This window comes from Phyllostomus discolor, chromosome 3, assembly GCF_004126475.2.
Source record: "Phyllostomus discolor isolate MPI-MPIP mPhyDis1 chromosome 3, mPhyDis1.pri.v3, whole genome shotgun sequence".
In the NCBI taxonomy this organism is placed as follows: domain Eukaryota; kingdom Metazoa; phylum Chordata; class Mammalia; order Chiroptera; family Phyllostomidae; genus Phyllostomus; species Phyllostomus discolor.
The window spans coordinates 213,640,641-213,701,588 of NC_040905.2; the positions used below are offsets into that span (position 1 = coordinate 213,640,641).

The 60,948-nt window shown below is 67.8% G+C and overlaps 2 protein-coding genes and 1 non-coding gene across 6 annotated transcripts; 2 read left to right on the forward strand and 1 right to left on the reverse strand.

Moving 5' to 3' along the window:
- Positions 1-8,311: 8,311 nt before the first annotated feature.
- On the forward strand, positions 8,312-8,437 carry LOC114514642. The gene has a single exon (XR_003686093.1). It is a non-coding gene; the product is annotated as a U6atac minor spliceosomal RNA (small nuclear RNA).
- Positions 8,438-11,666: 3,229 nt separating this feature from the next.
- On the reverse strand, positions 11,667-23,454 carry WDR5 (WD repeat domain 5). The gene is made up of 14 exons (XM_028519661.2): positions 23,336-23,454; positions 20,884-21,061; positions 20,184-20,292; positions 19,813-19,886; positions 19,305-19,394; positions 19,136-19,225; positions 18,952-19,035; positions 16,000-16,055; positions 15,335-15,381; positions 14,950-15,025; positions 14,272-14,305; positions 13,855-13,929; positions 12,826-12,913; positions 11,667-12,090 (listed from the first exon to the last, which is right to left on the reverse strand). The coding sequence occupies exons 2-14, from the start codon at positions 20,962-20,964 to the stop codon at positions 11,990-11,992; spliced, it is 1,005 nt and encodes a 334-aa protein (XP_028375462.1). The 5' UTR covers positions 20,965-21,061; positions 23,336-23,454; the 3' UTR covers positions 11,667-11,989.
- A 12,276-nt stretch (positions 23,455-35,730) lies between these two features.
- BRD3 (bromodomain containing 3) lies at positions 35,731-60,300 on the forward strand. 4 transcript variants are annotated; one of them, XM_036022448.1, is made up of 12 exons: positions 35,731-35,872; positions 44,244-44,568; positions 45,156-45,293; positions 46,265-46,412; positions 47,221-47,435; positions 49,000-49,371; positions 51,040-51,168; positions 53,200-53,391; positions 54,168-54,403; positions 57,346-57,638; positions 58,242-58,385; positions 60,031-60,300. In XM_036022448.1, exons 2-12 carry the CDS (start codon positions 44,356-44,358, stop codon positions 60,144-60,146), a joined length of 2,196 nt encoding a protein of 731 aa, XP_035878341.1. In that variant the 5' UTR covers positions 35,731-35,872; positions 44,244-44,355; the 3' UTR covers positions 60,147-60,300. The 4 variants fall into 4 exon arrangements, with proteins under 4 accessions (XP_035878341.1, XP_035878343.1, XP_028372971.1 ...); XM_036022450.1 differs by having other exon boundaries at positions 46,319-46,412; XM_028517170.2 differs by having other exon boundaries at positions 35,732-35,872; positions 58,260-58,385.
- Positions 60,301-60,948: the final 648 nt, after the last annotated feature.

Consider the following 60,948-nt stretch of genomic DNA (forward strand, 5'->3'; position numbering starts at 1 on the left):
GGGGACCTGGCCCGCAACCCAGGCCTGTGCCGTGACCGCAGATGGAACCAGCGATCCTTTGGTTCTCAGGCTGGCGCTCAATGCACTGAGCCACAGCAGCAGGGGCTGATCTTGGGGACATGTACACACACACACACACACACACACACACACACACACGGGGAAGCGGCTCGCAGACGACTCTGAAATGCTGGCACAAGTGGTCTCTGGGGGCCGGGGACGACTGGTTTCCTCCTTCGTCGCTCTTCTGTTCTTCCTGTTGGTTGTCTAACGAGTGTTCGATTCCCTTTTCATGAAAACCAAACTCGGGACTCAGCACTTTCCCAAAGCTCCCCAGGGAGCGCCCAGGGAGAGGGGCCACGGAGAGACCCCGGCTGTGACCAGCTGTGACCTCCAGCGGGCAGGTTCCCAACACACAGAGCAGGAGGCCCGGACGCCCAGCTGCAGGCTGGAGAGAGCAGGGCACAGTCTGCCGCCCGGGACGCTGAGGACAGGAGGGCAGCCCGGAGATGGAGGGGCTCTGGGGCAGGGTCCTGGATGCACCGTGAAGGAGGAGTGAAGGAAGGGGGCCTGCACCCCGGCTGCCACCACACAGAGGGCGCCGGGGCCATTAGGAGGACCTGGTCTGACGGGGGTCCCCTGCAAACAGGGACAGGGCAGGGGCGGTGGTGCCCGCCACGCTGAGTCCGGGTTTGCAGCTGCTGCGGTCTCCGGACAGGTCCCTTGGGCCCGCCCTGGACACCAGCCTGGAAGGGAAGAGGGGCTGGCAGACCAGGGTCCCAAGGTCAAGGGGCTGAGTGTGGAGGCCGCTGGCTGCCAACAGAGCAGAGGCTGCAGCTGGGGTTACTCCGGGCCAAACAAATAGGAGAACCGGGCAGGAAGAGAGGAGGGGACGCCCGTCCCTTAGCCAGTCCGTGAGTCAGCCCTCGGGGAGCCCGGGCAGCCCCTCGGGGGTGGTTGCTGGCAGGGGCGGGGGGTCTATTGCTGGCTGTGGGGGTGCTGCTGGCCTGTTCCCTAAAAAGAGGGGCCCACAGCAACCCCTTGAGGCCGGGGGACTTTCTCAGACCTAGTCCAGAATCCGGAGCTCACTGCTGGCTCCCCCAGCCTGAAGCTCAGAGGGCAGGGCCAGGCGCCTGTGGGGGATGTGCTTCTTGCCGGGAGCTGGTGCAGGGCACCGCACACAGTAGGTCTGCAGCACACACAGGTCCCTGAGTAGTGTCGACATCACTCTTCCTGTGCCCCTCTAACAGCCCTGCTGGGAGGCTGTCACTGCCCCCACTTTACAGCTGAGGGGCCCAGGGAGGGGCAGGGCCCCGAGCCCCAGAATGGGGCCTGGTGGTCCAGGCTAACTGCCGGGCAGTCCCAGCTCGACGCCTGCCCTCCTGGGGCCCGTCCCGGGCCTGCCCAGGATGCACCGTGCGGGCAGAAGTGGGGAGCACAGGCTCCCTGCTGGGGCTCCCATCCCGCCTGCCCCGCCTCCCCAGGGCCATCTTCTCAGAGTGGTGTCCAAGGAGCCTCGCTCCACAGCGTGGGGATGTCATCGACACTGCCCGGAGGGGACGGGAGTTTGCGAGAGGCTGGGGGCAGCACTTGCCTGCGGTCCCAGAGCCATTGCACTCGGAGCGCCGGCCCTGGGGCAGGGTGCCGTGCACCGGAGTTCCCAAAATGTTTGGCCCCTGGTGGGAGGGAGCTCAGGACACAAGCCTGTGGGAGTCGGGACTGGCCTGGGCTTCGGAGTCACCCAGGGCCGCCTTCAAACCCCTCCCTGTGCCCTTCTGGCTGGGGTCCCCACTGAACCCCCGCTCTCTCCTCTGTCCCGTGGAGAGAGTGAGGCCCAGGTCCCAGGAGCAGACACGAGGTGTGAGGCCTGGCTCCAGCCTGGGCACAGCAGGCCCTCCGATGGCGGGGAGGTGGGGGGACAGGGGCGGCGACAGGGGCCGGTGCCTCCCCCTTCCCCCAGGGCCGGCCACACTCTGTCCAGCAGGCAGCATGTTTGAAACTGCATTCCCCTGGACAGAGGGGAGGGTGGGGCTCGGGTTATCTGGGGGGGGGAGGGGCCCCTGGAATGCAGTTTGTGAAGGGGGGGTCTGGGCGCCCCACACAAAATACGTGGGAATGTGTTGACATTTCGCGTCCCCTGCCACCTCAGGGCCAGAAGTGGGGGTGGGGGGCTGTGTTCCCTCCAGGGCCCCACTTCTGGGGGGGCTCCATGGGGCAAGCTGCTGCGACATGGGCAGGGACAAGGGCACTTATTGGGATGACAACAGATGACCTGGGGCGGCCTCGCACCTCCCTCCAGCAGGCGGGTCCCCACCTGGGGGACCAGAGCCCCTGGACGCCCAGCCAGGGGACCCCCACCACTCCTTGCCGGCCGCATGGCCCATAGGGAGCCGTCTGGGCCTCGGTGTCTCCCGTGGGACGTGGGCAGCAGGCTGTGCGGGGACACATGAAAGAGGCGCCCCCTGGTGGGCCAACCTGCCCCTGCAGTGACTTGTTCAACAGTCTGCCCGCCTGAGGCAGGGAGAGGGCTGCCCACGCGGCCGGAGCATGCTGGCCACACGCGCCGGGTGCCGCCCTGGGCATGTCCTCCCTGGCTCTGCAGCTGCAGGCGGGGCTCCTGGAAGGTGGGCAGCCGCCGTGTGCTCTGCTGTCCGGGGCCACAGCCACGAGCTGGATGTGCAGAGTGAACAGCAGGGAGCTGGGCCCCCGCCACCTCTGGGGCCCAAGCACAGCGGGCAGCCGGAGACAGTTCTGGAGTGACAGGGAGCTGGCTGGGGGGCCCCTCCCCCCCCAGACAACCTGAGCCCCGCCCTCCCTCCAGCCCTCAGGCCGCTCGCAGGGGAGCCGGCCTGGATATTTATATCCTGAAGGAAGGGCAGCCCCGTGCATGGCCCTCCGGGGCTTCCGGCCCCCTGGGGCCACGGGGCCACGGGGCCAGGGCAGAGCCAGAGCTCTGGAGGCCGGCCAGTCACGCAAGAGAGGCCTCCGGCCAAACGTCCACCCTGGGAACGCTCCGTCCCCTCCTCCCTCTGCACGTCCGGGGTCAGCGGTCACTTTATTAATAGCAGCCCCTGACGAGAGGCCTCTCCCCCGGGCGGTCATTGCCCTCCCTGCAGCCTGGGCCAAGCGGCCTGGGGATATTCCTGGAGGGACCCCTGGGAGTGACGGCCGGCAGGGGACATCACCACCAGCCTGTAGGACGCGTGGGGTGGGAGGGGGGACAAGTGTCAAGCACAGCATGTCCTCCTTCCCACCCTCAACAGTGTCCACTTCCAAACGGCTCTTGGGGCAAAAAGAAACCACACTTTGTACCCCGACCCGTGCCCCGTCCTCAGCGGCACGGGGACCAGAGGGGAGGATGTCGGTGTCCCCGGAGTGTCCTGTTTTAGACCATCCGAGCCCATGAATGCAGAGAAAAATCTGGAAAGTCATTCACCAAAAAGGCCTTCACTGAACCTTCCCTCCCTCCCGATGGACTCGGCTGCTACCTGGAAAAGCCGGGAGGGACTCTGAAAGGGACCGCCTGGGAGCCCCGCCTGGGGACCCTGCGGGTCCTCACACAGCCACGGAGGCACAGCCACGTCAGGACTCCGTGACTCGAGGGAGACAGACACGGACAGCGGGGCGAGTGCCTGCAGGCTGCAGAAACTCGAGGCCCCGCCCGCCCGGGGTGCTGGGGAAGGGGAGGGTCGCAGAGCTGATGCGTGGGTTTAAGTGCTCGAGGTGAGCAGGCGTGGCACGGGGAACAGAGAAGGGGCCGACTTAGAAAGAACAGGTGCCTGGGGATGCTGCCCGTGGAGCGCACGGCAGGACCCCTCCCCTGCCCCAGGGCCCCCAGCCCTTGTCATGTCCTGTGCCTCAGTTTCTCTGTCTGGAAAACGGGACAGCAGGAGCCATCCTGTACGGAGCTGAGTCCCAGTGCCAGTGGGGGTGGGGACTGAGGCACAGGGCCATTAGGTGACCTTGCCGAGGCCACGGAGAGGCCAGACCGGGAGCCGGGCTGGCTTTGCTCCAGGGCTGAGTCTTAGAGGTGAGATGTGGCCTGTCCTTGACCCAGGCAGGGCCTGGCGCCCAAGCTGGATCCTCTGCCGCTGTGGCCGAGACCTTGAGAGGTGCGGCCCTGCCCCCTGGTGGATGCTTCTGGAACTGCCCAGTGTGATGGACGCCTGGCCCCTCCAACCAGATGGCCCCGTGTTCCCCACCCACCCAGCACTGCACCCTGGGGGGAGCCGCCAGCTGGGGTGGGCACCCAGGCCTTCCCACAGAGAACAGAATGCAGGCGAGGGGCAGGCACCCTGGCCCTTCCAGGACAGCAGGACAGGGGCTGGCGCACAGGAACATCCACAGCCAGGGTGGCCCAGTTCCAAAGGCCCTGGTCTTCGTGCTGGGCTTTGGGAGGGGCCTGGAGCTGGCCCTCTGGACCCCAGCAGTCCCTCTGAAAGGCTCATGACTACCCAGGGAGGGTCCTAGGTCACCGAGGCCTTCCGTGCCAAGAAGGTGGTGAGTCCCCACGAGGCCTGCCCCTGTTCCTGGGAACGTCACTTCTCTCCCCTCCCGGGACCTGGAGAGGCCCTGGGGGCGCGGGAGGCAGGCAGGTCTGTGACCTGGAGGTGAGCAGGGCGGGGCCCCCACCGCTGCCTCCGCCCCACCCCCCACGCAGCCTCAGGCGTAGCCAGCAGAAGCTCCCGGAGCCAGGATGCGGCCGTAACCCTGCCACCGAACCCCAAATCCTGCTGGATCGCGCCGCTCCCGCCCGGCTCGGCCCTTCCTCGCTGTTGCGAGAACGCCGCGGTGTGGAGAGAAGGCCGGCCGACCCGGCCCATCCACGTGGCTGGGGCACGAGGACCCAGACTTCCTGTGGCCTGACCCAGGCGGGCGCCCCGAGCCAGCACGGTACCTTCATCAGGGTCTAGAAAGCCCCCAGAAGCGATGAGACGGACCAGGAGGACACAGGCTTCCTGCTCTGGGGGGCGGGGTCACGCTCGCGCGCCTGGCGGGGTCAGAAGAGATGGGGCTCTGGGCCTGCAAATCCAGAGGCTGCCGCCAGGGGGTGCCCAGCGAGCGGGCTGCCTGCCACGCTGCTTTCCTAGGGGTCTTTGACCTCCCCCCTTTCTCAGCCCTGGACCCTGTCTTCCCTCCCGCGTGTTCTTCCTTTCGAGATCCCGGACCTCGCCCCAGCAGTCCAGCGGCCAAGAGAGACCCTCAATGCCACTTGCCCCCAGGGCAAATTCTCACAACGGGCTGCACCTGGGGCCCGGGGACGACTCCACGGTTTTAACACAGACCTTCCCAGACAAGTGTCTCCCTTTCGTCCTTGGAGCATCTCCAGGGACCGCTCTGGGAAAGTGACAGGGGCCCTCCCATTGCCGAGGTCGCCGAATTGAGCTAATTATTATCTGGGACATTCGGTTCGATTTGAGTTTCAGATAAACGGTGAATACACTTTAGTAGATGCACGTTCCATACAATAGTAAGGACGATCTGAGATTCCAGCGAGATGGGGCCTGGTGTTTGTTTCATCGGGCAGCGCCACCAGGGACGCTCGCGGGGAGAGGCCATGGCTTTGCCAGGGCTGCACGGGAGCTCCACCAGCCCCGCCTCCACCACCTGGGAGTCGGGGGCTGGGCTGCACCTCACACACTCGACCGTCAGCTGGCCGGCTGCCTGTGGTCCAGTCCTCCCCCCGTTTCTGCCTGTGCAGAATGATTGCCTTTTCTCTTGCCTCTGGAACTTTCTCTGGGTGTAGCCCCTGATTTCATGCCAGGGCCTCTGGGGACAGACCCTGGGGAAGGATACTCAGCGTCCATCCACCCTCGAGTGCCTCTCCTGGTGAAGTCCCTGCAGGGGGTCGGCCTCCTGCCCAGGATGCCAGGAGCATGGCAGACACTCCACTGGCCCGGGGCCCCCAGGGATGGAGGTGGGAACATGCCAGACGGGGCTGACAGCCAGGGTCTCCCTGGTGGCAATCACAGGCCTACAAAAGCTTGCACGCAGGCGCCAGCTGAACTGGTGCAGGTCGCTGAAGAAGTAGCAAGGCTCCGCCTGCACCCCTGTCCCGGGTCACAGCAGATGGGGGGCGGGGGGAGCAGCCTCAGTGAATGCAGCCCCTGAACCCAGGCCAGTGTGGCGCCCAGGCCACAGAGAGCGGCAGCTAGCCTCTGGGTCCTTCCCACCAGGTCCTCTGGTGCCACCAGGGCTGACCCTCTGCCACCTTCCCTTGCGACACCGCTGTTTGCCTTATTCCACAAATGCTTCCCATGTCCTGTGTCATGACTGCTAAGTCCCCAGAGCAAAAGCAGGCTGCCAAGACTGGGGGGGGGGGGGGGGGGTGCAAACAGGGCTTGTGAATGCAGACTCCCAGGCCTGGTTCCAGGCCCCAGTTCAGACTGGGGGGAGCCTGGAACCAGCATTTTAACCCCAGGCAGTTCCTCTTCATCCTCAAGCTTGAGAGCCTGGCCTGGGGTTCCTGAGGGGCCAGCTGCCCCTTCTTTCCACGCCCGTGGGGACCAGGAGTTGTCCATCCAAGGGAAGGGGGAGGCCCCACGCACCCTGGCGGTGGGCAGAAGACAGCACTCGGACTCCGCCATCTCACACACAGCCCCGTGTGACCAGACCCGAGGGGCCCAGGCGGCCGGAGGCAGGGGGCTGGGTGGTGGAGGGCAGGGGCCCAGCTGTGAGCACGCAAGTCTGGCTCAAGTGGCAGAGAGACAGCGCAGACCCCCTGACCTCACGTCTGTTGTGCCACTGGAGGTGTGACTTCGCACTAGTTACCCAACCCCCCGGCCTGTCTGTGTCTTCGTCTATACATGGGGGGTGCTGCTGGCTTCTTCTGGGATGTGGGAGTGAACTACGTACGGCACACTTGCACAGGGCCATCCAGGCCTCGGCACACAGTAGGTGCTCGGGAAGGACTCCCGTGTGCAGCGCTGCGCTGGGAGCTGTCCCAGCCTCAACGTTGCTCCACACCTGCCCTGGCAAGCACCCTGGGCTCACGCTGTGGCGGGGAGTGGAAACGCCAGGCAGAAAGGACTTGCCTGGGCCAGGCGGCCCACACACTGCCAGCTGACGCCGCTGCCCTCCCCCAACCCCCATGCCTCTGGATGCCCGCCTGTCCCCTGGCGACGCCCTCCACCCTTCGCTCCACGCGCGCTCTGCAAAGGTGGGCAGAGACCTTCCATACGACTCCTGCGGAGCTGCGAGCTGGAGCTAACCCGCTTGCCCGACACTTCTCAGCAGAGGGCCGGCTGCAGGCGAGGGCTGCCCCCTGCAGGCAGCGGGGCCCCAGCCCGCCCGCCCGCCACCCCTTCGGTTCGCGGCTCTTCCGTGTGTCTGTCGGTGCACGCGGGCGTGGTGGGCGTGAGCGTGCGTGGACCCACAGGCGTGCACGGACACCGCGGACTCCGCACACGTGGGCGCGTCCGCACGTGCGCACTCGTACTTGCAACCACAGGCTCGCCCGCGTGCACACACGTGCACGCACGCAAGGCTCGCAAACACCAGTCTCCCGCAGCCCACGTGGTTCCTCCGAGGGGCGCCCAGACCCGCACGCACCCCCGGGTCCGCCCAGCGACACCCGCCCGCTGCCGTGGGGAGGACCCAATTCGCCGCCAGGCGATGGGCCGCGGCGCGCGTGAAAAAGGCAGACGGGGGCCGCAGCGACCCACGGTCTGCACTGCGGGGCCGGCCAGCGCTCGAAGCGTCGGGTTTAAACCTTACAACCCTGCCGAAAGGTGGACGGGAGCGGCGGAGACCAGTCCGCCAAGAGTGGGCCGCGGTCGGGGATCGAACCGGCGGTCGGCAGACACGGCCGGGCATGCGCAAAGACAGGGGGCGGGGCGCGGGCACGGGGGCCAAGGCGGGCGACGTCGACGTGTCCCAGGGCCCCAAGCACCCACAGTTCCAAGCGCAGAGCCGCGTCCGGAAGCCCAGGAAGCCGATCTTCTTCCCTCGTCCTCTGATTCGCTACAAACCACTTTCATTTCCGCAGAAAGATCCGAGCCATTTCCCCACCTTCGGTGAGGCTTATTGCTGTTTTGTTTCCGGGGGAATCCAGCTGGCCGAAGGACGCCGAGCACTTCCGGGTGCTCCTCGCAGCGTCTGATTGGCCAGATTTATGAATATATTAGAGCACGAAAAATAGAGGTTTCTCACTCGCCTAAATCAAAATGTAGGTGATTTAGGGTAGCTGCGGCGGTCCATAAAAGGCGTGAACACTCTCACGCGTGTGTCTGAGACGCGCAAGAAAAGTCACCCTAGCCGTGAGGTGGCGCACAACTGGGGCTTTAAATAGCCAGCTCGCGGAAATTCGGCTGTGTTGTATGAAAGGAGAGAAGGTTAGCACTCCCCTTGACAAGGATGGAAGAGGCCCTCGGGCCTGACAACACGCATACGGTTAAGGCATTGCCACCTACTTCGTGGCATCTAACCACTGTTTTTTTTTCTTTTTCCCCCAACCCTGCACCGCGCACCTGCGAGCCCGACCGCGGGGCCCACGGAGGCCTCCCGGGTCTCGCGGCATCGGCATCGGGCTCCTCTGATCCACACCAGGCTCCCGCACCGACCCGAGGGAGACCGTGGGCAAGCGCGCCTCTCACGGGCCGCGTCGGGATGCTAGGATTCTACCTTCCCACGGTTTCTGGCGCCCCCACCCCACTCCTGCCCGCGTCCACGTCGTGGGCGGTGAGGCCCGGGCACGGCGTGGGCGTCCCGGTGCGCCCCCGAAGCCGCCTGCAGGGGACAGCTCGCGCCCCCGGGCCGTCCTCCCAGGCCAAAGAGCGGGAAAGGATGTGCATTTCCACTCGGGAACCCCCGCCCCCGAAAGGCAGCCCCGAGGGCTGGCGGGGCGGTTCCCCCCGTGTCCGGAGCACATGCTGCGGGGGCCTGAATGGAGCGCTCGGACCTGCACCTGGACCTGGATGACGTGTACCTGACGGATGCAGGGGCATCAGACCGGCCCGACGGAGGACGCCGCTGGGGGAGAGAGCGCCCAGCGCCACCCACGAGCTTCTGGCCGAACCCGGAGCAGGGCGGCAGGGGCCACCCCGGCCCGGCCCGCAGACCCGGGGGAGGGAGGCCCGGAGCTGGACATCCCCCGACCCCGCGCCGTTCAGACCAGCCCTGTGCTTGGGGACGTGGGTGCACACGTGTGTGCACACTGAATACACGTGTGTGCGTACTCTTTAGAAGACACGAAGACGCCTGGGGGAGTCTGGGTATCAGATACTTCGTTACAGAGCATTCTAGGTGTGACTGGGGTGTTGTGGGCATGGACGCTCTTGAAGAAGCTCCGTTTACAGGTGCTGCGTGCTCGCCGCTGAGGAGCAACAGGTGGAGGGAAACGTGCGGCGCGCGAAGCAGGGGGAGCTGGGGAGGCCCGAGCCGTCGCCTGGGAGACGCAGAGCAGCCGCGGGACCGTGAGCTGGAGTCGGCCCCGCGGGTCCGCCGGCACTCCCGGCCTAGGCGGGCCCCTTCCGCGACAAAGGCCAGCCTGTACCTGGGCCCGGCTGTCTCTGTGCGTCTGCAGCTACACGGTTCTGGGTGGTCCGAGTCGCTCCCTTTCCTCTGGGCCCCTCGCAGCACAGCCACCTCCAGAGACCACAAGCCCCTCCTGGTATCCGCTCCGTGGTCAAACAAGTTGGTGGCTGCCATAGCACCTCATTTCTATCCAATCCGGGGTTCTCCCTGCACCCCCCACCCCGCCTCACTCCCTCCCACGGCCCTCATCTGTCACCCACGGCTTTCACGGAGTCCCTGGGTTTCCCCCTTGAGACTCATGTGTAAAATGAGCTGCAGAACGGACGTTGTCCAGACTGTCTTCTCAACCCACTGGGATTCTGCTTCTCAATTGTCAGTGTGGCTCAAAACACTCGTAAAAAAATTCCAGTTCCTACAGGTTTCAACATTTCGTACGTTGACAAAACTTCTGGGCTCTATTCTACCAGGGGAGGGGCACATACACCGTGCCTGGGACGTGAGGGTTTCTCCTGGAAATTTTCTGTCACCGAGTTTTGGTTTTAGCGAATATATGACATCAGCGGTGTCACACTCATTGTCACCGGGGCCACATCAGCCTTGCGGTGGCCTTCGGAGGGCCGAATGTTACTTTGGGATGGACTGTATACATGCAACTGCTCCTTAGCAGTTAAGTGAGGGTCCGCGCGGCCGCCGGGTAGAACCAGGTGGAGGCCGGGTTCCGCCCTCGGGCCTCGTGTGTGCCCGGGGCTCCAGCTGCTCCCAGCCAGCGTGGCTGCAGGGTCTGGGCGACTTCCCGGGCTTGCCTGTTTCTCTCGCACTGTCCACGGCTCGCACAGATGTGTGTCACCCACAACACTCAAGGCTGTCTAACACTGAGAACAAAACCAAACCACAAAGCACGGGCCTTCACCCCAGCGCCCTGCAGGGAGGAGCCGTGCTGAGCCCTCCCCCGATAACAGCTGCGTGTTAGGGTAAAAACTCCTTACTGGACCAAAATAAAAGACACGAAAACCTTTATTTTCAAAAAGAGAATGTATTTTTACATAAATCTACAACAGAGAATTCCAATGTAGAAAAAATACACTATATTCAAGGGTCCAGTGCTCCACACACCCCCCGCCACCACCCGGGCCAACTGGCACCAGCACCCACAAAACTGAGGGGCCCCCAGCATCCCCCGAGCCAGGCCCTGGGACACCGACACGAGACCTTAGCTTTCCCCACCAGAACACACTGCAAGTGCAGGTCCCGGCCCGAGTGTCGGACCCACACCGCACAGCTGTCCACCCCCTGCCCCCAGACGGGCGACCCCGTGGGCACCCACTTCCGGAGGACGGGGACCGTGGGCAGCTTGCCCCCAGGGGCCTTTAGAGCCACCACATTCACGCTGCAACAGTGGCCACAGAGGTTCCCTGGAAGCCCATCTGAGGGTGGCCCCCCACCCTTGCCCACCTGCCTGCCCGAAGGCCAAGGCCTCGCCCATCACCTGGCACCACCCAGAGCCCCAGCACTGTGATGTGGGCCTCAGCAAAGCGGGAGAGGGCTGCACCCACCCCGTCGCTCCAGGTGGGACTGCGCCCCCCCGCAGAGGTCCCGGGGCTGGCAGACTGGGTTTGCACCCCAGGGGGGACCTCGCTCCACACAGGGGTCCCCGTGGGCTGGCAGCAGCCCCACGACACTGGTTTTTCAGCCCCTGCCCCACGCTCACCACTGTGGACACACGGCTACCTGGTGAGGGACGGGCAGAAAGTGGACCCCACCCTGCAGACCGGGGCCCAGGCCTAGAGTCAGGGGCCAGAACCCCCGGCACCCCAGCCATCACAGAGCTGCCTGCGGTGTCCCATCGGCATTTCGGGGACCCCCGCCCCCACCCCAAGAGCGCGTCCCCGGCAGCTCCAGGCTCCTGGGGACGAGGATAGAATGACGAGCCACTGGAGGAGCCTGTCCCTAAGTCCTCCCACCTCCTGCCGACCGGGAGACGAGCCCACCTGGGAGCTCAGCGGCCACGCCCGGCACAGCCTGCCCCTCGGCCGGGGCGCCGCGCACGGCGTGAGCACCGGGGACCACCGGCACGGGGACGGGGACCCTGACCACAGAGGGGTCTCACAGGCACAGCCTCCCAGGGGAGCCACTGCGGCGGGAACGGGGGTGGGGCGACCGCGCACAGCGCTGCACGGGGCAACGAGACAGGAGAACGGCACAGAACGTTTACTGGAAAACACACAACTCTCAGGAACTGAACTTCACCTCACCCCTCTGGAATAAAAAATTAAAGTTTTTGTGGACTGTGTGAACACAATACAGACTAGGAACTCTTCCCCAAACAGTGTGAGAGGAACTGGCAAGAAACGTCTCCTTCCAGAACTTTCTGACGGTAACACTTCCCCCAAGGCCGTCGTCTTCAGAGGCAACTCAAGTCCGGGCCCCTCCCAGATGCCGCGGCCCGGCCCCGGGGCCCCGAGACGCTCCGCTCCCGGCCAGCCCGGCGGCCCCCCGGCGGCCCCGAGCCCCGGGCCTAGCAGTCGCTCTTCCAGAGCTTGATGGTCTTGTCGTTCTCCAGCGCGGCCGATGCGATGATGTTCTCCGTCGGGTGGCACGCCGTCGAGATCACCACGTCTGGAAGCCGACACGGTCACCACGGCTGCCTCCGGGCCCGGGGCCGCTGCCCCACCCCCCCACCGCCCGCCCAGCGCAGACCACTGACACGCAGCCGTGCGCTGCCGGCAGCGGTGCGCAGGGGAGCCGGGGGACTGGGGGACAGGGGACCGGGGGACGGGGGTGGGACAGGGACGGGACGGGGGAGACGGCAAGCGTCCGTGACACTGAGCCTGGGTCTGAGCTGGAAGGCTGCAGGAGCAGCAGCCTCCGGGGGCCAGCCTGCCCACAGGGGACGGGCGGGCCTGGGGGCCGAGCTTCCTCCCAGGCTGTCCCCGAGGGGCACAGACCCCATGCTGGGCGCAGGCCGACGTTGGGGGCCCTCTCGCTCCAGGCTGAACCCCACGGGGTGCTGTGTTTTAGGGGGTGCGTCCGACATACTGCTCTCTGCCGACTGCAGAAGGTGCAGGACAGGAGGGGGAGGGGCGCCAGGGCAGATGGACACCCCGAGTGCTGAGCACAGACAGAGGGGGACCCCAGGTGCTGAGGAGCCGGCAGGGGCAGCCCCTCAGAGCTCAGGCCGCCGGAGAGGTCGAGGCAGAGATCACCTGGCCCTGGCCAGTCACCTCCGGACAGGTGGTGTCGCCAGGCCAGCAGAGGGCCAAAGAAGGAGGCGGAGCCGGGACCCGAGCACCGGCGCCCGGGCCCGTCCACACCCGTCCCCAGGGAGCGGCCCGCGGCCCCACGCACGCTTACCTGTGTGGCCCTGCAGCTTCTGCACGATCTCCTTCGTCTGCAGGTTCCAGATGTACACCAGGTTGTCCTCCGAGCCCGACACGATCCACTGGGGACAAGGGCGGGGGGTGAGGCGAGGCCCCCACCTCCTGGCGGCGCCGGGAGGAGCCCAGCCCCCGAGCCCCAGGGGACCATGGTCCTAGCCTGGCCGGCTCCTCGCCCCAGCAGCCCCCGGACAGCAGGCGGCGGGCGCCTGGGATGCATGGGGGGGGGGGGGGGGCAGAGGGTCCGCTGAGTCTTCTCTGTAGAACGGGCCGTTTCTCACTTCCACAGTAACTACTGGTCTGGGTGTTCTGAGCGTCTCCCCCTGTCGGCTCCCGGCGGGGAGGCCAGGGCGCTGCGGGGCACCCGCCCGTGCGCGAGGCAGCCTTCGGCGGAGGAGCACCGCTCGGCCGGACCGTCCGACTGCGCCCCACGCGGCAGACGAGAGACTTGGCGAACCGTGTTCGGCGCGTCGGACCGGCCACAGCCCCTCCTCCGCGCACGGCACAAATCCTCCATCTTTACCTTCCTTGACGTGATCAAGAATACGCTCAACTCGTTGGTATTTTCTTCCGTCTTCGACGTTCAAGTGACCACACAAAAAAGTCACCAGTTTTGACGACTTCGAACGCAGGCCGACGGGACGGCCCCACAGCGCACCCGCGCAGAGGCCTGCGGGCGGTGTCACAGGTGCCGAGGCGCGTCCAGAGCCGCCGAGCGGAGGAGACGTCAGGGACCCCTTACACTGCCACTTGCTAACGCGAGTGTCACCGTCTCCTCCGTCACACGCCAGGGCAGCAGGGTGGGCAGGGCCCTGGCCAGGAGCTCCCCCCCCCGCCCCCCCCGTCATCCGTCACCAGGGCACGGAGTCCTCCTCCCTGCGAGCCAGCGTGGCAGGCCAGTGAGAACAGCCCCCCCCCACCACCCTGGCAGGTCACCCGCCGTGCCGTGCAACCCCGTCCGGCCGACAGAGACGTCCGCAGGCACGGGCGCGGGCCAGAGCCTCACCTTGCCGCCGGTGACCGAGAAGTTGGCGAATATGCAGTACTTCTCGTTCTTGTGCCCGGTGTAGGTCTTCAGGCACTGCAGGGACAGGGCCGCGCCGCTCAGAGCCCTGGCCCCCGCCTGCCCTCCCGCCGCCCAGCCCCCCGAGACCAGCGCGCAGGCCCGGGAAGGCCGCCCGGGCGGGGCCTGAAACGCACCCCGAGGCCGCAGCACCGAGCCCCCGTGGTCCAGCCGCGGCCTGCCCACTGGCCATCGGCGGACCCCTGGTCTCTGAGAAGCCTGCACTGAGCCCACGCCACAGGGCGGCTCCCCGCATCCCCTCTGCCCGGGGCCTGGCTCAGCTCCGCCACCGGCAAAGCCTGGCCCGGTACCCGGCCCACCCAGAGCCCAGGCCCAGCGAGGGGTCTCCCGGCCACTCACCTTCCCTTTGCTGTAGTCCCAGAGCTTGAGCGTGCTGGAAGGAGGAAGGGGGGGTCAGACATGCACCCCGGGGTCTCTCCGAGGCTGCCCGCTGGCGCTGTGCCCCCTCCCGCCGCTCCGAGTTTGGAGCAAGGCTGGGCCAGAGCCCCCCGACCCCTTCCCCATGCAGGGACCCAGCACACTGTGGGGTCCGGGGACTTAAGGACGCCCCGGGCACAGGGCGAGAACCCCAAGTGTCTGCAGGTCAAGAATGGGCTTCCGAGTCGTGCCCCCCACCACTCAGGGGTTGTCCCGAGCCGCCGGACAAGGACCGGGGAGGCCTGGATCCAGAAAGGCCCGGAACAGACCTGGGCGCCACGCGGCCCCGTGCTCCGGGGCAGGGCGGACACAAGCCTGGGGCTGGGGCCGGGCCTCACCAGGGCTCCCCGCTGGGCGCAGAGGGAAGCCGGCGCCCAAGGGCCTCCTGCAGAGGGCGCCGGTCAGGGCCATGGCCACAGGTCAGGCCCATGGCCGCAGGAAGGGAAGTCGGACCCCAGGGGTTTGGCGGGGGAGCGGGGGGGGGGGGGGGGGGGGACAGGAGGCTCGGGGCAGACCCTGAGAGCAGCCCGGGCCCCCCCAGCACAGACCGAGACCCGAAGCCCCCACCCCAGCGCTCACAGAGGCAGCGGGGGCACGTACTTGTCCAAGGTCGCAGCCAGGATGTACTTGCCGTTGGGGGAGAACTTCACGAAGGACACGGGGGGGTTGTCGTCATCTGCGTGGGGACAGGGCGCTGACTCGGGGGCCCGGGGCCCCAGCCCCGGGCAGGAAGGGCAGCACCCATCTCGGTTCAGGACCCTGTGGGGGCGGGGGGGGGTGCCCCACCTCCTCTCCTCCAGCTCCCGGCCTGTCGTGGGAGCCCTGAGCACGACCCCTCCCCAGCCGACGGGGCCCCTGCAGGGGCATGAAGCCCCCCGGGAGCGTTCGCACACGGCCCCGGGCCCCGGCAGCAAGGGGGCGGGGGCGGGGGCAGGAGCACGGCTGCGGGACAGCCCGGGATCGAGCCCCCAGCCGGCGGCCTCACCGATCAGCGTCTTCAGGCACTGGCCCGAGGCGGTGTCCCAGATCCGGCTGCACAGCGGAACGAGAGACGGTTCAGAAGCCGGTCACAGCCGGTCACAGCCGGCAGCACGTGGACAGGCCCCCAGCCACGTGCCTCCCTGTCCTCTGGCCGGGCCTGCGGTGGCCCGGGAGCCCACAGAGGGTCGGAGGGTCTCCAACCCGAGCCCGCCGCCTGCCCCGAGGGTGGGCCGCCCGCCCCTGTCTCCTGCACACGTCACCTCTGCTCCACGGGGTGCACCTCCCTCCCCTCATGTCTCCTTCCTCCCCCGCCCGGGCAGGACGCTCTCCTCGGCCGGCGCCCCCTCCACCCGACAGCCAAGCCCGAGAGGAGCTGCCCCCCCAGACCCAGCCCCGAGTTCGGCTGCACGGCCCCCCATGGACTCCGCGGAGCCCGCCCGCACATGCACCCTCCCGCCTCTCCACCCCGCAGCCCGGCCGGGGCCGAGCGGGACCCTCTGCCCGAGACCCTGTCCCCGGGGCTCCTGCGCCCCCGTCTGTGGTGGGGGGTGTCCGGGTGCCCCCGCTCAGGGCAGACACCCCCTCGGGGGGACGCCAGGCGGGGCAGCCCCCTCCCCACCCCCTCCCACCGCCACCAGCCGGACAGCAGGCCGCCCGCCCCGCACTCACCAGAGCCCGTCGTAGCTGCTGGACACGATCAGGGACCCGTCCCGGTTGAAGTGCACCTGGGGGGCAGACTCGCTTTCAACCCGCCCCCACGGCCCTCCCTGCGCCGCCCTCCGTGGGGCCCTCGCCAGCGCCAACCCCCGGGCCCCTCCAGACCCTCGGGCAGCTCGGGGACAGTCACTCCCCCAGTGTCTGCCCAGCAGCCAGTTGGACGACGAGACACAGCAGGAGGGGTGGCCTGAGGTGGCCCGGGGAGGGCGCGCACCCGCCACAGCGACCACTCAGCGAGGTCACGTCCTGTTGAACCAGCGAGATCCCCGCCGCCTGGGCACCAGGGCAGCCCGACCCCCGGGGGCTGGGAACAACGTCCCCCACCTTACTGCACAAAAGCAACAAAACCCAGGAGAGAAACCCCGCAGGTGCGTGCGGAGGCCTTCTGAGAACGACCCTGGAGCCCCCCAGCCCGGACGCCCGGGGCCTCCCGGGTCCAAGAAGGAGACAGAGACCTGGGCTGCTCAGGTCTCCAGGCCCAGCACCGGCACCAGCCCGCGGCACCGCCACACCGCCCTCTGCTCTGAGTGTCCGGCGGCAAGAGGCCCTCCCCACAGGGTTCCCCCCCCCGAACGGGCCTGTCCTGGAGCTGACCCACCTCTGGGCTCTCCCCCTCCCCCTGCCCACCCGGGTCTTCCAGGGGCGGAAGAACCGCAGTGCTAAGGGCTCAGAGCACCGTCGGCTGCTGCCACTTTATTTCACGTCCTGGGCCAACTCTGCCCGGGACAGACCCTTCACGACCAGGAACCCCTTTCCAACCCACCCTGCTCCCTGCGGCGGGGGAGCCCCCTGGCGAGGCATCGAGCCTCCATCCCGGGCCACCCAGCAGCTCCCCCGCCGCCCAGACCGGGGTCGCCACCGCGGCACCGCAGCCAGGCCACCGGGCCGTTCTCTGCTGGGCAGCTGCGTCCCTGACTCGGAGGTGCCGGGGGCATCGCGCCGTGAAACCGAAACGCCCCACACCGGCCCACACACAGAGCCGCCGGCACCAGACACGCCGAGGGCTGGAGGCCGGGATGGTGCCCCTCCCCGGGGGTGCTGGGCCCTGTCAGCCCGCCGGGACGCCCGTGGGCAGCACAGGCACGGGCAGCCTCCTCTCTGCCAGCAGCAGCCACAGAGATCGGGCCCGGCGCCCCGACGGGCTGTAGGGGGCCCGGCGCCCCTGCAGTGATTTCCGTGTGCGCACGCGACGGCCGGGCCGCCACCACGGCGCTCCGCAGCGCCCACACACACGGGCGTCTCTCCCTGGACACGGCGCTTGGCGGCCACGAGCGGCAGGTGGCCTGGGCACCACCCAGCTGCGGCCTCAGCGTCCTCCCCTCCCACCGGCCCCATCAGCCAACGCCCTTCGAGCTGCCGGTAGCTGCCCCCAACCGTGTGGGGCCCAGGCGACCCGTTCTAACCCACGGCGGCCCACCCGCGGCCACCTGCTCCTCCGGCCCGCAGAAGACCCTTCTCCGGAGGCCGCCGCGCCCGACAACGCGCAGACACGGGACCCCCACCCACGTGCCGACGCCCGCTTCCTTCCCGCCATGTCCAAGCACCGCCTCTGCCGCCCACCGACACCCGCTTGGGCGCCGGACAGGGACGTGCAAGGACCGCCCAAACTGCAGCCCGAGTCTCAGCTCCGACGGCAGTCACTGGGAGCCCTCCACGGAGGGAACCCGGGGACTGTGACTCATGCAGGGGCTCGCTCGAGGCCGGAGACCCTGGGGAGGGCGAGGACGACACACGGGCTGCCCGGCTGCGGCAGGGGGGTGGGCGGGCACAGAGCAGCTGTGGACACCTGCAAGGGGGTCACTGTCCAGCCGCCGCGCCGCACACCCGAAACCGGCACAGACGACAGCAAGCGTCACCACAGCTGACGAGCAGCAGCCGCTGCAGGAGGCCAGGCCAGAGGGGTCTAGCTGGATGAGGGGCGGAGCCGAGTCCCAGCGCCCGGGGTCTGCTCCACCGGGAATCCTCAACCAGGCCCGGCCTGCACGGGGACACCGCGCACCCCTCCTCCTGCGGTTCACCCGCAGGAACCTCCACACTCGTCGCCCAGCCGCTCGGGCTAGCGGGCCCACTGTGCTCCTTTTGTGAGAGCGAGGGGCACGGGGCGGCGTCCACAGCACGAGCCACACAGCACCGGCCCCCGGCAGGTGGGCAGTGCCGGGGCCGCAGACCGCACGCCCGCAGGGGGACCAGCGGCTGCAGAGGCCTTGCTGCCACCGGACGGCGGCGTGCCGGTGGACACGGACACGGACCCAGCCCAGGGCGCGGGGCCGACTCCAGCGCCTGCAGCTCCCCCACAGGGACCCGCCGCTCGCCGCCCGGCCTTTTTTCCAGTGAGTGTGCTTCCCTTCCGTAGGAAACTGAGGTCAGAGGAAAAACTTCTCTAACACAACGACGCCCTCCTCGGGCAGCTCCCCACGCAGCTCCTGGCCCGCCCCCGCCGGCACTCATCTGCCGCCTCAGCCCACAGATGGGCTTTCGTGACTCCGTCCGGGGCTGACACCCCCCAAGGCTCCCCGCTGACCAAGGCGCACTCTGGCCACGTTTCCCCCCCCGAGCAGCCGACGGCCCTGTGTGGTGACCCTAGGTCCTCCCTGTGCTCCCCGCTGCCACCCGAGAAACGGCAGGGCTGGGGCCGCACCCGGGGGCGCGCACAGGGCCCGCCGGCCTCCAGCCACCCCCCCCATCCCAGCGACTGACCCCCCCTCGCAGGCCCAGGCGGGGCTCCCCCTCCAGGGCTGCCCACCCCGCTCCAGGTTAAGTTTGGGGACACCCCCCCCCACACTACAACCCCCGGTCCTTCCCAGGGACCGGGAGGTCACCCAGGGCCCCCAGCGCCCCATCCCCGTCATCGCTCCGCACTGCCACCGACCGTCAGGGCCGGGCAGCGCCGAGGGAGGGACTCACGGCCGAGACGGGGTCCGAGTGGGCCGGCAGGGTCTTGAGACACTTCCCCGTCTTCACGTCCCATATCCGCACGCTCTCGTCGAACTGGGGGCGAGGGGAGAGGTCGGGGCCGGCCGGGCAGCGCAGAGGGCTCGGCAGCAGCCCCGGCCCCGCCCCCACCCCGCCCCCGGGCCCGCCCACTCACGGAGCCCGAGACGATGAGGTTGGACTGCGGGTTGAAGTTGCAGCAGAAGACGTAGTTGCTGTGCCCCTTCAGGGTCTTCAGACACTTTCCCTGGAAGGAGCGGCGTCGGGGTTAGTCCCGCGGGCCGGCCGCCCCCACGGCACCCCCGGCACCGGCGGCACCCACTCACCGAGCTCACGTCCCAGATCTTCAGGGTCTTGTCGTCCGAGGCGGAGACCAGGAGGTTGGAGTCCGAGGACCAGGCCACGTCCGAAATTCCCTGCGAGGGGCACGCAGGGCCACCGTCTCGGTGGGGGGAACACGGCCGGTCCGGGCAGGCCGGACCCTGACGCCCAACTACGGGCAGACAAGCAGGCCCCCCGCCCTGCCCTGTGGTCGCTGCGCCACACAGCCCTGGGGCCTTGCACCGGGCGACACCCGCCTCCCCCCCCCCCCCCCGAAGCCCCACAGGCCCCTCTCCCGCCCACGTAGCCCAGCGGGCTCCCCTTTCCCACCCGCGTGACCTTCTCAGTAAACTGCTCCTCGTATTTCGACCAACAAACGGCCACCAACCCCCAGAGAGGATTTCGGGGGAGACCCAGCACCTTCACCCGGCAGGCCCGGGACAGGGGCCCCCACAGTGACCACTGGCCCCAGGCTGCCCAGCGGTCGGCCCCGGGGTGCAGGCGGACACCTACCAGCTTGTGCCCGGATATGGTCTTCTCGAACTTCCCGTCGTAGGCGCCCCAGATCTTGATGAGTTTGTCTGCGGCTGGAGGACAGAAGCGGCGGAGTCGCACTGCCCGGCCGCCCGGCAGCCACAACCCCGGCCCTCCCCGAGGGAGCCCCTGGGGCCAGTGGGAGGGGCTCCGAGCCCCAGGGGAGGGCCGGCGCCCTCCCCTCACCCATCCCCGCCACCCCACCCCACCCCACCCCACCCTGGTGGCAGGGGGCACAACCCAACGGGGAGGAACTTCCCGACAGCCCACGCCGCACCAACCCGGAGGGGCGGGCAGCGGCGGCCCCCCAGCGGGCCCCTCCCGGCAGCCGAGGCCCCCCAGGCACCTACAGGAACTCGCCAGCCACTCCCCGTTGGGGCTGAACTTCACGGAGGACACCGCCTTCGTGTGGCCGGCCAGCGTGAACTTCAGGGCGTAGTTTGGCTTCACGGGCGTCGGCTGGGGAAGAGACAGTGCTCGTCAGGGAGGGGGGGCGGGTGGGCGCCGCCGGCCGGTCCCACCGAAGGCCGGTCTGGGTTTGTCTCCCCGAATGTAACCCTCCGCGTCGGACCTTACGTTCGGCTCCAAACCAGCGCCCCCCCGAACCCCGTCTGCAGCCCGGCTGGAACCCAACAAGTCTAAACTCGGCTGCTCCTCCTCCTCCTGCAGCCCCCCTCAGTGTGGGGACCCCCCCCCGCCCCGCCCCTGGCCACGGGAGGTCTGGAGGGGCGCCCGCCAGCAGCTCAGGCACGCCTGCAGACCTGCCTGCCGCCTGCAGACCTGCCCCAGCTCAGAGCTGCGGGCCGGGGGCGGGGCGGCCGGTGGGGATGGGGGCGGGGCCTTCACAACAGACACTGTCCTGCGAGGAGGACGGAGGAGCCATGTTGTTGCTAAAGCCCCCTCGCCGGGGGACAGGGCTGGGAGCCGCCACACGACACACAGGTGGACAAACCCAGCAACTTCTGGGCGAGGGGGGAGGGCAGGCCGACGAGCCTGAGACCGCCCAGGGCCCTGCAGCCCGGGCGCCTCCGCCAGCCCCCGGGGACTCGCCTTGCTCTGCGCGGCCGACGACGAGGGCGTGGGCTGGGCTCTGGCGGCCTCGGTCTCCGGCTTCTTCTCCTCCGTGGCCATGGCTCTGAGGCCGGCCGGGCGGGGTGGGAGGCCCGGCGGAGAGGCGGCAGCTCCAGGCAGAGGACTCGCGGCGGGCGGGGCGTCTGCTGGTCAGGACCTACGGCGGGGGCCCAGGCCCACGAGAGGAACACGGTTCAAAACTGATCTGTAGGGAAGAGGATGAAACCCGTCTGGCCACTGTCCTGAGCTCGGGTGCACTGCTCCAAGCAGGGGCACCGGACCTGGACCCCGCTCCCTGCTGATGCTTCCCAGACGCTCCACCAGACACCCCGGCCACCCTCTTCCGAGACCGTCCCCAAAGACCCGCCTGCGAGGGCGCCGGCCACTCCGTGACCCCCAGTCCGCAGGCGCGCGGCGAGGCAGGCGGGTGCCGTCTCCCCGAGGGCCCGCGCAGTCAGAGCACAGACCGAAGGCCCCGGTCGGGAGACCCGCCGGCCCCACTGCAGGGCCCGAGCCTCAGGGCGCACAGACCAGGGGCTCCTCCAAGTCCTCAGTCGTGTCCCAAGTGACGTGTTGCTCACGGCCACGTTCGAACACACAGGCGCTCAGGGCACCCTCCTCACAGTTACGCCGCCTTGCTGTCGCCCTGTGCTGGCTGCAGGCACAGGGCGCTCCCACGGGGCTGGCAGCTCCCAAGACTACGGGTGGGGAGGCTCGGGTGGGGAGCCCTGGCCAGAGCCAGCTCTGCCCGCCTGTGGCAGCCTGTGTGTGCAGGTCACCGCAGGTGAGGCTCACACCGCAGGAGGGGACACCAGGACAGTCGGAACTCCCCCCGAGCTGCAGGGCAAAGCGCTGCCCAGAAGCACGCCAGGGGGTTCGGAAACCAGGGAAGTGTCAGTCAGAGGGGGCCACCCAGCCCCCGGCCGCTGGAACCACCACCAGTGAGTATACACAGTAAATCGTCGCCTGGGGCTCGAAACTCAAGTTTGCACGGGCTCCGAGCAATGCAAGTCTCCGCCCAAGCAGGGAGGAGTCGCTGGGCGACACAGCTGTGCAGGGCCTGGCCCCGCTGGCTGTCTGCAGCCCGGATGGAGCCCCGGCCCCGAGCGGGAGAGGAGGGCAGGCCGCTCCACCTGACCGGGAGACCGTGCCCGCACACCCGCTGAGGCTCAAAAAGGCGCCTCCGCCACCCTTTCCCGGGCCTTGGGCGTGGGGGTGGGGGCGGGGGCGCTGGACAAGGGGGCGTGGCTAAGGGCAAGGGCTGCAGAGGCCGCAGCCGGACCACACAAGGCCGGGCGCTGTGGAGCACAGCGGGCTGCACTCGGGGTGAAAAGAGCCCGTCAGGGGGCCCAGACAGGCCGTTTTAGCATAAAAATTGCGACCCACCAGGAGGGAGGCGGGACTGGAGCACACCCGCCGCTCCCAGGTGAGGAAGCAGGATGCCGGCCCCGCCGCCCCTACCTGGGGGGCCACAGCTGTTAACACACAGAAAACCAGCCGGGCTTCTGAGAGCGCCGCGGGACCCCGCGCCCTCCGAGTGTCTGCCTAAGGGCAGGGTGGGCGGCGGGCTCGCATTCTCCACGAACGCGCCGGTGGCTCCGTGGAACCATTGTTTGTGGCCGCGGGCAGGCTCCCTAGAAAGGAGGTCTGAGAAGGGGAAGGAGGCGACGGGTGGGAGGTAGCCTCCGGAGACCCCTCCTCCTGCCTGCGGGCTTTTCCCCCGGGCGGGCCCGGGGGCGCCCGAACCGCGGGCGACTCCAGACGCACGTGAAGTGCGGGCCGCCGAGCTCCGGGGCGGAGGCCGGGCCCACAGGTGCGGGCAGACAGGTGGTCGCCCGCCGGGCGGCGCGCTCTCCCGCCTGGGTCCTGCTGTGCCCCCGGGCTCCGCTCCCGGGGACGGGCCGCCTCGAGCGCCGGGAAACGGCCCCGGGCGTCTTTCCACGTCGCCCAGAAGGGCCCCGGCAGACCGGACCAGAAGCGGGCCGGGGCTGCAGGGCGAGCCGCGGCAGAGGGCGGGCAGACGGGCCGGCCGTGGGGGTCGGGGGGCCTGGGGGCTTTCTCCGGAGCGGCCGCGGGGACCAGCGCGAGTGCTGACGGGCCGCAGAAGGAAGCCGCAGCCCCCGGGCGGAGGGCTCGTCACCAGGCCGTTGGGGAGCCGCCGCCCGGGTGAGCGCCCGGGACCCCCGGGCACCGGTGAGGGCCCGCGGGGGGTGGGGCACGGGGCCGCCGGGGGCGAGGCTGCAGCGAGGGGCCGAGGGGCGCCAGGCGGGGACCCGGAAGGCGAGGCGGCGTGGACGCGCGGGGCTTCTGCACCGAAGGGCCCGGGCGGGCCGAGGCCAGGCCCGCCGGAACACGTGCGGCGGCGGTGGTTCGGGGGCGCAGCGACGCGGGCCCCCCGCGCGTGCTCGCGGGCCGGGCGTCCCCCGCTTACCTCCCGGGCTGTGGCGGACGGCAGCGGGCGCTCCGGGAGTCGCGCTGGCCGCCGACTGGGCGGGAGCCGGGCCGAGCTCGACTGGTCGGCGCGGGGCCCCAGCGCGCGTGCGCGGGGGGCCTAAGCGGCGTCGGGGCGGGGCCAGAGCACAAAGCCGGCCTCTCGGAGGGGCGCTACGGGCAGCGGCAGAGGCCAGAATGCCTCGGGCGGGGCCAACGCCTTAAAGGGACAGTACGTCGTGCGTGCTTTCTGCTTAAAAGCTTTAACTCGAAACGTGGCCGGCGCAGGCCGTCCTTCCCCTGCACTTTCTAAAAACTGAAATATAAAGACACTACCGCAAAGTGCTACCGTGCCCCTCGAATGCTCACACCCCGAGCTCGCCCTGCAGCGGTGCCCCCGGGGAGGAGCTGGCGGGGCCCCAACGTTTCTTCGGGGCTTACGTCCCTCCCTCCTGCGTCGCGCGCGCGCGCACGCTCGGGGCGGCCGCTGACGCGTCCACCGCACACAGCCCGGCCCTGGCCGTGGTCTCCGCTGAGTGTCTCCACGATTGCGCGGGACCCTTACCTTCCCACTTGGAAGCGAAGACCCCCCCGAGGCCCGAAAGCTTCCGGATACCGGCTCTGCGCCTCAGTAGTGGCTCTCCCGCAGGGCGCGCCCGCTTCCCTCCCGAGCCCCCCACCGAGGAGAGCCTATCAAACATGAAAGCTGCCCTGCCCTGTGCAAGGTGATGTCCCTGACAGGTATCGTCACCTGCAGTTACACAGGGGGAGAGGAGGCCCACGGAGCGGGGCTCAGGAGCGCAACGAGAACCCGGAGCCCCGTGCAGTCTCCCCGTCCTGCCCCACTTCTGCTGCCCACGTGGGTCTTAGAGTCTTAGAGGTGGCGGTGGTCTCCCAGCTCGACGCCCCACCCCCGCCCGCGGGCAGAGTCACACGCGGTCTCTTATTTCCCAATTAAAAACGGGGACACCGAATATGACTTGGTATACTGTGCAAACAAAAGGACAGCGCATTTGAAATGGAAATGCCCGGGGAAATGAGCTGCGTGGTTGCCATAGAGACAGATCAGAAGACTGGCAGCTGGTACGAAGCCCCGAGGAGGCTGAGCCCCCGTCCCACCCGGGCCCAGCCCCAGCGCGGCTCGCGGGGGCTCTCTGCGACCCAGAGGCCTGTGCGCCTGCTCTCCTGGAGCATGAGGCAGTGACTAAAGAAGTGACCGACCAGTTAAGGATGAAGAAGGGCATCTCCATCCGCCCGCCTGCGCTGCTTCCGCTGGTTTGGGCTCGTGCAAATCTCGGAAGCGCAGTCGGAACTTCTAAAACGCCAGCTCGAATCTGTCACACCCAGTTGAAGACTCAGAGGGGGCTTCCCAGGGTCCTCGGTTCAAACCCAAACTCCACTGAGAGCGTTTACCAGGCCCGCCTCCCCCCTCTAGCCTAACACCACCCCCAAAACGTGCGCCCCAGGTCCCAGCGCCAAGTTGGAAGTATTACATCCAGCCCTCCAGCTCCCGGGTGCAGCCGCATCAGGGCCCTGACCCCAGAACTCGGAACTCAGACCAGGTTCCCCCGTGAACTGGCCTCGCCTCCCTCCTCCAGGAGGTAGAAACTCCAGTGAAAATGAGAAAATCCTTAACTTTGTTGAGTGCTTTTCCCGTCCATCCCCATAGTCACGGCTAAAATCCTGAAACCGAGTAACACGGCAGATAAAGCGACTTAACAAAAACTCCAGAAAGCTCGTCCACACCGGCCCAGTTGCTCCGTTGGCCGGCGAGTCATCGGGGCCCCAGGGGTTTCGGGCTCCTCCATCCCTGGTCAGGACACTGGCCTGGGTTGCAGGCTGCTGGGGCTGGGTTTGTGCAGGAAGCGGATCGATGTTTCCGAGGTCGGTGAACATGGCTTCAGGTGAGGATGTTAAAAAAAATAAAAATAAATTAAAACGTGTCTAAGTCTGAGGCCCTGGCTGGGCAGCTCAATCGCTCAGTTGGTTAGAGCACCATCCCCGTATGCCCACATTGCAGGATCGATTCCCAGTTGGGGTCCAGACAAGAACCGACCAGTGCCTGGCTGGCGTAGCTCAGTGGATTGAGCGTGGGCTGGGAACCAAAGTGTCCCAGGTTCGATTCCCAGCCAGGGCACATGCCTGGGTTGCAGGCCACGGCCCCCAGCAACCGCACATTGATGTTTCTCTCTCTCTCTCTTTCTCCCTCCCTTCCCTCCCTAAAAATAAATAAAATCTTAAAAAAAAAAACAAACCAACCAGTGAGTGCGTGATTTAGGGGAGCAACAAATCGGGGTTTCTCTCTCTCTCCCTCCTTCCCTCCCTCTCTCTCTCTTAAATCAGTTAAAAAATGCTTGTTGGGTGGGCAGATGGATGGAAGATGGGTGAGTTGGTCACTGAAAAGCAATGCTCTCTTCCCCGAGGAAGAGAGCTATGCGGTGTGTCCAAATGGTCCTTTGGCCATGGCAGAGCTTAAACTAAGCATCTCCTTGTTTTTTTCTTTTTTTTTAGATTTTTATTTATTTTTAGAGAGGGAAGGGAAGGAGATAGAGAGAGAGAGAGAAACATCCATGTGCGGTTGCTGGGGGTCATGGCCTGCAACCCAGGCATGTGCCCTGACTGGGAATCGAACCTGCGACACTTTGGTTCACAGTCCACACTCAATCCACTGAGCTACGCCAGCCGGGAGGAGCATCCCCTTCTTATCGGACTCGAAGCTGTGGGGAAGCCCCATGTAAGCACCCGGTGACACACATTTCGTCGGGGACAGTGGAGGGCTTTCCACGAGGTGGTGGAGGCACAGACCACGGGGGAGAAACTCCTAAGCTCCCCGTGGCTGGTGGGCCGGCAGTGGGCTGGGGGCAGGGGCTCTGGCCCTTTAACAGCCCAGCCCGCAGCTTTGGATTCCGATGGCAGTTGATAAGGGAGGGTCCTGGAAGACGAGGAACGCGGGAAAGCCCAGAATCCTCAGCTTCCAGGAGCTGCACACCGGGTTTTTAGCCTGGACGGCCAGCCTGAGCTGGGCCGCTGTTCCCCGGAGCTGCTGACACTGCCAGACGGAGAGCCCGAGGGCCCTGCCCGCCCAGGTGAGTGGGGCTTGTGTGCAGTTCCTTTCCCCCGGTCCTTATGCCCGGACAGCTGGTTTGGGGGAGTTATGCCCCCGTGGGCCCCTCCTTGGGCTCTGCGCTCCCTTCCCCCACGCTTCCTTGCAGCCCACCAGGACAGGCGTTTTGCCCACCGTCCCTGGGTCCCCATGGGCCACTCCGGCCCTGGTACCCAGAAGGTCATTGCTAGTGCTAACCGCGTCCCCATCCTCGGCGGTCTCCCCCAGCCTCGGTTTCCCGGGCACAGAAGGCACAGCGGGGACGGGAAGAACTGCTGGCTCTTGACACGGACTGCCAGTTCTCCCCCCCCGGGCCTTGGCCGGTGTGCCGCCGACCAGGGACCCAGCCCTTTGCCCCCTTCTTCCTCTCGCCCCCAGGAAGCTCCCCAGCCTCCCGTCCCCCGAATCACCTCTCCCCCCGGTGTGACGCCACCCTTTCTGGGGTGACTCCTGGGGCTGCCTCACCCGAGACGACCGAGCGTCCCATTTGTTGGGCTCTGTCTCTGGCAGTTAGTCCCTCAGCCCCAGGGACGTGGGGACCTGAAGGTCCCTTCCTCAAGGTCCCCAGGCTCAGCCACCCCACCTGCTGCCCATGCTTCTCCACCTCTTCCCGTCCCTGCCAGCACCCTGGGCCTCGCTGGCCTGCTGCCCCCACTACTGTTGGGCTGGTGGGAGCAGGGACAGCCCGCTCAGGTCACGCTGCCTGCTGGCGGGGGCGGGGGCACCCGGTAGATGTTTAACCAAGACCCTCCCAGTGAAGCCCAGAAAGCCTGCGTCCACTCCCTGCTTCTTCGAAGTCCCCACGAGGAACCAGGCCTGGGGGGGTCTCAAAGATGGCCCCTGTAGGCCACGCAGGGCGTGCTGGGCCCCAGCCAGGCCCCAGGCCCTCAGGGCCGGCCAGGCGGCTCCGGGAGCAGGAATCCCTGGAATGCGGTCCCAACTCCCAGGCCGGCCCCACCCGTTCCGCTCCGCAAATCCCCTCCCCGCCCGCCCCGCTGGGGCTTAATCCCCGCTGGCGAGGGAGGTGCCGCCTAGAGAGACAGAGTCGGCTCCCTCGACTGGCAGGCGGGGCTCGGAGGCCCCAGCAGCGAGGGGCCGGTCTCAAAGCTCCTGGATGTTTGTTGCTGCCGTCGTGGGGCGGGCTGGGCTGTGCAGCGGGGGTTCGGGGGCATCTGTAAGGAATATACACTTGGCTGCTAGCGTTGCACCTGCTTCCCGGTTGCGTCACAGTGGTTGCATGTGTCCTTGCCATTAAACCCCCGCGCAGCTGCTCCCCCTGCGCCCCTACTGCGCGCCTGTCTTGGCGGGGGGACTGTAAATGCGGTCTCCCCAGAGCCCAGGCATGGCGGTTAGATGTTCTGATTTTCACAGATGAGGAGCTCAGAGAGCCTGGGTGACTTCCCTGAGGCCACACAGTGAGGAAAGGAAAGGGCTGGGGCTGGACCCTGCACCTGGGGGCCTCCAGCGTCCCCCCTCCAGCCCCCGGCCCTGCCAGTTTGCAGGTTCCGTGTCCGAGTTGCCACACGTGGCAACTGGGACGGCAGCGGCTCTGCAGCCCGGGCCTGCAGCTCACTGATCCTGAGGGCTTCCCACGGCCCCACGCAGCCCACTCCCCCGTCCCCAGGCTGCCCATGGCCCTCGGCTGCCCCTGTGGGGCTTTCACCACTAGGAATTGTTTCTGTGGGGAAAGATCCAGGAGCACCAGACTGGCTTAGGAGATGGGAAACATTCTCCATGGGGACAGGGTCAGCATGCTAGCCTTCAGCCCCCACACCTGGCACCGGAGGGGGGCACATGGGCTGCAGAAGGGTGCCCCGAGGCCGCCACACCAGCCCTCGCCTTTTTGGGTTCCCACGGCTCACTGAGAATTCCCCCGACGAGGAGTAACCTAGCCTGAAATAGAACAGCTGACACAGGGAACCGGGGGCCAAAGTCCGAGGCTGCCGGTGTCCGGCGCCTGGCCTGGCCGCGGGCCGCAGGCCAGCCCCTCCATCCTGGGCCTGCCTCCCCCTCCTCACTTCCTCCGGGCTTTTAAGGCTGTTTAAATCCCCCTGCAAGCAGCGTGGGCCCGAGCACCTGCAGGGAACGTGGTGCAGGCCTCCCCAAGGCTGAGGCTGGGCTTGCTCACAGCCGCCTTCCCCTGGGGGGCAGGCTGGGGGGGGGGGGGCAGAACCCCAGGCTGAGCACCCCCCCATGCCCAGCCTGGCCGCCCTAGGCAGGCGAGCCTGCTTTGGGAAGAGGTGTCAGGCTGGAAGCCTGGAGGGAAGGGATGGGGTGCGAATGATTCTGGAGAGTTCCAGTCCCACATGGGGTCCCCATCAACCTCAGAGTGTCGAAGCCGTCGGGAGCGAAAGGGGAGAGGCCACCCAGGCAGGAGGTGGTGTACACAACAGAAACAATGGTGCCGAAAGCCAAAGGAAAGCAGGGGCTCAGGGCCCGCTGGGCACAGGGACTCACCCCGCCCCCCGCAGGCCCCTCCCTCCGGAGCCTTCCCACCAGCCTCAGGGGCTCCAGGCTGCGCCAGGATGTTCCCCCAAGCGGTGGGTGTAACGGTGAGAGCCCTGGAGGCCGCCTGACCGGCTCCCCCAGGGGCCGAGTGAATCAGCCACGGCCCTGCCTCCCGGTCCCAGGCATTCCGCAGCCCCCTGATGAAGGCGGGAGCTGGGGACACGAGCTGTGGAGGGCCACTCGTGGCAGCCAGAGAGAGAAAAAGCCCGCCGCGTTAGACTGTGCGCAGAACGGTTCCGATTCTGGGAAGCTCTGTGTGGACAAAGAGCGTGCACATCCTCCCTCCGCAAGGGCTCTGGAGGGATCGGCCTGGCCTGTCCCGGGGCCCCGCCCCCAGAGGGAGACTCCAGGGCAGGGCGGGGTCCTCCTCCTGATCCCTCGGCCTGGCTGCGGTAGGAGGGTGACAGGGGCCTGTCCGTGATAAGGACGTGCTCCCCGCCCTCGATTCTCGGAAGAGACTGCGGAGGATTGGGGTCCGTTTTTCTGGAAACGTTGGTAGAACCCACCAGTGAAACCGCGTGGTCCTGGCTTTACTTTGCAGGACGGTTTTGGTCGCTGACCCGATGTCTCTACTTCTTCTGGGTCCATTCAGGTTCTGTGTTCTTCCCCAGTCGAGTTTGGGCAGCCTGCGTGCTCCCGGGAGCCGGTCCATCCCGGCCGGGTTACACCCAGGCATCCCATCGGTTGGTTCCAGTCCTCTCATTCCTGTGAGCCTCATTCACGTGATGCTAGTCTTCGATTTTTTAAAAGGTTTATTTATTTATTTTTAGAAAGGGGAAGGGAGAGAGAAAGAGAGGGAGAGAAACATCAGTGTGTGGTTGCCTCTTGCGCGCCCCCTACTGGGGACCTGGCCTGCAGCCCATGCGTGTGCCCTGACCGGGAATCGAACCGCCGACATTGAGGCTTGCAGGCTGATGCTCAGTCCACAGAGCCCCACCAGCCAGGGCCAGTCTACTCTTTCTCTAGGTCGAGCTGGATGAAGGCTCGTCAGTGTTGTTGATTCTGAAAAAAGAACATCTTTTATTTTAGTAGATTTTCTCTGTTGTTTTTCTCTTCCTTACTTTATGTGTTTCTACTCTAATCTCCCTTACTGCCTCCCTTTGGCTTGCTTCGGGACTAGTTTATTCCTTTTCTGATCCCTTTAGGTGGAAGTTCAGGCTACTGATTTGAGATATTTTCTGCCTTTGACATAATCACTTACAACCGTAAATTTCTCTCGGAGAACCGCCTCCAACGCCCCCCGGGAGTCCGGGGGCCTCTGGGTTTCTGAAGCTCATCCCGTGTTTTCCGACTGCCCGCACGCTGTCCTCTCTGACCCGCCGCGTGTGTGAGGGTGTGTGGTCTCGTCTCCACGTGTTACAATTTTCCCGCTTCCCTTTCTGTTATTGATTTCTCACCTTATTCTATTGTGGCCCAAGGAGATACTTCCATATGTATTTATTGGTTTATTGATTGGGGGGGGACGGGAGGGAGAAAGAGGGAGAGAAACAGCGACGGTGAGCCCGCAGCCCAGGCACGCGCCCTGACCGGGAATCGCACCTGCGGCCTTTTGCTCTGTGGGCCGACGACGCCCCGCCCAGGGAGCCCCACGCGGGTCAGGGCCGTCCGGAGGGTCTTTGCTTATATGTTTCGGGCTCTGCTGGTGTGCACGCGCACATGTCTGCAACCGTGTGGTCTCCATGCGAGGGCCCTCCATCGTGATCTGACATGTCTGTCCCCGGCCACGGTACATGTGTCGCACGTGGCTGGTTTTGTCCGGCGTCAGCGTGGACCCGCAGCTCCGTCTTGGCTACTCTTATGCTGTCTTTTTTTTTTTTTTTTCCAAAAAAAGACCTTATTTATTTTCAGAAAGGGAAGGGAGGGAGAAAGAGAGAGAGAGAGGGAAACATTAATGTGCGGTTGCTGGGGACATGGCCTGCAACCCAGGCATGTGCCCTGGCTGGGAATCGAACCTGCGACACTTTGGTTCACAGCCTGCGCTCCATCCACTGAGCTACGCCAGCCAGGGGGCATCTTAATCTTTAACAAGCGACTTTAGCTCTACTTGTGATGCCACGCAGAATCTTCACGCCTCTGTGGGGTCTCCATTGCTCCCGCTATTACCGTTGTAAGTCACAGTGTTACACGCTGTGTGCCTGGGGACAAAGACCTACAATTAGACTTTTACGTAGTTTTCCTCTAAACCATATGGCGGGGAGAGAGGCATGAATGACTAGGTGCTGAGGCTCCTGGTTCCCCAAAAGGGCCCCACGCAGCATGGCTTCAAGGGGGGGTCCGCCAGCAGCAAACCCCTTCAGTTTCTGTGTACCCAGGATGCCTGAATTTCTCCTTTACCGAAGGATAGTTTTTTTAAGATCTTACTGATTTACGAAGAGGGGAAGGGAGGGAAAGCGAGGGGGAGGGAAACGCCGATGGGAGGGAGGGACACAGGTTGCCTGCCTCTCGCAGGCACCCCGACCGGGGACTGGACCCGGAGCCCGGGCGGGCGGGTGTCCTCTCCAGGAATGGGACTGGTGCCCTTCGCTTTACGGAGGGACAGCCAACCACCTGAGCCCCACCTGTCAGGGTATATGGGAGGATAGTTTTGTTGGATATAGAATTCTTGGTTGGCAGGGTTTTTAAAAATTATTTATTTATTTTTAGAGAGAGGGGAACATCAGTGTGTGAGTGCCTCTCACGCGCCCCCTACTGGGGACGTGGCCTGCAACCCAGACCTGTGCCCTGACTGGGAATCGAACCGGTGACCCTTTGGTTTGCAGGCTGGTGCTCAATCGACTGAGCCACACACACCAGCCGGGTCTGTCTTCAGTCATTTCAAAGACATTATTTTTGCAGTCGTGGGGTTCCGTCTCAGAGGTAGGTGATATGGGAAGGGGGCCCATGGGGCCATGTGGTCACGGACCACCAATGCAGAAAACTTTCCTGGGGGTGGCAAAGCCAAGGGGGACCGCCACCATCATCTTTTCAACCAGCAGGTCCCCAGGAATGCTAGGGGCACCCCGGGTCTGCACAGGGCCCCCAGGGGACTCAGTGGGGTGCGCCCCCTAGGCCACCCCCCCCCCCGTCCCCTTCACCACAGGACTGCTTCTCCACACAAACCCCGTCTACTCGGTCACGGAGGGACAAACGGCCCAGAAGTTCCCTGGCACACGCACTCCCTGGCCTCACTGCCCTCCACCGCCCTGACCGCCGGTGGGCACGTCACACGCTTCCTCTGTGATGGCCTGTGTGTCCCCTGCTGCCGGCCCCACGGCGGTGGCGCTCTGTCTCACTCCCCACCGCACCTGCCGAGGCGGGGGCAGGTGTGTCGGGCAGCACAGCCTCCCTCTGCACCTCCGGCGTGACGGAAGGGGGCGGCAGGTGCGCTGTCTTAGGAGAGCTCGCGCCTCACCTGTCCGTGCGAGAACCCTGGGAGGCCGGTACTCACGGTCCCCATCTCACCAGGGCCCCGTCTCCTTGCCTGTGGGGCTCAGGAAGGCGGCACAGCCCACGCCTTCTGTTCATCGCCGGGCCCTCCCCGCTCTGTGTGCTTTCAAGGACGATGCTGTGACTTCCGTTCAATGATCCATGGGGGGAAGGGGGCGGGGGGTGGGAGCACAGGGAAGTGAGGCGGCTTCCCTCCAAACCCGGTCCCTCACGCGGGCTCCCCCCGCCTGGGGGAGCAGCTCATGAGCCCCCACTTGGGCATTTGCTCCCCCAAAAGCGCCCCTCTTCTCCCTTTCCACAGTGCAGCCTCCTCCAGCATATTTTGCAGGTGAAATGCAAACCCTGCTGCAGCTCAGTGGACTGAGCCCTGGCCTGTAAACCGAAAGGTCACCAGTTCAATTCCCAGTCGGGGCACGTGCCTGGGATGGGAGCCAGGTCCCTGGTGGGGGCCGCTTGGGGCAACCCCAGGCTGGTGTTTGTCTCCCTCCCCCTCTCTCTGAGAATGAGTACAGGCTTTTTAGGAAATGTACACCCCCGTCTGGGCCCAAACTGTGGCTTGGGCTAGTCCTTCAAACCCATTGCACCGCCCTCCCTGTCAGTGAAGCAGGTAGTGGTCCCTGCCTCCCGGAGCCGATGGGAGATTCCACGAAACCGTGTGGGTGGAGCCAGCCCGCCGCACTGTGCCCGGCCCGCAGTGGCGGCCAGTAAGCAAGCAGCCATGTCATGAGAAAGCAGTGCGCCCGCCCTGCGGAGCTCTCCGGAGCTCAGCCTCGCTTGGGGGAGACAGAAACTCCTTTTCTCCCCCCTTCTGAGAGCTGATCCATCTCCTGGGGAAGCACTCCCAGCCACCCGACTTTTAAGGGACTGATGTGCACGCGGTAACACGACACCCTGCCTGCCCTACGCCCTCGGGGGCCTGGTGCACGAAGGCTGCGGTGCGGGGCAGGAGGCAGCTGAGGCCCCAGCCCCATGCTGGTCCCAGCGTGGTTTTAAGGACAAGCGCCAGCTTGAAGGTCACGTAGCCTCTTGCAGGGCGGCGTAGGGGCGAGCCGGGCAGCTGCCTCGGCTGGCGGAGGTCTGGCCGCACTCAGGGCTGCAGATGGAGGCTGGAGGGTGGGACGGGTGTGTGGAAGAGACAGTTGACTCGTTCAGCAGGTATTCCGGGCGCACCCACGGGGTGCTGGGCCTGTTTCACCCGGGGGGGGGCGGGGAGAAGCCCACTGGCAGGCCCTGTGAGTGAGAGACCCAGGCAGGGCAATGAGCCGAGACCTAGGGGGCCGCAGCCCCACCGTCCCCCCCCCCCGCCCCTTCCTCTCCCCCTCCCCCTCTCAGAGGGTTGGGTCCTATTTTTGTTCTCACTGACAGATGAGGAAACCGGGCTGGGGAGATGAAGTGCCCCCCCCTCTGGGCACTCAGCCCAACTGGGGGCCCATCCCCAGTGGTGTTGAAACTCCAAGAATAGGGAGAGAATAGTGGCTGGGGGGGGGCATCAGAGTCCCCCAAGTCCCTTCCTAAGGCAGCCTTGCTTCCCCGGGGGCACCTGCCCCGGGCCTGAGGCGTGGTCAGCCCCCGGGGCTGGGGGTCCAAGTGCAAGTGTCCGTGGCTCTCGCAGACTCGGCTCCACGGACCGCTCCGGCCACAGGGGAGACCCCTCCACGAAGGCACCAGGGCCACCAGGGGTGGGCGGGCTGGACTGGGGGGCGCCCCCCCATGACGGGAGAGGCGGAGCCTGGCTCCTTCCCGCAAAGCCAGGTCCTCAGGGAACCCCCAGACTGGGGACAGGCCACGGGGGGCAGGGCGCCCCTATGGTCAGTGGGAGGCCCAAGGAAGGTCATCTATGTTCTGGGTGTTTGGTGAGCAGCAGCCTTGACAGCTGACCTGCCAGGGACCGCTTCCGCGAGGTCAAGGGGCAGAGGCTCTGTTTTGGCCCGGGAGGAAGTGAGGGGGATCTTTGTAAGTAGTGAGTGAGTGGACCGTCCCAATGGCCAGTGTCCAGGTGTCCGAGAGAATGGAGCCGGATGGCTGGCCGGATGGGGACAAGGCCTTGGCGCTGAAAGAGAAGTGTGCGTGTGAGGGCACCAGACTGGACTTGGAGAGGGAGGCAGCCGGGACAAGGGTTCTGTGGGGCCAGTCTGCAGACCCTCGCCCCCTGACCTCTGCCCCCTTGTAACTGAACAAGGCAAAGGTGTTCCCCAGCTAGAGCCCTCCTCCGGAGGCTTGCTAAAGGCTGCAACGTGTCATGGGCACCCGGCAAGGGGACAGCGGGGTGGCTGGGAAAGTCTGGGTCTCCCCCGAGACGCTCGTGGTTTTGGGTTGTGGGGCCTGCGCTCCACCTCCAATGCACCCAGTGACCCCAGGGGCTCGGGATGTGTCCCGCCAACAGGAAGAAACCCCGCCTCGCAGTTGTGAGGTTCAGGGATCCCCAAGGAATATTTGTTTCTGACGTTCTCGTGGGGGCGGGGTGGCCGATGCACACACCGCGCAGCTACCTTCAGCTACAGCGGAGTAAAACCGCACTTGCTTCCACAGCGGCGTAGCTGCCGCCTACAGCAGATCCTACAGCCGGCCGCGAGCTGAGCCTTGAAAGTACAGAAAAGGGGCCCAGCTCCTTGTTTTACTTTTGTGGCCCACTGCTGGCATCTCGGGTCAGGGACCTTTGATCTCATGCCTGCCTGTCCTCACTCGGCGGATGGGGAAACTGAGGCTGGGGTCGAGGTCCCCAGGCAGAGGCAGGTACTCGGGCTCCCGGGCCCACAGCCATTGTGGGTACAAAAGGCGGGTGGAATGGAGGGGTAGAGGGGGAGGGTAGATGGGGGCGCGGCCGAGCGCAGCTCCTCCTCTGGCGGGGCGCCCCTGCGCGCGCGCCCCGCCCCCCGCCCCTGCCCTCCCGCGCGCGCCCCCGCCAGGCTAATTAGGAACGCGGTTTGTTTACAAACAAGGGCGCTCTGCTGCTGCGCGCCGCCCGGGCAGTGCGCGGCCCAGTTCTAGGGCGACCCCCCTACCCGGGGCTCGGAGACCCCGGATGCGGGTAGCGGCGCTTAGGCGGGTGGGCTGGCAATGGCCGTGCTCCCGCCTTTTCCACGCCTCCGTGGGGCACCAGGAAATTCGCCCGAGTCGCAAGTCTCCTGCATTAGACGGAGGGCTGCCCAAGGTCCCCGCCTCGTCGCCGGGGTCGGAAGGGTGGGCGGGCGCCCCGCCCCAGCGCGCCCCCCGGCCCGGCCCCGCTCGCGGCCGGGTCCGCGGGGCGGGTGGCGGGCGGGGGCGCGCGGGGTGGGGCGCGGCGCCGGCGGGGCCGGGACATGTAGTCCGCGCGCCACGGCCTCCCCTGGGCAGCCTCGGCGCGGTCCCGGCCACGGACTACGACTCCCGCCAGGCGCCGCGGCGCAGCGCATGAGCCCTGCTCGGCTCCGGCGCGTCTATTATGCTGCCGGGGCCGGCGAGCCAAAGAGGAGCCGGCCGCGCGGGCCGGGAGGGGACGGCCGCCGGAGCCGCCGAGGCCAAGTACGCCTTTCTCTTGCTTCCTTGCGCGCGCGGGACGGCGGGCGGCGTGGGCGGCTGCGGGCCGTGCGGGCTCGGCAGCGCGGCCCCGCGCTCCCCAGCGCAGGCCGCCGGCGCGTCTGGGGAGCGGAGCTCCCGGGCCGCCGCCACCGCCGCCTTTGTGCGCGGCCACGATGCAACAAAGCGCGGCAGCCGCCCGGGCCCCCTCCCCTCCGCCCTCCTCCCGCCCGGCCGCCCGCGTCCCGGGCTCGGGGGCGTCGCTGCGGCCGAGGCGCGCAGCCTGGAGTTGGCACGGCCTGCGCGCCCCGCGCCAGCCGGCCTTCCGCGCGCCCTGCCTCACGGAAGGGATTTTTCCCCCCTTTCCTCTGCCCGCCATCTTTTGGAGGGGGAAACCGGGGAGGACGCGGCGGGTGAGGTGCGCGGCGCGTCCCGGGCCGCGTCCTGCGCTCTGGCGCCACTTTCCTTGCCCCCGCCCCGCCTGCCGAGGCTTCCAGCTGCCGCCGACGCCGCGAGGCCAGGCCCGAGCCCCGGCCCCGCGTGGCCGCCCAGGAACCGGCGGCGTGGCCTTTGGGGGCTGCGCGCTCCCCCAGAGTTCGGGGTCCCGTGCTGACTCTGAGCCCCTTGGCAGGGTCGGTGCTGTCGGGCCGGGAGGAGACGCAGTTCCCGTTTTGAAATCAGCCTGAAAAACGCTTAATCCGGGCGAGGTCGAGTTAGAGCGCGAAAAGCGGGGTTGCTGCCTCTGTTTCCTACTCGGGGGGGGGGGGCACCGGCGTGACAGCAGGGTCCAAGGCCATCGGGCACCCCAAACGTCCAGTGTTCCCGCGTCCCACTGGTCCCCTCGAGAATAAAGCTGGGGGTTCGGGGGAGAAGGGTCCTCTCTTCCCCACCGGTTGGTCCTCTGGGGGCAGGGTCGGGGGGAGGCCTCGCGCGGCCTCCTTTCTCTCGGGGCTGGGGATAGTTTTGGAGACGAAGGGGGGGCGGGAACGGAGCCTGCAAAGAAATGCCCCGAGCAGCCCCGTGGTTTGTCTCGCGCGCTCTTTCCCTCGGGCCCGACCCCCGAGTGGCCTGCGACCCTCACTTCTGGCGGAAGCCTTCTTGCAGAGAAGTTCGTAGCCGCGTTAACTGGGTTCCTGACTGCAAGTTACGGGGTGGGGGAGGGTGTGTGTCCGTCGGCGGACTGCCCGGCTGGCGGAGCCCCCCTTCTTCGGGCCTTCCCGCACCCCACCCCCAGGGAGGGCCCGGAGGGGTGTTCTTGGGCGCGGTGCTTCTGTTCTGGGTCCCTGGAGAGCTTCTAGGAAAGCCTGAGACCGGGCCAAGTTTGCCTGGTCTGGCCTGCTTCTTGGGGGCACTCTGTGCTCTCGGGAGTGGGGGGGACCCAGAAAAACTCTAAGTCCCTGCAAGGGGGAGCCCCTTGGAGTTAGGGACTCCCTCGCCGCCCCTCCCCCGCAGCCCCGAAGGCGGGCCTTTGGTTTGCAAATAGAGGTCTGTGTTTGCCCTTCTCTGCCCCAGGCCTTGCCATGCGCCGGCGGTTACCGATCCGAGGAGGCTGGGACAAAGCGGCGTGGAGGGCGGAAGGCCACGCCAGCCCCTCGAGGGGGCATTTCCCCGGCTGTTCGCAGAACCTGGGGGCCCCGCTGCGGGGGCCTGGGCGGCGGGAAACCTGCCTCCAAGCAGCTCCTCCTCAGTGGCCACCCCTCCACGCGGGGGGGGGGGGGGACGCTGGGGAGGAGGGGTTTAAGACACGCTCTGGAGGTGGGCGGTTGGCACAGTGGTGATGTTTGGTTTGTTTTTGGGAAGTGGAGTATTTGCTTTTCTTCAACGGCGGCGGCTCCCGCGTGCTTGGGAAGGAGCTTTGCATACTGGAGTTTCTACACACACTCTCCCACCGTGGGCTCACGGAGCTCAGCAGCCCTGGGCAGAAAGTGAAAGTGGGGGTGTGTGAACAGGCGAACCCTCCGGCTCCCCGCCTTCCTGTGCCCGCTCTCCCAGCTTGGCGCGCTGCCAGCCGACTGTGGCAAGCTGCGCGGCCACTTCCTGGTTCTTGGCGGCAGGGCTGGCCCCGAGGCCCCCAGAATGGGGTGGGCTAGCAGGTCGCAGCCTCAGTGCCCCGCACCCTGGCTGCCTGGCTTGCTGTCCGCTGCTGGTGGGCTCCGCTCTCGCTGGGAGAGCCGCATTCCTTTGTGGGCCCTTGGGGAGCTCCCGTTGAGGAGTTCCCCGCCCCCCCAAAGCCCGCCCCCTCGAACACAGCCCCAGCTGTCGGCTGCCGGGAGCCGGCCTGAGTCTGCTCTGCAGGTGTCTATGTTTGGGGGGCAGTTCCGGCCTTTGGCTCAGTGGTGCGGGTGGCAAGTGGCCGGTTCCTCCTCGTGTCCCCCTGACGGATTGGCAGGGTGCATTTGTGGGCAGCTGGCGCCCCACGCGCAGGCAGGCCCGGGCTCCCGGCGTCTGGTAGACGCGTTTCTTGCGTTGCAGGGAAACGGGAGTGAACTGGGGCAGAAAGTGGGTGTCCTGTGTGCTGCAGACTCGCCTTCTGGGAACTTGGGGGTGGGGACCCTGGGGACCCAGGTCTGCTTGAGCACCCTCCATGCCACCCGCCTGAGGCTCTGCCCCTGTGTTTCAAGACATCAACAGGTGTTTGGGTCCCTGCCGGGTGCCCAGGTGGGGGCTGGCGCCTGGAGCCTTCTCGGTAGCCCTGTGGGCACAAAGCCCGGGCAGCCTGCACCCTTGCCCTGGGCACCTGCTGTCGGGGCTCTGACAGGCACAGCCACGTTGGGGGGCCCTTGAGCAGGCAGTGGTTTAGTGCGGGGACAGGGGCAGGCCTCGGCCTGTGCTGCCTGTGACCCCTCAGGGAGGGGCCCTTTCACAGCCCCCTGACGTGTCCCCCAGCGGCAGGCAGGGCCTGGGAGGTGCTTGGGAAAGCGCTTCTGCAGCGCCCGCGAAGCGTTCCTCCGTGTCCCGTCGAGCAGCCAGGCTTCTTGCCTGCGACGGGCAGCTGGACTCGGTAGCCGGGGTGCAGCGTTTCCAGAGCGATGTTTAGGAGGGTGATGGGGGGGCCCGGGTGGGGACAGCTGTGTCGCAGACACTGCGCTGTCCTGAGGAGCCGGGGCTTGGGAGTGTGCGTCCCGAGAATGGAGACCCGTGCTCCAGTGCCAGGAGCCGGTGCCGGGCCGCGGCCCTGCCAGCTGCAGGCTCCAGATAAGGCGCGCGCCCCTCTGTGTCCTATCATCCTCGCTGCCTCCAGCCTCCCACCCCGAGGGACTGGCTGAGGGGTGCCAGGGGCGGCAGCATGCAAGCACAGGGGTGCCGTCCCCTCTCTGGGGCTCCGGACGCCTTCCCAGTGGGCAGGAGGGGACGTGGTGTGGACACCTGGGAGCCTGGCACAGCCCGTGACTTCCTGAGGGCCGGCCGGTTGGCCGGCCGAGAGCCTGCTCTGGGCTCAGCAGCGGGCTGCCGGGCATGTGGCTCCGGAGAGGCGGCTGGAGGAAGGGGTGGGCAGGGCCACGGCGTGGGACACCCGGGTGGGACAGTGGCCCTGGGCTCCCGGCCTCTCTCCCAGCCCCAGCACCCCGCCCCCTCGGCCTCGCTTCTCATCTCTTAGGTGGGATGACAGGATAAGGGGCCTCCCTCCGCGGGCCGCCACCAGGGGTCCGAGGAGAGGACAGAGACCCGCTGGGGACTGCCGTGCCCTCGGGCCGTGCGGCGTGCTCCCGCTCGGGCTGCGGACGCCTGTGTCGGGCGTGCGTGGCACGGTGCTCCGTTGGGACGGGCCGCTCGGGGGGCAGGGCTGAGCCCGGGTGCGAGTCGGGACCCGCCCCTGAGCACGGGGAGGGTGGCCGGACGCTTCGGGTCCCTGGGCTCTGCGACGCAGGGCGGGTACACGCCCGCCCTCTGCGGTCCTGGGGGTACAGGTCCGGCGAGAAAGGGCAGGACCGCGTGCAGGACAGCCAGGCGTGGTGTGGGGGAGGGGCGTGCGGGGGCCTACGCCGCGTGCGTGCGTGCGTGCGTGCGTGCGTGCGTGCGGCGGCTGCGAGCTTCCCGGGTTCTGGGCTCCGGTTTGGTGCGCATGCGTAGGAGCGGCGCGCGCCGAAGACACGGCTTGGCTTCTGGTCGGGCGTCCGGGAGGAGCGGCGCCCTGCCGCGCTCCCAGCCCCGTTCCCGAGAGTGCACAGACCGGCGTCCGCGGGTGGAGGCGCGGCCACGCCGAGCCTGGGTCCCTGCATGGCCGGCCCGCGGAAGCAGGGACGCCGGCCCGGAGATGATGCCTCTGCGGTTTGCGCTCCGGGACGGCGTCGGGGCGCTGGCCGTGCTGCCCTCGTGAGCTGCGGGTGTCTGGCTCCCTGCCCCCCGCCCCCCGCCCCCCAGGAGTGACCCCCAGGGTAAGCAGCGATCTGTGCTCGGCGGGGCTGCAGCTGCCACCTTAGCGGGTGTCTTGGGCCCATGTGGCGTTGACGTTCTGGCCGGAAAGGAAACATCCCCAGTGAGCGCGCTAGGTGCCCGGGTCCCGGGGAGCTGTGCGTGTGCAGTGATGAGGACACGGGCAGTGATGAGAAAAGGGGCCACGGCTCCGGACAGTCCCCCAGACCCAGGGGAAACGCCCCTGGGTCCGACCCCTGCCCGCCTTCCGGCCTTCATCTGCCCCCTCGCCCACCGCCCCGCGCCCTGTAGCTGGAAGCCCCTGCATGTTGCACCTGGAGGCCACAACCCCTGCCACCCCTGGGGGTCGGCTGTCCGAGCGCATGGCTGTGCCAAGGCGTTGCGTCGTGGCGGGAGGGCCGACGTGCCGCTGCCGCCGGGTTTTCTGGGTGTTTGCGGAGTGGCGCTCGCATTGCAGGGGCGGGGCTCACAGGGTAGGCCCCTGCTGTCGGAGAGCAGGTGTGCTCTGGCCCCGGGGCGAGCGTGGGGCCCGGCTGGGGCTGCCTTGCTGTGTCGGAGGCCCTTCGGGTGACAGTGTGGTGGCACCATTTCCTGCCTGGTGGGGCCGCTCCCAGGCCTTCCCCTGCCTGTCTGCTCTCCCCTGGGGCTCCGCGAGTGGCCGCCCTGGGGCCCCGGCCCCACCAAAGGCAGCAGTTGGCTCCGTCCGTCACTGCGCCGCCCTGCCCTCCCAGATCCTGTTTCCTGAGGCCCCAGGCTCCAGGGCAGCTGCCCGTCTGGTTGGTGGGGCCCGGCTGGCCCGGCCACCTGGGGTCCGGGCGCCCCGGCGGCCATTGTCAGGCCAGCACTTCCTGCAGCCTCAGCCCCTCGTCCCGGCAGCGGTGTTGGGAGGGGCTGTGAGGGGTGGTGGTGTGCGGTCTGAGGCGGGGTGACAGCTCCCTAAAGGGCCTGGCTCTGCCTCTCTAGCTGGGTGCCCCTGTGCCTCTTCATCTCTGAATCTGGAAACGGAGGTCCTCTGACTCACGCCAACCCGAGCCAGGGGACTGGGAGGCGGGGCTGAGGGACACAGTGGGGAGGCCCCCTCAGCAGGAGCACAGGAGTGAGCCCCCATCCCCCCAGGAGGCCGTGTTGGAAGGCCATTGTTGCTGCGGGGGGAGGGCCGGTTCCCCTGAACAGGGCGAGAGGGGAGGCCCTGCCCCTCCCCCCAACCCGGCTGCTGAGGTGGGTGCCGCGTCCTTGGCCTTGTCTTCGCCTCTGCTGCCCCACCCCCACATTCACACTGTTCCCCCACCCCACACCCACACTGTCCCCTGCACGCCTCCTCTCCGGACCGGACAAGGCGCCTGCCCCTCGGGCCCACAGCCGTGCCCTTGCGAGGAGCCTCCCTGGACCCTTCGGCCTGCGTCCTCCTCCAACCCCTGCTCTTGGTGGTCCGGGGTCCTGCAGCCCGGTGAGGGCAGGCTCCCGGCTCTTGGCCCACCTTCCAGGCCTCGTCTGCCTGGTGGCTGGAGGCTGGCATCCCCCCCCTCCCCTCGGGGTCAGCGGTCCCAGAATGCCCGGCTCTGCCCGAGTGCGGCCTTGTGGCAGGAGAGTCGGGGCAGCTGCTGCCGAGTTTTCTGGGTGTGTGTGCGGTGGTGCTGGCCGCTCGTTTGTCCTGGACCCTGGTGGGTCTCTGGGCTGAGCGAGGGGACAGGGGCTGGGTGTCTGTGTTAGAGTCCAGTCCCGGCGCTGAGGGGCCTGGGAAGGGGTGGGGAGACGGTGACCAGGCCAGCTCCACCTCGCAGCCGGGAGACTCGGGCAAACCCACCTGGTCTTGGGCGTGTGGCGGACGGACTGGGTGTCGTGGGGCGCCTCCCTGCAGGCTGGCCGCGCGTGGCGTGGGGCGGGGTGTGACCTGGAGTGGCCCGGCGACTGGCCCTTGAAGGGGGTCCTTTGTTCAGGGTTTTGCCGGGTCTGGGATTTTTTTTGCTTGATTGTTCGAGGGCTCTGTGGTCTGTGTGCGCTTCCGCTCTGGGCGGTTTCGGATCCTCCCGTGTCGAGGGCGGGCCGCGTGACTGTCACCAGAGATGCAGGTGCTGCCCCGTCCTTGGCGGGGCCCTGGGGCGTGGGGGCGCTTCTCGGAGCCTCAGTTTCCCTCTTAGGGATGGGGCCCCACCCTGCCCTGCCGTCCCTCGGGGAGCCCCCCCTGCCCGAGGCAGGCTGGGCCACATTGCCTCAGAGTCCCGGCAAGCCTCAGAGCGAGCCGGCGCGTGCGGGTCTTGCTGCTGGGCCGTCTCTGGCCTGCGTGCTCTGTGTCGGACCCCTTTGATCTCGAAGAGCCTCGTGGGGGCGCAGGGCTGGGGCGGGCACCAGGAGGCTGGCCCCGCAGCCTTGGGATGCCTGGGTCTCCGGGAGGCCCTGCCGGTGGCGGCGCCGGAGCAGAGGGCCCCGGAGGGGGTGTGAGGAGGGTGCGGTCCCCTGCGGTCGCAGCACCTGGGAGCGGGAGGGGAGTCGCTGGCCACACTGGGCGCTGCCGGCCGGAGCAGGGACGGTGCCCTGATAATGCTGATGGACAAAGCCCCCGGAGGGAGGGTCTCCGTGGGGAGGGCAGACCCCTAGGGGCTCCGTGCAGGTAGGTGCCAGCAGGGGGCGGCGGCGCTCAGACCAGACGCAGTCAGATGGGGGCGGAGTGTGGAGGAGCCGACCTGTGGGCCGCGGGCACGGGACCCCGGGGTGCTGCAGAGCCAGGACTCTGGGCTCGCGGCTTCTGGTGGTGCGGACTCGGCCTCCGTGCCACGAGCACCAGCGGACACGGCCGAGGTCCCCGGGGAGCCTCCAGCCTGGGGCCAGGACACCGTGCTGGTCCGCCCACGGGCCCTGCTCACCGCCGGAGGGTGTGGAGGGTGTGTCTGGGCGCCCGGTGGGCAGTCAGATGTCTTCAGGGGGTCGGCGCGCAGGGCAGGCTCGTGTGCTGGGTGCGGCGCGCCCGAGGGCTCACTGGAGCCCCTTCTGCTCCGGGCTGTGGCGGGGGGAGGGGGGCGCCTCGTCAGCATGTCCCATCCGGCGCTCTGGGGGCGGCCTTGACCGTGGCATGTGCTGCTGGCGCAGAGGCCGCCGGGGCCCCGGCGAGCTCGGGGGGGTCTCCGGGTGTTGCCGACCTGCCGCTGCGGGTTGTGCGTGGCCAGTCCTCCCCGAAGGCCGCCCGGCCCCTCCTGTGCCGGCGCCGCCCCCAGCCCCGATCCGTGCGCAGGGAGCGGCGGGTGTGCAGGGCTGAGGTGTGGCCACGCACATGGTGCCTGTGGTGCCCGTTCCCCGTGCAGCCACCCCCGCTTGCCCTGCGGCTGGAGGAGGGGAGCTGGTTCCGGCCCTGGAGACCTTGGGGTGTCCTGTGCGTTCTCCCACTGGCCGATGCCCCTCTGGGTCCAGTCGCTGTCCGGAGACCCCTGGGGCTGTGAGGCTGCTTCCTGCCCAGCTCCCCGCTGTCCCTTGGGCCACAGCGCCGGGCTGGGTCTGCAGCTGCCGCCCCCCCACCCCGCCCCACCCGTCACTGGCCGCCCATCGAGACTGCCCTCCCGATTGGCCGAGGCCCGGAGGTGTCACAGCCTGTCCGCCATCACAGACCCGGAGCTGGCTCGCGGTTCTCGTGGTTACGGTGGAACCCGGCTCGCATGGCGGGCAGCGCCGCTCGGTGGGGTCCACTGGTCGCTCTGAAGCTCTGACGCTCCCTAGAAAGTCGCCGCGGCCGCGGACGGTGTCGCCTGAGCCCTGGCAGGCAGGTGGGCGGCGGGCAGTAGCCGAGTCAGGCCCTTGGCCTCCGCCTGGGCGGCAGCCGCCTCCCCACCCGTGGGCCTCCCCGCCCGCCCAGTGCCTGGTGCCCGTGTGGTTGCTCATTCCCCGGGTCCCCAGCTTGGCCACGGCAGAGAGTGGTCGCGTGGCAGGTGAGCAGCACAGGCCGGGCCACGGCAGGGGGCTCTGCCACGTGCACGGGCGAGCCCCGGTGACGGACCGTCTCCCCCTCCCCCCGCAGGTGCTGCCTGGTCCGGCCGGGAGCCGGGATGCCGCGCCTCTGCGGGCAGCACGGAGGGAGCGAGGGCCGCGCCGAGCCCCTGCTGTGACGGCCCGTGAGTGCGCGCCGGAGGATGTCCGCCTCGACGACGGCCGCCCCCCCGGGGATGCCGGTGGCCCCGGGCCCCGTGAACCCGCCGCCGCCGGAGGTGGCCAACCCCGCCAAGCCCGGCCGCAAGACCAACCAGCTGCAGTACATGCAGAATGTGGTGGTGAAGACGCTCTGGAAGCACCAGTTCGCCTGGCCCTTCTACCAGCCCGTGGACGCCATCAAGCTGAACCTGCCCGTGAGTGCCTGCCCCGGCGCGTGGGTGGGCCGCCCCGCGGCGTCAGCCCCTCCCCCTCCCTCCAGCATCTGGCCCTGGGGGTGACGGGGGCCCCTGCACCCAAGGAGCTGGGGGGGCCGCCCGGGGGTGTCGGAGGACGGCGGGCCACGGCCTGCAGGCGCGGGGACAGCCTGGGGCTCTGCTCCCCAGAGGCAGCCGCCCCGGCCAGTGCTCAGTGCGGAGCTGCTGTCCGGCGGCTCCTCTCTGGACCCCCCTGGGGGGAGCCCTGAGTGTCGCAGGTCGTCAGCACCTGGTCGCTGGGCTCTGGCCCCGGCTCGGCCCCAGTCACCCCCAGGGTCTCGAGCCAGGTTTGGCCTGGGGGTGGTGCTGGGTCCCTGTCGTCAGAGCGTGGACCAGCCCTGGAGCCCAGCTCCGAGGGCCTGCGTCCGTCCGAAGCCCCTGCCAGGCCAGAGGCCAGCGCCCGCCTGCCCTTGGGCAGCCCCAGCTCCGCTGGGGAGGCCGAGCCGTGCCAGAGGCCGCTGCCCCCGGGGTTCGTGAGGTCGTCCTGTGGAGCCCACCAGTGACGCCTGTGAAACCCTGCCCACCAGGATTACCACAAGATAATCAAGAACCCGATGGACATGGGGACGATCAAGAAGAGGCTGGAGAACAGTTACTACTGGAGCGCGAGCGAGTGCATGCAGGACTTCAACACCATGTTTACAAACTGCTACATCTACAACAAGGTGAGGACAGGACGTGGGCCGGGAGGCCTGGACGTGGGCCGGGAGGCCTGCGCGCTGCCCGCCAGCCCGGGGCGGGCCCGGGCGGGGGAGCTGAGGGTGGGCCTGTGCACTGGGCAGCAGCTCTCGGACGGACGGGCTTGGCGTGTCATGCTGTCATACGTGGTCCCCACACACGGGCCCTCCCGAGAGCTATGGCCTCACGTGGGCCGCGTCCCCAATGGAGGAAGTGAGAGCCTCTTCAGAGGAAGGTGACACAGAGCAAACACTAGAAAACGTCCATAGCCACGGCCCTGGCTGCCGTGGCTCAGTGGGGTGGGCACTGTCTCACAAACCAAAGGGTCATGGGTTCGATTCCCGGTCAGGGCACATGCCTGGGTCGCAGGTTTGGTCCCCAGTCGGCACATGTGGAAGGCAGCCAGCTGACGTTCCTCTGTCTCGTTGATGTTTCTCTCTCTCACTGACGTTTCTCTCCCTCTTCTTCTCCCTCCGTTTCCCTTTCTCAAATGAAAAGTAAAAATAAAAACTGGAAGCGTCGTGCCCTTGGCCCTAGACACCCTCCCCGTAGAGACCCTGGCGGAGTCCGGGCAGGCTGGCGGCAGGGGAAACGCCGGCACCCGCCGCGCAGCAGTTGCAGATGCTGGGTGCGTGGTGACAGCCACCCGCAGCCACCCCAGACGCCGCGGGGCACTCCGCGGCTGGGGGGACGCCCACAGGAGGGTTTTTGGGGCGAAGAGCTCGTTGGGGGAGTCCCCTGGGACCCCCACCCCAGCCCGGGGGGGGGGGTCTCTGTTCGGACGGGGGCTCGGTGGAGATGGACGCGCAGGGTGCCGAGTGCGGGGCTCCCCTCCTGTCCCCGTGGCGGTGGGGGGCGGCTCCCGGTCTGCACGGCTCCCTGGCGCTTCCCGGGGCGCCTCCCCGAGCTCCGCCGGCCGCTGCCCCGCCGTGTAACCCGCGCTCTCCCGTGTCTTCAGCCCACAGATGACATAGTGCTAATGGCCCAAGCCTTAGAGAAAATTTTTCTGCAGAAAGTGGCCCAGATGCCCCAGGAGGAGGTTGAGTTGTTGCCCCCTGCTCCAAAGGGCAAAGGCCGGAAACCGGCTGCGGGAGCCCAGAGTGCAGGTAAGGGCGCGGGCGCGGCCCTTCCGTCCCGGTGCCGCCGCCGGCCGGTGGGCCGTCCGGGCGGAGATGACGCCGACCCCGGGCACCGGGGCTCGGCCGCAGCCTCAGGGGTGCCGACCCGGTCTGCAGGCCGTCCGGGTGGGGGGACACGGGTCTCGCCGTGTCCCGTGCTGCTCCTCCGGCCTGGCTCTGAGCGTGCCTCTCCTGGACGCCTGGGCGGAAGTCACGGGCGCCCCTTCTGTCCCCTCCTGGGACCTGGCCTCCCTGGCCCTCGCACTCTCCAGGACACGAGACGGGGCGGTGTCACCTGCCGGGGAGCGAGGTGGGGGTGGGGTTTAGCGCTAGGAGCCTTGGGGTGTCACCTGGTCTGGGGACCTGGACCAGAGGGGCGAGCCGGGGGCGGCCCAGCCCCCGGGAGGCCGGGCGGGCGGCCAGCACTGCTGGCCGTGCCGGTCTGCCGGGTCCCCACGTGCCAACTCTGGCCGAGCAGCCGCCTCTGGGTCACTCAGCTGGTCACCGATGGCCCCGAGTCCTCGGGCGCAGGCCTGGCTCTTCCCTCTCGGGCTGCGGGGCTTGTGCTGGCTCCCCCTCGCCGACTTGGGCCCTGGCTGGAGGGGGGCAGCCTGGGGTCAGTTCGGTGGGCTCTGTGGACATGGCCGAGCTGCAGGGCCAGTAGTCCGGGAAGAGGGGCTCCTCTGGCACCTGGACGGTCTAGGGGAGGCGGCCCAGGAAGGTTCCAGAAGGACCGAGTCTGCTCTGTCTGCTGGGCAGGGCCGGGTCCCTTCAGCCTCCTCTCCTTGTCCCCAAGGTGCGCAGCAGGTGGCGGCCATGCCCTCGGTCTCCCCGGCGACCCCCTTCCAGAACGTCCCCCCCACCGTCTCCCAGACGCCCGTCATTGCTGCCACCCCCGTGCCGACCATCACCGCCAACGTCACGTCGGTCCCCGTTCCCCCAGCTGCCGCCCCGCCCCCGCCCGTGACGCCGGTCATTCCCGTGGTCCCCCCCACGCCGCCCGTGGTCAAGGTGAGCGGCCCTGGGGGGCGGGGCCGGCCTGAGGCCTGAGCAGGGGGGCGGGGGAGGGTGCTGGCCGCTGGCCGCCTGGTGCGAGTGACATGGGAGTGGCCCCTGCCGTGCTGTGCCCGCGGGACCGGGCAGCTGTTCCCACCGCCGCCGAGGAGACCGAGGCTCAGGGACCTGCAGGTCACACAGCTGGTGAGGGCAGGCTGCACTTGACCCCGGTTCAGGGGCCTGCAGGGCCCAGGTCCAGGCAGGGAAGGTGTGTGAGAGCCGGGTGGGAGGGGGCCCAGCCCGGTCCAGCTGGCCCCGCCCCTGGTCACAGGCGCATTTCCGGCTGCCAGCCCCCATTAGCGCAGGGAGGGCAATGGTCCAGCTGGGCCCTGAGGAGCAGTCCCCATTAGTCACCCCACTGGCACGGCCGTCGCCCGGCTCGCCGGGGCGCCTCTCCCAGCAGGGCCCGGCCCGGCCCGGCGCAGCCCCGCAGCCCCTGACTCGCCGTCTTCTCCAATTTGCCCCTCACAGCGACCCCCGGGGCAGGCAGTGTTCCCCCCTGTTACAGATGAGGAAGCAGGCGCTCAGAGGGGTTAATGGCTCCCGGAAGGTAACGCGCCCCTCCCCCGGCCTTCACTGCCTGCACCTCCGGGCGGCGCCTGGCTGGTCTCGGAGCATGAGCCCCCGGCCTCTGCGATGCGCGCCTGGCATCTCGTGGGTGCCCGGGAGGTGTCTGCGGATGGCCGGCTGTGCCCCTGGTGGGCTGGGGCCGTGGCCCCCAGTGGCGCTCTAGACCGCAGACCCCAGTGGAGCGCTTGCGGCTCTGAGGGGCTCGGCTGCCTGGCTGAGCCGGTCTGGGGGACACTGACTCCTCCTGGCTTTGGAGTGGGGCTGCCGTGCCCGGGAGCCTGGGGCAGGTCCTTGTGCGTGCCCTGGGGAGGCCCTGGCTCCCGCGTGGTCACTCACTGGACACGCCCCCTGGGAGTGGCTGCCCTGGACACACCCACTGAAGGCTCCCTAGCGTGTCTTGGCCTCTCCTTGCGGAAACTCAAGCTGGCTCCTGCTGCCTTCAGGGTCCAGTGCAGACCCGCCCACTCGCTCAGCCCCCCAGTCCCGGTTCCACGCCTGCTGCTGCTGCCTGCGCCCTGCCCCCGCCAGCATGCCTCCCCCTCCCCTGCGCCCCCTAGTTGTCCTTGAAGCACCAGTTGTGAGGCCCTGTCTGGGGGTTTCCCTCTGTCCCTGCTGTCCCTGGTGCTGGCTAGATGCGGGTGGAGTGCCTGCCGCACCGCCCGGCTCGGTGCGCCAGCCCCCTGACTGCGCAGCCGCGGGGCAAAGGGGGCGGGCAGCTCGGGGCAGGGTCCAAGTCCAGCCTCACCACCACCAGCTGTGTGACCTGGGGCCCTTGACGTGGCCTCTCCGAGCCTCCGTCCCCCGTGGCGCGGGGCAGCCGGGAGGACGGCCGCGGCCGAGCACGGCAGGCATGGCTTCGCTCGGTGCCTGGCGGGTGGTCGGCGCTCGGGAAGCGCGGCGGCCCTGGCGCTCGGCGCTCACCGCTCCCCGGGGGGTTCTGCCGTCACAGAAAAAGGGCGTGAAGCGGAAAGCGGACACCACCACGCCCACGACGTCGGCCATCACCGCCAGCCGGAGCGAGTCGCCGCTGCCGCTGTCGGACCCCAAGCAGGCCAAGGTGGTGGCGCGGCGGGAGAGCGGGGGCCGGCCCATCAAGCCGCCCAGGAAGGACCTGGAGGACGGCGAGGTGCCGCAGCACGCGGGCAAGAAGGGCAAGCTGCCGGAGCAGCTGCGGCACTGCGACAGCATCCTCAAGGAGCTGCTGTCCAAGAAGCACGCGGCCTACGCCTGGCCCTTCTACAAGCCGGTGGACGCCGAGGCGCTGGAGCTGCACGACTACCACGACATCATCAAGCACCCGATGGACCTCAGCACCGTCAAGGTCGGCCGACAGCCCGGGCCTCCCGGGCCCTCTTTCCCCGCCCCTCCCCGCCCCCGGCCCGAGGGTCTGGGGCGGCTCCGAGCCCGCATGGGCTGTGCCCTGCACACTCGCCCCCAGGTCTGCGGCTTCATCACCGTCCAGTCCCTTGAGCCTGGTTTCGCCCCGTCTTTCACGTTCCTTCCAGCCTCCCACCCCCCAGCGTTTGAAGGTCCCTATCAGGTGGGGCAAGGAGGCCCCCCCATTTTCCCCTGCTGCCTTTCCCCGGGGGTGGGGAATGCAGGGGCTGGATGCCCTGGGACAAGGAGGCACTCGGTGCACCCGCTGCGGTCTGGCAGCCTGGGTAGGCCTCCCTCCGCCTCCCCAGCCTGGTGGCGGGGCAGCTTCCCGCACCCGTTGAGCCCACCGAGCGCCTGCTTCCCTGGGCCGGTGCTGTGGCTGTGCCGTCCCTGCTGGGAACCCGGCGATGTCGGCTACTTTTGTCTTTTTTTAAGACTTTATTTCTTTTTAGAGAGAGGGGAAGGGAGGGAGGAGGAGGAGAGAGAGAAACATCACCGTGTGGTTGCTTCTCACATGGCGCCCCCTACTGGGGACCTGCCTCACAACCCAGGTCTGTGCCCTGACTGGGAATCGAACTGGCGACCCTTTGGTTCTCAGGCAGTGCTCAATCCACTGAGCAGCACCAGCCAGGGCAGCTGCTTTGGTTTAGGCTGTTTCTGTCCATGTGAGTGAAATGCGGACAGAGAGTTTTTGTCATGGTTCAGGCAGAGCAGAGGCAGGCGGACAGTGGACCCAGCCTTGTCTGCCACTGACCCTCGATAATCCCTGGAAATGGTTTGGTTGCCTCTTTCTGGATTCGTGCCCAGCTCTGGCTGGCTCTCTCCAGGCTGGTTTTGATGGTGGGGACAGCAGCAGTGTGGGCTCCCGGGCACCCCGCCCCTGAGTGCTGTGCGGGGCCCTGGCTCGGGCTGAGGGCTGTCGGGTGGGCTCCCGTCTCACCGTCTCCCAGAAAGGGGAGTGCTCTCGCACTCCTGCCCTTCGCAGGGGACCCCCGGCTGCTGCTGGTGGGGCCCCGCCTTTCAGAGCCTTGAGCTGAGCCGTCCCAACAGTGATGCCCCCTTTGGCTCATTCCCAGCTGCCACCTGCAGCGTCCCTCCCTGGTGGCACTTCTGCTCACCTCCCCCACTGTCCCGCTGGGACGGTCTGCTGCTTCTGCAGGGGGTGGGCGCGCTGGCAGCACCTGGGTTTCCATGGAGCAAAAACCAAATGAAGTTTGGTGCATTGAGTGGACCCCCAGGATTGGTGGGGCATCTTCCTGGGAGCTCCCTTCTCACCCAGAGCCCCTGCTCTCAGGGACCTTGGTGTGGGACAGAGGACCCTGTGTGTCGCGCTGGAACCTTTGGGAACGGCAGGGGTCCCACAGTGGTGGGGTGGCAGGAGCCTGACCTCCGGATGAGCGCTGTTTCCCGCCCAGGGCGCCTGCCTGGCTCCGGGGTCCTGGGTCGGCCCGTGCCGGCCCTCCAGCCCCTGTGCTCCCCCTCTCTCGGGGCTCCTGTGTTAGAGATCTCGGGGCGGCGGCGGAGGGTCCTGCGTCTGTGTGCAGGGGTGGGGAGTCGGCCGCGACTGGGATGCCCGGCAGGGCCCCTCACGCCCCGCCCCTTTGTGTTACAGAAGAAGATGGACAGCCGCGAGTACCCGGACGCACAGGGCTTTGCAGCCGACATCCGGCTAATGTTCTCCAACTGTTACAAGTACAACCCGCCGGACCACGAGGTGGTGGCCATGGCCCGGAAGCTGCAGGTAACCCGAGGTGCTCGCGGGGGCGGGGGTGGGGGGGGCCTGCTGGGCCCCGGTGGGATCAGCAGCCCTGGGTGGGATCTGGGGAGACACAGGCGTCTCGGGGGACGTCCTGTGGGGAGGCCGCGGAACCTCACCTGCCCAGCACTTGCGCCCCGACGGCCCTCGGGGTCTTGGTGACGCACAGGCCCCTCTGCCTTCCGGGAGCTACGGGCTTAGGTCGGGGCGGGCAGCGAGCAGGACGCTCTGGCCGGACGCCGAGGGAGGGACGGCCGACGTCCCCTCTCCTGCAGCCTCATGGACTGCGGGTCCCTGGAAGCCCCTGTGCTGGGGGCGCGGGGGTGGGGTGGTCCCGAGGCTGGGGGGGGGGGGGCGCTGGTGGGCGTTGCGTCGCAGACATTGGCCTCCGCAGCCGGGCGCGCGCCCGACGACCGTTGCTGCGGGAGGGCGTGTGGGCGGGGCCTCTGCAGGGGGCCCTGGGGCTGTAGGAGCCGGGCTTTGCGCCTGCGCACTCCGCCCGCCCACATGGACGTGTGCGTGCGCGCGCCCATCCGTGCGTGCACGTCGCTGTCGGTCCGGCCGCCGCCCCCGTGTTTCGGTGCCCCGGACCTCTCTTCACTCAAGTGTGGGCCGTGTGGGCGGTGCCCTGGTGCTGGCGGCGGCTGTGGCTCAGTGGGCTGAGCGCCGGCCTGCCAACCAAGGGGCCGCCGGTTCGATTCCCGGTCGGGGCACGTGCCTGGGCTGTGCGGGCAGCAACTGCACGTTGCTGTATCTCTTTCTCTCTTTTTCCTTCCTTTCCATTCTCTCTAAGAAATAAAGTCTTAAAAAGTCAGTAAGTAATCAGGGGTTTTTGTGGACAGAGAAAGAATTGTGGGCATCTTTCATCTTCCAATAGTTTCTCTATTTTCTAAGCTGTTCCCAGCCCCTCGTTGGGAATCCTTTTGAAAGTTGGTGGGGGTCCTCTCGGTGTCCCCTCGGCCACCAGGGCCCGGATGGGGGGCGTAAGAGGCGTCTGCTGTTTCTGCCCCTCCCCCCGGGGGGCCCTGCCCTTTACCCTTCCCGACCCCTCTGTGTGTGGTGTGGCGAGAGGTCCCGGAGGTCCCAGAACGCCCGCAGGAAGCTGCCAGGACCCGTGGTTTCGCGCCGCAGCCGTGTGAACGGCCCCGAGGAGCACTGCGCGGTCGTCGCTCGGCGCCACCGGGCTGGCAGGGGGTGGGGCCTGAGCAGAGCGCCCAGGCCGGCGGCTGGGGCGCTGCTTGCAGAGGCTGAGAACCTGCACAAGCCACACACGGGCGGTAATCACACCGTGTGTGCGCGCGCGCCGAGCAGCCCGCCGAGGAGGCCCACTCGTCCCTGGGTGTGTCGGCGTGCTTCTGGGGACAGGCTCAACCCTGGAGGAGAGTCCCCGGGCCAGAGCCGTGGGCTCTTCTGGGAGCCTGCGCCACTTCCGTGGGGTCGCAGCTTGTGGGTGTAAGCCTGGGTGGATTCGGGCCGTGAACTTGGCAAAGCAGAGTCTCCCTTCGTGGCCTCCTGGTCACAACCTTCACTGACCGGGCTCCCGAGACCCAGGTCTCACTGGGTGCCGGTCTCGGCAGGACGATACCTCTGCCTTTTAAAGAGCCGATTCCGGCACCTGACCGGTGCCGCAGCAATACAGCTTCGAGAAGTGGGGAAATGGGGGTTGGCCCCAGTGCCCGGCCGGGGACCCCACAGCGGGCCAGAGCTCACGGGCCAGCGCTCCTGCTGTCTGGCTCCAGGTGGCAGGTCCCTGGGGCCTCGGGCCTGCCGGCGGAGAGGAAACACCGACCCACGGCAGCTCGTGTGGCAGCCGGGGGAGCTGGCCGTGCCTGTGGCTGTGGCCCCACATCCGCTGCCTGGAGCGGGAGGGGAGCGAGCCAGGCCGTCTCCCTGCAGGGACTGGCCGTCCGTGCCGCCTCCCCGTGGGTCTGAGGGCCGCTGGGGAAGCGGGGGCTCCCTCTGAGGGGCCGCCCCGGGCGGCGTCCGGGACTTCAGGCGGCCCCTGCCCTCCCCCAGGACGTGTTTGAGATGCGGTTCGCCAAGATGCCGGACGAGCCGGCAGAGGTGCCCGCGACACCCGCCCCCGCGGCCCCGGCGGCGAGCAAGGGCACGGAGAGCAGCCGCAGCAGCGAGGAGAGCTCCTCGGACTCGGGCAGCTCGGACTCGGAGGAGGAGCGGGCCACGCGGCTGGCCGAGCTGCAGGAGCAGGTGAGCCGTGCCCGCCTGTGTCCCCCTACCCCGTGCTGTGGCCTGGGAGGGGGGCAGTGGCAGAGACCAGACCGTGCAGTCCCGGCAGCCAGAGTGGAGGGGTGCGGCCCCCCTCCCAGGCATAGGGCCGTCCCGCCCCAGCCTCCGGCCACCGATGCCCTCTCCGACCTGAGTTGTTTGGACGATGCGTCGAACGAGAGACCTGGCAGCTGGCAGGTGCTGGACTCCTGGGGCTTCCGGCAGGGAGAAGAGAGAGCAGAGCGGACACGGCCCTGCTGCGGTCACCACAGCGGGGTGGGCAGCAGATGTGGACCCGAGCCACGTTAGCCACAACCCAGCTGGGTTGCCCTCTCAGCCCCTGCACCTGCTGGAGGCCCGACTGCTCTCCTCCCCGGTCCGGGGAGTGGTCGCTCCCTCGTGTCCCTGGGGCTGCCGGAACGAGAAGCACAGCGAGAGCGCGCAGTAAGCCGCCGGGCGCGTGCCGCCCTGGGTGGTGGCCACCTCCCAGACCTGCCGTGTGGTGGCCGTCGCGCAGCCCGCCAAGCCTCTGTCTTCCTCACCTGAGAAATAAAACTGATGAGAACAAAGCCACCTGCCCCGGGCTGAGTGTTTATTTCACTGGGCTGTCCAAGCCCTCGGGACCGGGCACTTGCCTGCAGTGTACCTGAGGGCCGGTGGGGGGTTGGCAGTGGGCCGGCGGTCCCCGAGGCGTGGTGGGAGCGCAGCACGGCCCACGGAGCCCTCGGAGCCCTGCTCAGCCGCCTGCTCTCTTGCAGCTGAAGGCCGTGCACGAGCAGCTGGCCGCCCTGTCTCAGGCCCCCGTGAACAAGCCAAAGAGGAAGAAGGAGAAGAAGGAGAAGGAGAAGAGGAAGAAGGACAAGGACAAGGACAAGGAGCGGCACAAGGTCAGGTCCGAGGATGAGAAGAAGGCCAAGGCCGCCCCGCCCGCCAAGCAGGCCCCCCAGAAGAAGGCGCCCACCAAGAAGGCCAACAGCACGACCGTGGCCAGCAGGTGGGCCCTGCCATCGCCCGGCCCCTGGGCCACGTGTCCCAGTGACTCGGCCTGGGCCGCCACCACTCAGATAACAAGGCGGGGGCCCGGGGTCCTCATCCGCCCCCTTGAGGGGCCGCCGGGAAGGCCCTGGAGCCAGCCTGCGTGCCTGGTGGGGACCTCAGCACCTGAGGCTTTAGGGGCACTTCCCTGAGCTGGGCCCCGGGTTTAATTTGGGGACGTCGGGCTCAGTGACGTGGGCTCTTGTCGCTTCCCTCCTGCCAGCCTGGTAGGCAGAGGGTCGCCGTGGCACAGGCCAGCTCTCTGGTCCATCCCCCAGGGCCAGGTGCTGCCGCTGACCAGCAGGGCCGACGGTGGGAGGGGCGCGGCTGGGGACGGCTTCCCCGGGGAGGGGCCGGCTCGCCTGCAGAGGGCGGGACGCGCAGGTCAGCGCCGTGGGGGCCGGCAGACCTGTTCCTCTCGGGCTTTAGGGTGAGTGGTCACCGCCGAAGCCGGGAGCGGGGCGGTCTGAGGCAGCTGCGCTTGGCCGGCTCTGTGGGTGTGCTTGCGTTTCGTCCTCCGAGCAGGTGGAGGGTCGTGAAGAGAGTGAAAGCAGTCGGGTCCCGGCCTGTCCGTGGGGGCCCCGGTGGGAGAAAGGCCTCCCCTCTGGGGGCGACTGGGGTGCAGTGGGCAGGCGGGGTCGGCGTGGCCAGGGAGGGGCCTCGGGCGGCTCGGGGAACTGTGCGGGCGGCAGAAGGGTCGGGCCTGGCTCCTGGCAGAGCTAGGAGGGGTGCCTGGAGCCGGGTTGGGGTGGGGGTTGGCAGGGGCCAGGGGAGTCGCTCCCTCCCTTCCTCCCTTCCCGGAGCGGGCGGAGCCAAGGTTTCTTGGGCTGTGTGTGTCCAGGTTTGGGGGGAGGGTCAGGCTGCTCCCAGAATGGACCGGGGGCTCTCCCTGCTCCGCCCCGTCCTGGGCGGGTTTGCGGAGCTGGCGTTTCTTCCTGGATGTTGGCGGGACATCTGCTCCGGTGGAGCGGTCTGGGCCGGAGCGTGTGGTTGGACGGCGTTAACCAGGAACTGGGTTCTCTTCGTAGACGGAGGGCTGGCCGGGTTGTGAGTTTGTTCCTGGTGATCGGGGGCGGGGGCGGGGTCTGTGCCTGCTTGGAGGGCACCTGCTTGTGGACGGCGCGGGCAGCAGAGTGTGGCCGTGCCCTCCGACCTCTTCCCGTGGCAGGGCCCGGGCCCGTGGCCCCCCCTCTGGTCCCTGCCGGTGGGACGCTGGGCGTTCCCCCGTGAGTCTGGCCGGAGACAGTCGGTGTCATCGGTGGTTCTGCCGCCTCCCGCCCTTCTCTGCTCGCCCTCCCTCCCTCCCTCGCTGGTCCTGTTCTCGCCGTGGCCGCCCCTTGGTCTGGACTCGGCGCGCTCTCGGTTTTCTGGCTGCTCCTGGCGGGAGCTCTGAGGCGCGACAAGAGACGTTTCTTCGTGTCGGACGCCGAGCAGCCCCCCCGACCCCGCCGACGCCAGGCTCTCGAAGCCTCGCGATTTCATTCCGTTCAAAACGTCCTCTCGTTTCCCTCTGGACCGCGGGCTCCTCAGCGCCGCACAGTCTGAACCCCCGCGTGGGTGGGGGCTCGGCCGGAGACATGTGGGCCGTGGGTCTCAGCGGTGGGCACTTTCACATTCGTTAGGGTTTGTCTCGCGGCCCACCCAGCGTGGGTGCGGGCCGCGCGTGCCCTGGGGGAGGGGGGAGTGTGTGAGCCCCGGCCGCTGGGCGCCGTGCGGCGGGAAGGTTGGTCGGGGGCAAAACCCCGGGCAGACGGAAAAGCGTCAGGCCGGCCGGCGTGGCGGACGGTTGCTGTGGGGTCTTCTCTGTTGCTGGCTTATTTGTTGTGTCGGTCACCAAGGGGAAGTGACTGAATTCCCCAGCTGTGGTCACTGCGGAGGTCTCTCCTCCCTGGCGTGTGCTGCTGGGCTTGGCTTCGAGGACGTGGAAACTTGGTGCTGAGATGCACGTTCGAGGGGCCATGTCCTCTCGGTTGGGGGCCCCTCAACCGCAGGCAGGCAGGCTGCCGCCCCCCTGACTGACGCCACTCTCTCTCCCTGGAGTGAATCGAGCTCCTGTGGCTCTCTTTCTAGGAGTGTTTACACGGTCAGTTTCTCTCTCTCTCTCTCTCTTTTTCTTTTTAGCCTACTTCTGTCGTCATGTTTAAACTGGGTGCAGAACCTGACTTACAAGTCAGGTCTTGTTCCTTTTTTTTTTTAGAGATTTTATTTATTTATTTTTACAGAGAGGAGAGGGGAGGGAGAGAAACATCCATGTGTGGTTGCCTCCTGAGCGCCCCCTGCTGGGGACCTGGCCCACAACCCCGACATGTGCCCTGACTGGGAATCGAACCGGCGACCCCTTGGTTCGCAGGCCAGCGCTCAGTCCACTGAGCCATGCCAGCCGGGGCCCGGTCTTGTTTCTCGTGCAACCCGCTCGTCCATCTCTCTCTCTCTCCCTCCCCCTCTCTCGGTCGGTGTTTCCAGACTGTTCGTATGTAACGTGTGACCCGCTTGCGCTTCCCTCCGGTTCGGTTTGCCACCTCAGTGCGCCCCGTCTTTCCCTCTGGTTTGCAGTCCTGTCCCCGCGCCTGCCGCCTCTGGGCTGGCCGGAGCACGGGGGTCGGTTTCGTGGTGTTGAGTCTGGGGTCATCGACCTGTCTAGTTGGTGCTGGTGGGGGACGGGGTGGGGGGTTGGCTGCTTCCTGGGTGAGACCTGGCACCCGCCCAGCCGGGAGCAGGGTCCGCCCGTCCCTGGAGACGCACCGGCAGCCTGGGGCTCTGCCTTGGGCACACCTGTCACTCATCGGTGGTAAGAGTCCCTGGTTCTGGAGCGGAAGGGGCTGGACCGAACCGGGTGGGGCGGGGGCCCCGAGGGGCCGGGCGGGGGCTCCACGCCGCGACTCGGTCCGCCTTCTGCCGCAGACAGCCGAAGAAGGGTGGCAAGCAGGCCACGGCGCCCTACGACTCGGAGGAGGAGGAGGAGGGCCTGCCCATGAGCTACGACGAGAAGCGCCAGCTGAGCCTGGACATCAACCGGCTGCCCGGGGAGAAGCTGGGCCGCGTGGTGCACATCATCCAGTCCCGGGAGCCCTCGCTGCGGGACTCCAACCCCGACGAGATCGAGATCGACTTCGAGACCCTGAAGCCCACCACGCTGCGCGAGCTCGAGAGATACGTCAAGTCCTGTTTACAGAAGAAGCAGCGGAAACCGTTCTGTGAGTGGCCGAGGGGGCCTGCAGCCCCGCCCCCGCCTCCCTGCCCCCTGGTCCTCTCCGCAGTCCCACGGGGACAGCCTGGCGGCCCCGTGCCCCAGGCCCCGCCCGTCCGTGCTCGGCTGGGGACAGAGCTCGGGTCTGAGACCGCCTCCACCTCAGCCAGGTGGGCAGCCAGGACCCCGGGTTGCCCACCTGCCCCCCTCCTTCAAGTGCAGCTAAGGTCCTGGGCACCCACTTCCCGGTGTCTGCGTCTGGGTATGCCGGCTCCCTGTTGACTGGGCTCAGGGAAGGGCCCTGAGCCTCCCAGGAGGGCCGTGGCTCTGGGGCCATGTCTGGGCTCACAGGACGGGAGCGAGGTCCCGGGGAGTGGGAGGAAGGGCCGATCCGAGGCAGCCCCAAGGTGGCAGGAGGATCGGGCGGCAGCTGAGGCCCACCCAGGACTCCTCCTGAGCCTGCCTTCGTGGGAGAGGAGGCGAGGCCGCACGGGGCGAGGGCGCAGAACCTGCCGCGGCCGCGGGGTCGGGCCGGGGTCCAGAAGGTCCGGGCGGCCGAGGTGCGCACTTGGAGGCCGGCTGCCTGCCGCTCCTCCGCCCGCCGTCTCAGCTCCTCCTCCTCCCACAGCGACGAGCGGGAAGAAGCAGGCAGCCAAGTCGAAGGAGGAGTTAGCTCAGGAAAAGAAGAAGGAGCTGGAGAAGCGGCTGCAGGACGTCAGCGGGCAGCTGAGCAGCAGGAAGCCTGCCAAGAAAGGTATCCCTCCGCAGCGTCACCGAGGCCGCGCCGCCCGGCCGCTCTGTCCAGAGGGGGCGGGGCCAGGCAGGGCCGTGGACGGCGGGCCCGCGCTGGCGTGGGTGGCTCCGCCATGTCGTGAGACCCCAGCTTCCCTGTCTGTCACCGGGGGGCAGAAGCCCGGCCCACGGGGAGCGTGAGCAGGCGGGCGGCGTGTGGGCCTGCCACTTCCCCGAGGGCCTGCGAGGGCTCGTGGGGAGGGCCCCGCAGTGCTGTTTTGGAGCTGGACCCTGAGGCCTGGGGGCCGGCAGGCTGACCCCCAGCCCCTGCTGGGGGCTTTCTGGCTGCCCCTAGGTTGTAACACCGGATCCCAGCGTATTGATTACCAACGTCCGGGGGGTGGGGGGGGTCGGCTCTGACTCCCAGCCTGGGCCCCAGGCCCTGTGGGCTGCGGGTCTTATTTCAAGGGGCAGGGTGTTGCCTCCGTGCCTCCTTCCTCTGGGGCCTGTGAGGAGGGGCAGAGACCTTTTCCTGGCCCTGGGACGGCGGGGCCGGGTGGGGCCCGGGTGGTGGCCGTCAGCTCGGGGTCCCGTCTCAGTGATCATGTATCAGCCGGTGCTGTGGCCTGGCCAGGCCCTGCTGCCCGCCTGCGCCCCGAAGTCTGGGAGGCTCCCCTGGGTCGGCCCTGGGGAGGGCAGCGAGGTGTCCCGGGGCTGCCGCCTGACTGACGGGCATCCTCATCTCCCAGTGGGTGGGGATGCCCAGCCCCTGCCCCTGCCCATGAGATCCTGTTAGTAGATTGCCTTCATCTTGTCCATCTCGTGGGTCTTGGGTGGGTGAGGGTCCGGAAGTTCTGGGCAGTTCTGGCACCGTCTGCTCAGCCTCAGCCCCACAAGACCACCCCACCCCAGGGTCCAGGCGGGAGTCCTGGGCCTCTAGCACCCGACCTTCCCCGGGCACCACGGGGTCCCCATGCTCCCACCTCAGTTCCTCCCACCGCACTTCCCGCCGGGCCGTACCGGCGCAGGAGAGCGCGGGACTTCCCGTGAGGGTTTACGGGGAAGGCTGGGACTGGGCGCGGCAGCCAGGGGTGAGGGGTGGGCGGGGCCAGCTGTAGGGACCGGGAGCTGCCCCGCCCTCTCGGCTCCTCCCTGCGTGCCCACTTGGCCCCCTGGAGATGGGGCATGGGCTCTGTCTTCTGGTGACCAGCCTCATCCCATCCCGTGCCTGTCTGGGGGCCCTGTCTGGGGGCCCCGGCCGGGGTCACTCATTAGCATAAACTCAGGCGTGGCCCAAAGTTGCTGCTTATAAACATGAACACTTCTTACCCTTCCGGGAATCCTAAGGGTCTTGGGAGCTGCGTGCCAGGGACTCAAGAGACCCCAAATAGAGGCCTTCCCGCACCGCGACCTCATTCCGCACGGCAGCATCCGTCTGTTTAGATAGATGTGTGTTCGCGTTTATTAACTGGGCGAGTCAAGGAGTGGGTGGGTCGTGGCATGTAGTGGGGTGCGAAGGGGCGGATGTTCTGGAAAGTCTGTGTTGAGAAAGGCACAGCGGACACGCGGGGCGGGGCGGGGCGAGGTGGGCGGAGCAGGCTGGGAGGGCAGGTGGGCGGGGCAATGGGCGAGCGGGAGCCCTACCCTCACCCCCGCGTCTCCCCCAGAGAAATCGGGCGCGGCGCCCCCCGGAGGGCCTTCCCGGCTCAGCAGCAGCAGCTCGTCCGAGTCCGGGAGCAGCACCTCCAGCGGATCGAGCTCGGACAGCAGTGACTCGGAGTGAAGTCGGGCTCCGCCGGCGCCCCGCCCCGCCGGCCAGCGGCCGCGCGCCCGCCGGCGGCCTCCGCAGTGTCCCCTCCTGGATAATATACTACTACTTTTGTTCATGGTGTGCAGGTTTCTTTTTAATCCAGTGTCACGGTATCTCCCCGTTTTTGCTTTAATAGGTCAAAGGTCTTTTGTCGCGTGTGCGCTAGACTTTATGAGCAGGTGTGAGACTGCAAAACGTCTTTCCTTCGCCGCCGAGTTCGGCCGCTCGGAGACGGCAGCTCCAGACGCTAACCTGGTAACCGTAGAAACCATGGAGGATGCCGGCCGGACGTTCCTGCAAAGCCCCTTTTCTTAGGCCAGACCCGGTCCGGAAAGGACGCTCTCAGAGGCAGCTTCCCCGGGGTGGTTCTGCACTTGGGGGCCGTTGGCCTTGCACACGGGCGTTGCCCTCTGTGCTTGGGCCCCGAGCTCCGACCCTGCTGTCCGCAGCCGCCCGCAGCCGAGGACAGTGCACCAGCCGGGCGGGGCGGGGCGGGGCGGCGCCGCGCAGGCTCCGGGCAGAGCTGCTGGGGTGGGGCCGTGGGGGTGGGCCCGCGCGGAAGGGACGTGCGGAGCGTTTCTGACCTTTGTGCGGTCAGGGCCCCCCGGGCGGGGGGGACACGGCGGCTGCGTGTGCAGCGGGCAGGTTTCCAGACACTGAAACTTTTACCTCAACTTAAAAAAAAAAGATTTAAAAAAAGACTTTTTTGTAAGGTTCAGCAATTTTCTACGCGAGTCCAGCCCCATGTGTGTGTCCCTTACCTTGTGTTCGCGCT

Bases quoted from the DNA above. Each gene is read 5' to 3' on its own strand.
- WDR5 (XM_028519661.2), bottom strand. From the start codon at position 20,964: ATGGCCACGGAGGAGAAGAAGCCGGAGACCGAGGCCGCCAGAGCCCAG. The intron at 19,395-19,812 runs GTAGGTGTCCGC...TGCCCCTCGCAG, and splicing joins CCATATCCGGGCACAAGCTG to GGAATTTCGGACGTGGCCTG. The intron at 15,382-15,999 runs GTGAGTGCGGGG...TCCGCTGTGCAG, and splicing joins AGCAGCTACGACGGGCTCTG to CCGGATCTGGGACACCGCCT.
- BRD3 (XM_036022448.1), top strand. From the start codon at position 44,356: ATGTCCGCCTCGACGACGGCCGCCCCCCCGGGGATGCCGGTGGCCCCG. The intron at 44,569-45,155 runs GTGAGTGCCTGC...CCTGCCCACCAG, and splicing joins CCATCAAGCTGAACCTGCCC to GATTACCACAAGATAATCAA. The intron at 51,169-53,199 runs GTAACCCGAGGT...GCCCTCCCCCAG, and splicing joins CCATGGCCCGGAAGCTGCAG to GACGTGTTTGAGATGCGGTT.